Raw genomic sequence first — 61,788 nt, forward strand, 5'->3', positions numbered from 1 at the left:
GCTCAGCAGGAAGAGCATGTGACTCTTGATCTCGCAGTGCGAGTTCGAGCCCCCAACTTTGGGTGCAGAGATTACTAGAAAATATATCCATATATAGATATATACAGATATATCCATTGGATTTAACATCCTGGTGACATCAGCCATCAGTTGTCAAGGGAGTGTTTGGGAGCAGGAGCTAGTTTATGTTGTGCTGGGCTGCAAGGAAGAAGTGAGGAAGTACAGACTGGAAGTGTAAAATCTTCCCAAAAACTTGATTGTGAAGGGAGATTTGTCACTGTTTCTAAAATGGGGAAAGAGAACCGAGTTTCAATGCAGATGAAAAGGAAGAAGAGGTATAGGAGAAATGGGTCATCAATAGATGCCATTATTGCGATGGAAACAGCACAGCTAGCCTACTGAACAAAGGCTTGTAAAAGAGGGACTGTTGGGTTGATCCAGACTCAGGTTTTGCCACAATAAAACAGAGGTTAGGATAATGTCAAGGGTGTGGCGGTGGTGATGGCGCTGGGAATTTGAGGAAGAGAGAGACTGGTCGGCAGGAGCGGCTGATGAGGCAGGAGGGAATGGTTGAGCAAGCACTGAGGATTGGAGATTATAGTGCTAATAGTATCTGAAATAATAATTTCAGGGAAAATGCTGGTTCTTGATCGGACCGCAGTATTCGCTGGATTCCCTGATCCGCTGGTCTCTAGGTCCTGGATGTTCCAGTGCTTCGAACAGAGTCTGGCATAGCCTAAGCGCTATACTGTTAGCCACATTAATATAATTTTTTTTTTTAAACTCGGAGACTCCATTTCCCTTGAGGCGCTGCGGCCGCTCGGACTACTACTCCCATCATGCCTGACAGGCCTTGTGCTCTGTAATTACCCCTAATCCCTAATCTAGTTTTTCAGTCCCAGCATTCCTCCCTGTTTTCCTACCTTGCCAGCACGCCCATCAAGTACTAGGAACAACCAGTGGATCAGGGAGTGCGAGACCAGTCAGGCCAATCGCCCAGTCAGAGGGGCGGGAGAGGGCGTGGCCACATCCTGCCCCGCCCCTGCTCCGTGGCTTGTTCCCTCCGGGCTGGCGCCTCGGAAGGTACCGTAAATCATGGGCGCTACCTGGAAGAACCCTGGATGGGTGCGGCTCGCGCTCTGCCTCGCGGGCTTAGTGCTCTCGCTCTACGCACTGCACGTGAAGGCGGCGCGCGCCCGGGACCAGGATTACCGCGCGCTCTGCGACGTGGGCACCGCCATCAGCTGTTCGCGCGTCTTTTCCTCCAGGTGCGAGCGGGAGTGGGAGGCTTGGGGGACTGGGCTGCTTGTCTTAGTGGCCACGTTGCCAAAAGATTCTGGAGCCTGGGATCGGGATCCTGGGAGCGGACGCATGGGGGCGGGACTGCTCGAGGGGGCGTTGCCTGGCGAAACTTTGTGTCTGAGTTAGGAGTGTGGGGCCTGGGGCTGGGGCTACAGATAGTGCCGGGCGCTGGGGTTATTATAGGGAGTAGCACGTAGATCCTAATGCCAAGGAATAACGGTAACCGGGCAGGAGGGGGAATGGGATAGTGTATAGGGACTGATGATGGTCTTGAGGTCTTGGGGATGGCCGTAACAGGATAAGGTGGTTAGGTCTGGCTATGCTTGAGGGCCTGGCTATGCTCGAGGAGGGGAGTGTGTAGCCAGGGAGCTGGAGATTTAGAGGTCCAGGGCAGTGAGATTCTGCAGTGGATTCCCAGTCTCTGGTAGCACTATAAAGCCAAGTCAACCCTTCTACCTACCTTGCCATCTTAAGAATTACTGAAGGTCTAGGATGAAAAGAGGGGTGTATGGTGGAGCCATGGCCATGCCTGACCTGGCCTGGGGATAGGATAGGATAGGATAGGATAGGATAGGGGCAGTGACGTGGAATCCTGAGCTAGCCAGGAGGCCTTCGAACCTTGGACTCAGGAGGGCATTGGGCAGGGTGGGGCGGGGGGAGGGAAAGTACAGCCTGGGTGGCTTTTTGGAAATCACCCCTCCAGGACGCACTGGGTTGGCACTCCTAACCTGAGCCCTCCCCTCCACCAGGTGGGGCCGGGGGTTCGGACTGGTGGAACATGTGCTTGGCCCGGACAGCATCCTCAATCAATCCAATAGCATATTCGGTTGCATCTTCTACACATTACAGCTGTTGTTAGGTGAGTGGCCCCGCCCATTCCCTGCAGGCCCCACCTCCTCTTCCTAACCGGCCCCTTCCCCCTTGGCCAGTCCATCCCCATTCCTTATAATCATGGTGACCCAGACACTTGACAGCAAGCTACTCATCACTGAACACCCTGTGGGCAGGAACTAACAAGTGTTTCACTTGGTTTACTTACTATCAGAGCCAAAAGCGCCCTTAAAGACTTCCTAGGACCCCAGTTTTATGGAAAAGACTCAGAAGTTACTCTCCAGGAGGAATCCAAGGGCTGCTTCTCTTTCATTTCATGTAGAGCTCAGCAGGAAAATTCACTATTTGGGTTCCATGGATCAATGAACAGATAGGAGAACCAAGGCCTTGGTGAGGCTCATCAGAGCCTCTCAGTTTGGAGATTCTTCCCCAGCAGCCCCTGATATCTGGGTGGTACCATGAAGTCAAGGCAGTATTCTAGAGGTGGCCAGTCCCTGAAGCCCATGCCTGAGCCTTGTCTGCCTTGCAGGTTGCCTCCGGGCCCGCTGGGCATCTATCCTGCTGGTGCTGAGTTCCCTGGTGTCTCTTGCTGGTTCTGTCTACCTGGCCTGGATCCTATTCTTCGTACTCTATGATTTGTGCATCGTTTGCATCACCACCTATGCCATCAATGTGGGCCTGGTGGTACTCAGCTTCCGGAAGGTCCAGGAACCCCAGGGCAAGGTCAAGGGGCACTGAGCCTTCACCCAAGCCAGGCTGACCTCATGCTCTGCTTTGGCATGTGAGCCTTGCCCAAGGGGGCCCTGTCTCTGTCCTTATAAAAGTCTGCAACCTGACCCCACCATACTCCCACACAGGACAATGGACCAAATGTGCCACACTCTTTCCTCAACCCTAGTGCCTCTGTCTCTCTCCCCAAGGACTGGTTTCCAAAGCTCCTGCCATTGCCCAAGGAGAGAAGGTTCTGAGCAATAAAATTTCTTAAATAAATTAGCTAAGTCTGAGCCATCTGTCTATGAGGAACCCTAGTGTTGAGCCTCCCCCAGTCTTGCCTCCTCTGGAGTGGAAGGATGAGTCAGAGGGAGAGTGGAGGGCCTGCCTGAGAAGGGTGGTTAGTCCCTTCTCCAGCGTGTGGAGTCAGCAAGACCTGGGGCGCCACCGGCCCCTACCCCCAGGAAGCAAGCTGGTGGCTTATCCTTGCTGCCCAATGAGAGCCAAACTTTCTCTCCTGGGAAAGCCAAGCACACACTTGCAAGGGCAAAGTTCTGTCCATGCTTGCTGGGAAGTTCTTCTATGGTCTGACCTTAACCTCGCCAGCTGCCTTATCTACCACCCCAAGCCAGTCCTGGCAGCTCTGGAGGACCAGGGACATGTTCCGAATATTTTTTTATTTTTCATGATATATACTAAGCATTTACATGCCAAGCACTGCTTAAGAATATGACATGTGTTAACTCATAATCTTTATATATCCAGCTGTATGAGGTAGGTACTCTTATCCCTATCTTGATGAGGAAACTGAGGTAGAGAGCGTAAGTAGTTTGCCTAAGATCACACAGCTAGTGCTGGGGAGGGGGTTAGGGAGTCCTCAGGATTTGACTCCACCAGGGCCATCTGGCTCCAGTGTCTATGCTCTTTTTTTTTTAATTAAAAAGAAAAAAAATTTTTAATGTGTGTTTATTTTTGAAGGAGAAGGAGACAGAGAATGAGCTGGGGAGGGGCAGAGAGAGAGGGAGACACAGAATCTGAAGCAGACTCCAGGCTCTGAGCTGTCAGCACAGAGCCCAACGTGGGGCTTGAACTCACAAACTGAGATCATGACCTGAGTCGAAGTTGGACGCTTAACCAACTGATCCACCCAGGCACCCCTCTTTTTTTTAATGTTTTTAAATGTTTTATGTATTTTTGAGAAAGAGAGAGAGAGACAGAGTGCAAGTGGGGTGGGGGGTGATGAGCAGAGAAAGAGGCAGACACAGAATCCGAAGCAGGCACCAAACTCTGATCTGTCAGTACAGAGCCCAGCATGGGGCTTGAACCCACAAACTGTGAGATCATGACCTGAGCCAAAGTCGGATGCCTAACCGACTGAGCCACCCAGGTGCCCCACCAGTGTCTATGCTCTTAACACAGCTTCCTCTGTGTTGGGGTCAGGTTTCCTGAACAGTTGGGGCTGGCCTGAGTTAGAAGTCAGAAAGAGAAAAAGAATGCACACTGAGTGTTCTTCCCTCCTGATTGAGTCTTCCACCACCTGTAAGAAACGTAGGCACCACTGTAACCCTGTTTCCTGGGGAGGCAGCAGAGATGTGTTGAGATTTTCCAGTCTCATTGCCAGGAAGTAGCAGAGAGCCCCAGCCGTCAATATTCAGCCCTGCACACACTGCCACTGAAGCAAGATGGGAGAAGGTATGTGAAACCCACCTGCACGTGGGTCTGGGGGAGAGGTGGGGAAGCTAAAATAGAGGGACTGGGAGGGTCTGCCCACAGTGCCCTTCCCAGTTCCCAGAGGACAACTTCCATGCTGGGAGCAAGTTTGCTCTATGTTGGACTCTAAGGTTTTTACATTCAACAATTCTGAGTTTTTCAGACAAGGCATGTAGGGGCTAATTGTCCAAGGTCACTCACATAGTACATGGGGAAACTGGGATTTGAACCAAGGCAGTCTGGCTATGGCTGAGGCGCAGAGAGGGGTGGTGAATGGCCCAGGGTAACACAGTCACAACCCCAGAGCTAGGAGCTGCTGGCTCCCTTCTGGCACTTGACTCCTAGCCAACTGGGGGGCGGAGCAGAGGTGGAGCTAGGGAGACCCAGGTGGCCTCTCTGAAAACCAGACTACAGGCGGCAGAGTGGCCTGGAGCAGCATGAAGCAGAGCTGGGGACCAGAGCTGCTCATCCTGGGAGCAGTGGTTCTCATGGAGGGTGAGCCACCCATGTTTGGGTAGGGGAGTGGTATGGTAGGTCTTCAGGGGCCACCCTCTGCCCCAGCAGCCTTGCAGCCTGGTGTGTATGTGAGGGGGCATGCCTAGGGGAGCGATGGTCTGCCTGTGGCGATGTAACCATGTCTGGCTGTGTATCAGAGGAGGTGTACGTGGCCACCTTTGTCAAAATGAGTGTGATTTTCTTGGGCTAGATTACAATCTATGTCTGCAGTCATTATGCCTGTGTGTGTACCCTGTGCCCGTCTGCCTATCTACTTCCAGAATGACCTTAGGCAAGTTCTGGGGGCCCTTTGGCCTCAGTCTCCCCGTCTCTACATATGTCCCATCTTTCGTGGCCCAGATGTTTCTGTGCCTGTGATGGGGAAGAGGCAGGGTAGGGGATCCTTTGGTAAAGTCTCTGGTGGTTTGTGGAAAGGTGGGGGAGTCTGAGTTGTCAGAACAAGGGTGGGGACTCTCAATCTCTTGGAGCCCTCCCCCACTCAGACATGACGTCGGCCTCTAATCCTTCCTCTTAGGCCTTCACGACTGAGGGCACAATTAAGCTAATGCTCTCCACATATACAGGCCGCCTCCCTGACTCAGTGGCGGGGGCTGGAGTTAGGGGATCTGAAGCCTGGAGGAAGTTTGGACTAGTCCCAAGATGAACCCTGGCCCTGCTTCTCAGACTCAGGAGTGCTGAGCACAGCTGAGGGAGGAGAATTAATTACTGAGTGTACGCTCTGAATAGGTTCCAATAAAAGCTGTTTCTTGGCCTCATATATTTTCATTCTGGGAGGGGCTGGTAAGGTAGCCACACAGTCATAGGCAAGGACCCAGGGCCCATCCCCCCAAACCTATCCCTTCCACCAAGGCTGGGCCATGCAGGTAAGGCTCCCCTAAGTCTCATCTGTGTCTCTCTCTTCCCAGGTCTTCAAGCAGCTCAGCACGGTAAGCTTTGGGGATATGCGGCCAGGCCTTCCTTAGGTCTGGCTTGGGCCTGTGATGAGGGAAGGACCGAGACCTTCTGTCATTCTGATCCACCCCTCTCCACAGTATGTGGGCAGCGTGGCCCTGGCCCCCCCGAGCCTCAGGAGGGCATCACAGCACCTGGTGAGTGGCCCTGGCAAGCAAGTGTGAGGAGGCGGGGGGTCCACATCTGCAGCGGATCCCTAGTGGCAGATACCTGGGTCCTCACTGCTGCCCACTGCTTTGAAAAGTGAGTCATGGCTGGGGTCAGAGTTTCCGACTTTTGGGGGTGGGGTGGGTGATATGTCCTCCAAACTCTGTAAAACTGACTCCTGCCCCTAGAATCACAATGTATCATTTACTGAAAGTGTGCCATGTGCCAGGTACACATTATCAAGTTAAGTTAAGCCTTGGTAGAAGATTTACAAATGAGAAAGCTGAGGTTGGGAGAGGGAAGGACCTTGCTTAAAGCTCTGGGCTGATTTTTGTCCATCTTCCACCTACCTGGTAGTGTCCCGGTTGGTGTCACTGTCCCCCTTTGCATTCAATGCCTTGGCCTCATCCCTCCCCTTCCAGGGCAGCAGTGACAGAACTGAACTCCTGGTCAGTTGTCCTGGGTTCTCTGCAACGTGAGGGGCTGAGCCCAGGGGCCAAGGAGGTGGGGGTGACCGCCCTGCAGCTGCCGAGGGCCTATAACCACTACAGCCAAGGCTCAGACCTGGCCCTGCTCCGACTCGCCCACCCCATGGCCCGCACACCCCTCTGCTTGCCTCAGTCTACCCATCGCTTTCCTTTTGGGACCTCCTGCTGGGCTACTGGCTGGGATCAGGACACCAATGATGGTAAGTGCTGTCCCAGACTGAATCCCAGAGAGGCACTATGCTTGCCCAAGGTCACGCAGCCTCAGCTGCCAACCATCCCTGTGCTCAGTCAGATTTGTACCTCCCCCCCCCCCCCCCCCCCCCGCCAACTCCCTTTCTTTTGCCAGCTCCCAGGACTCTACGGAATCTGCGCCTGCGTCTAATCAGCCGCCCCACGTGTAACTGTCTCTACAACCGGCTGCACCAGCGGCTGCTGGCCAGCCCAGCTCGGCCTGGGATGCTGTGTGGGGGCGCCCAGCCTGGGGTGCAGGGGCCCTGTCAGGTCTGATGGGGAAGATGAGAAGGGAGCAGAAGGGGAGGAGGCCTAGCCCTGAGCTGGGTGCTTGATCCACAAGGAGGGTGGACCTGCTGCTGTTAAAGGGTGTCTGTCCATGGCTGGGGCTGAAGTGTCTATACTTGACTCCTTTTCCCGGCTCCAGGGAGATTCTGGGGGCCCCGTGCTGTGCCGTGAGCCTGATGGACATTGGGTTCAGGCTGGGATCATCAGCTTTGCATCAAGCTGTGCCCAAGAAGACACTCCTGTGCTGCTGACCAACATGGCTGCTCACAGCTCCTGGCTGCAGGCTCGAGCTCAGGGGGCAGCCTTCCTGTCCCAGAACCCAGAGACCCCAGAGATCAGTGATGAGGACAGCTGTGTAGGTATGAGCAGGGGATGTTAGGAGTGGGACGTGTTCTGGGCAGCAGACAGAAGCACAGTGAAGCAAGTTTCAGCTCAGAACAGAGAATTGGTACAGGGCAGTCACACATTGCTGGGGGCTAACTAGGGGGGCATTTAAGGCCCCTTTCAGCCTCTAAGATGGGAACCATTCCATTTAAGGGCTGAAGGGGCACAGATACTTCAGAACTTCGTGCATTTAAAAAAATTTTTTTAATGTTTATTTATTTTTGAGTGAGACACAAGAGTGTGAGTGGGAGAGAGTCAGAGAGAGAGGGAGACACAGAATCCGAAACAGGCTCCAGGCTCCAAGCTATCAACACAGAGCCTGATGCGGGGCTTGAACTCACGAACGGTGAGATCATACCTGAGCTGAAGTCAGATGCTTAACCGACCGAACCACCCCGGCACCCCTAGAACTTTGTGTATTTAGAGTTTAGGTATGAAGAGGGATCTCTGAGATCTGATTGAAGGTTGTGGGGGTAAGCTGCAAGTTTCCAAGCAGGGACCCAGTGAGAATGGACAGGGCAGGCTTCCGCTCAGGATTCTGGCATTAAGTAACTAACATGTAAATTGCATGCAAAATTTTTCCTGGAACGAAGTTGTATCTTGATGGTTAAGAGAAGTACTAGTGAGCCAGGAATTCTGGGGCCAGTCCAAGCCCGGAGGGGCACAGACAGAGAATAATGAGCAGGGCCACTCCCATGAGGCTAGACCATCAGGGTTTAAAAGCTTAGGCCCTCCCTGGTTTTTGAGACTTAAGTCGGCTACCTGCCTGTGGTTACTGAGCTAGAAAGTCACTTAACCTTTCTGGAACTTTGGTTACTTTGGTAATGAGGGTAACAAAATCCAACTTAAGAGGATATTGTGAGGATTTGATAGTACGTGGGAAGCGCTTAGCACAGGGTCAGGCATGCGGTGAGCACTTAGCAAGAAGGCAGATGATGTAATCTGTCTGTTCCAGCCTGTGGATCCTTGAGGAGAGGAGGTCCCCAGGCAGGAGCCCCCTCCCCATGGCCCTGGGATGCCAGGCTGAAGTACCAGGGGAAGCTGGCCTGTGGTGGAGCCCTGGTGTCAGAGGAGGTAGTGCTGACTGCTGCCCACTGCTTCATTGGGTGAGCTATGTCTCTCTTGCCTTCATGCCCATGCCTTCGCTGGCAGGCCTGCCACTTGATGCTGTCAATGATGCCTCTCTGCACAGGCGCCAGACCCCAGAGGAATGGAGCATAGGGCTGGGGACCGGACCAGAGGAATGGGGCCTGAAGCAGCTCATCCTACATGGGGCTTATACCCACCCAGAGGGGGGCTATGATGTGGCACTCCTGCTGCTGGCCCAACCTGTGACACTGGGCCCCAGCCTTCGGCCCCTCTGCCTGCCATATGCCGACCACCACCTGCCTGATGGGGAACATGGCTGGGTCCTGGGGCTGCCCCGCCAAGAAGCAGGTATGTAGGACAGGCCCATCAGCAGCTGTCCATCCATCCTAGAGGCTGTTGGGGCAGCTGGGTCTTTTCCCTTGCCCTATAGGTGCCAGCTCCCCTCAGACAGTGCCTGTGACCCTCTTGGGACCCAGGGCCTGCAGCCGGCTGCATACAGCTCTTGGGAGCGACAGTATCCCCATTCTGCCAGGAATGGTGTGTACCAGTGTTGTGGGTGAGCCGCCCCACTGTGAGGTGAGCCCCCCACCGTGAGGTGAGCCCCAGTCCTCCAAACCTTACTCCACAGACCCCTGGCATCTTTATCCTGTAACTCACAGACCTGCCAGGCTTGGCCTCCAGACCCGCCTCGCACTTGAAATTGGGCCTTTCTGCCAACTGGCTCCCAAAGAGCCAGAGCCTCATCCCAGCCCCAAGCCCCTTCTGCCCCCACAGCTGCCTAGGGAAAAGAGGAAGTCACCCAGTGTCACCTGACTCCTGACAGGGCCTGTCCGGGGCACCACTGGTGCACGAGGTGAGGGGCACATGGTTCCTGGCTGGGCTACACAGCTTTGGAGATGCCTGCCAAGGCCCTGCAAGGCCTGCAGTCTTCGCGGCACTTCCCACCTATGAGAACTGGGTCAGCAGTTTGGACTGGCAGGTCTATTTTGCTGAGGAGCCAGAGCCCGAGGCAGAGACTGGAAGCTGCTTGGCTAACATGAGTACGTGGCCCTGGGGCCTCCCTGCTAACACTTCCCTCTCCAGACCCATTCTCTCTCAATCCAGGGAAAGATCTGTTCTGACCCAACCTCTTGCTGCCCTGGGTGGGGTAGTGGACATAATTCTGGTTCCTCATCATTGTGACTTGGAGCAGGCCTCAACTTCTTCAAACCTCAGTTTTCTCATCTGTCATAGGGGTTAAAGTAGCACCTTCTTCCTCTTCCTTCCAGGGAGGGAAGAAAAGTTTTGAGGATGAGGCCAACCCCACCCTTCTTCCTCTTCCTGACAGGCAAACCAGCTGGCTGTTGACAGGTGGCTCTGGGATGCTGCAGACGCAGTGAGACAATTCCTGCATCACTGCCCCTGTACCTCCCCCATTCCCTCCACCCACGCATGATTCCAGGCACTGGGGCAGGCCCAGCAGCCCCGTGGGCTCTGGGAAGGAGCACGCCTGGACCAGCAACTGCCCTTACTCCCCACCCTGCAGGCCAGGGAGATGTCGCCTGTGGATGCTTCCCTACACCCAGCTCCGCCGTCCGATGCAGGCGTCCCCAGCCTTCCCTAGTCTTCCTCCCCTCAGATATGATCACACCAGCCGCTTACTTTGAAATTTTCTTTTTTGGGGGGGGAGCAATTTTCCTTTTTTTTAAACTTAAATAAATTGTTACAAAATAGACTTTAGAAAATAAGTTACAAATTGTAGCAAAAGGCCCCCCTTCCATAGGCAACATTCCCACCTGTGGCTCTCTGAATCCACCTCTCCCTCTTGTTGGAATCTGGCTGGTGACAGCGGCCCCACATTGTGGCAGAGTCTGGCACCGGGTTTCTTGCAGGGCTGGTCATAGGGAAGAGCATAATGACAAAGGCTGGGGAAAGGAGAGCCTTCAAGGACAGGGATATGAGGAACACCTTACCCCTTCCATGGGCAAGAGGCCAGATCTGGGTCCTCTTCACAGCAGGAGAGGGAAATAAGAGATGGGGATGCCTAACTACTCCTGAGCAAAACATGGAGATCAAGCCTTTCCCTACAACCCGCCCACCCCACCCCGCCCGTATTCTGATCTTTGGAGACTTGAAGTTCAGAGGGAGAAGCTGAGGTCTGCAGGCCACTGGGGTGAAGGATCCAGAAGTGGGGTTGTGGGGGTAGGTGGAGGGGGCAATGACAGGTCCCGTCTGCCCGCTGCTGGTGCCTTTGGGGCTCCTGGGGAGAAAGAGAGGAGGTCACTGACTGAGGCCGGCAAACCCCACACAGCTTGCACCCCCTCCCTAGCCTGCAGGCCATTCTGCTGCTACCCCCAACCCCAGAGGCCTGCATGTAAACTAATGATTTTTCCAGGCCTAACTGGCTCCTCACTCATTCCCTTGAGGTCACAAGAAATCTTTTATCCTGAAAGCCATCTTGTCAGCTCTCTCACGATACTCTCACCCACCATCCCCTCCTTCCCTGATCATTTCTGGTCAAGGGCCCGCCATCTTGGGGATACCCACCCTTGGTTGCCACTAAATGGAATAGATCCTGGGAGTAGGCCTACAGATCTCTAGAGGAGGCAGAGGACATGAGCCCAGGGCTCAAGAATAGACTGAGGAAACAGGCTGCCCCACTCCCACACAGCCTCATCCTTCAGTCGGGCTGGGTGGAGTGACTTTCCATGGAAATTCCCCCTGATAGAGGATGGGAGATAGGGGCTAATGACTGTTGTTGCCTCAGCTGGGCCTGGCTTCAAAGAAACAATTATCTGTGACTCAATCCTCCAGTTAAAGGTGTGCTGGAGGGAATGGGGGTATGCAGGTGGAAAAAGTGGTTTGGTTGGCTCCTAAAAAGGAGATGCACAGCAGAGAGAAGAAAGGGTAAAGGGTTCAATATAGGGAAGAGACATGAGGCAGTATCAGTACCTAAGGACCAAAGGTCTAGTTTCCAAGAAGAGAGGAGGGGGACCAGAGACGAAATTCAGAGAAAGAGGGACAGGGAGCTGGGGGCCAACCAGTGACCAGTTTCCCTGACCAGGTCAGCACAAAACACAAAGCAGTCCAATCTGGGGGGTGCCTCCCAACCCCATTCTTCACCCTCTTGCTCCCTGCCTACTTAGGGAAAGAGCACCACCTAGGCCATTTTTGTCTGGAAATCATTCCTTTACTGGCTGGATCAGGAGTTTCCAGACATAGTAGACACATGGCTGCCTCCCCTCCCCAAACAAAAAGCCCATTCTTCTTTGGTTCCTGCACACGGCAGCTGCCTCTGCCCCTGCCCACAACCACCCCCTCCCCCCAGCCCACTGTCCAACCCACCATGCTGTTTACCTGACGCAGGAGTTCTGATCTCTGCCCTCACCAGGCAGCATCCTCAGACCAGTTTCCTCCATATCCAATTCCCCGCCCTCCACTCCTGCACAACCTCTTGGAAGCCATGTGACCCTCTCCTCTCATTCCTTGTCCCCCCACCCCCACTCTGCCCACCTACTCTGGAGCCCTTCCGTCCTCTGCCCAAGCCATTCATGTCCCCGTACCAGAGCTGGCCACTGTCCATTCCTCCTGGTGCTGCTGCTGGTGCTGCTGGAAGCTGATTCGGCGGCGGAAGTGGCGGGGACAATGAGGGCAGGTGAAGGGCCCCTCCCGGGGTGCATGGACTCGTCCATGACCCTCCAGCCGGGCAGCTGTCCGGAAGGCCTTGCCACAGATGCTACAGCGGTGGCGCTTGGGGTCTGTGTGGGTCCTGCCATGGTTCTTAAGGGACAGCAGGTTGGGTAGAAGTTTGGGGCAGAGGGAACAGGGATAGAGTCCAGTGGTGTGGGCCTTCTGATGGTTCAGCAGGCTACCGGCATGGCGGTAGGAACGCCCACACTGGGCACAACGGAAGGGCCGTTCCTCGTCTTCAGCCACTGTGGACTTTACTCCTTGCCCCCCATTAGCACTCCCAGTATTCTCTCCTGGGGTCCTGGGGGGTTCTGATGGGGCCTTTTGGATTTCCCCTTGGCCAGGGAGATCCACCTCATCCTTCACAGCCCCACCTTCAGGACCTCTGGCCTCCTCTCTCAGGGGTGGCATCTGACTGAGGCCGCTGGCATGTGTGTGTAGGTGGCTGGCTAGTTCATGATGGGACTGAAAGGCCATACTACACTCAGGGCAGGCAAAGGTCTGGGCATCTATGTGGTTGTGGCTGTGGGTCTTAGTGACCACAGGATTCAAGAACTCCTTGGAGCAGAGCAGGCAATAGTGGCGGTCTGTCTTGGAAGTGCTATGGCAGTTCAAAGGGTCTTCCGAGTGGCAGTATGTCTTGCCACAGTGGCTGCAGGAAAAGGTGTGACTGTCTTGACGGAGCTCAGGTCGGCTGTCTCCATCGTCCCAGCTATCCACTGGACTCAGACTAGGTCCATTGGACTGGCTGTTGCCAAGGTGGCAAGGACTCTTGGGGATGCTGTTCCCTGACTCATCTTCTGGCTTGGTCAGTATATGACCCTGAGGAACCCAATCTCCACCATGATCCACTGGTCCCCCATCTCCTTGCCTCCCTTCTGCATTCCCCATGTCCCAGGATACCAGTTCTGTGGCTTCTGAACCTGTTGCCCTGATGGGGCTCAGACTCTGCCCCCCCAGCCTCCTGGCTCCATCCTCCAGCTGGAGAACTGAGTCAGTACCACCTGATGTGTCCTCTAGTCCCTGGTCATTTGCCAGGTTCCCCTCACTGCCCTCTGTGCCAGTTGGACCTCTCAGACCACTTTTGGTATCCTCCTCATGCTCTCGCAAGTGCTGCTCCAAAGATCCCCGGCCAGGGAAGCCTCGGCCACAGAGGGCACAGCGCACAGCTGCTCGCCGAGATAGCCCTGCTCGCCGCCGCCGGCTCTCTGAGTGCAGCCTCTGGTGGTCCTTTAGGGCCATGCTGTTGGAGTAGGTCTTGGGGCAGGTGGGACAGCTGTACTGGCCCGTGTCGTGGCTGCGCCGGTGGTTTAGGAGGCTGCCAGCATGGCGGTAGGTCCGTCCACACTGCCCACACCGGAAGGGCCGATCTTCCCGAATCAGCTTCCGAGTGCCCCCGCTCCCACCCCGCTCAACATGCACCCGCTGGTGGCTGGCCAGCTGTTTCCGCAGGCGGAAGGCCTTCCCACATTCGATGCAGCGGAAACGCCGGGGATCTGCATGGATGCGCCGGTGGTTTTTGAGAGACATGAGGTTTGAGAAGCCTTTGGAGCAGGCCTGGCAGCCAAAGTGTCCAGTCTGGTGGCTCTGCCGGTGATTGATGAGGCTGCCAGCATGCTTGTACGACCGGCCGCACACCTCACAGCTGAAGGGCCGCTCAGAGCTGGCCTCAGTTTGGCAGCTCTTCTCTGCGGTCTCCAACCTTGGCTCCACCTCCTCCCCCTTCACAGCGGCCTCCTCCCACTCCTCCTCTTTCACCCTTGCCACCTCCTCCAAGGGTTCCACTTTAAGTTCCTCCTGAAACTTTCCCACATCTGCCTGCCCCAGCCCTTCTTCTGCCATGTTCTGGGGCTCGCTGCTGCCTCCTGCCTCTGGCACGGGCCCCACTTGGGGCTCAGAGCCTTTGCAGCGGGGGTGGTTTCGCAGATGATTACGGTAGGCAGCCAGGTTGGGGTAGCAGCGGGAGCAGACAGGGCAGATGAAGTCTCCAGTCTGATGGATCTTGCGGTGGTTCACCAGGCTGCCCCCATGGCGGTAGGTCTTGCCACACTGGTTGCAGCGGAAGGGGCGGGGTTGGGCCTCCAGCGAACTTTCCCCACCTTGCATGCAAAGGTTGTCTACAACCATGGCACCTACTCCCTCTCCAGACTTTGTGTCCCCACCCTCCCCAGAGAGGCAGGCCACTGTGTCCTCAAAGACATGGTCATGGTCTGCAACCCTTCCCATAGCATCACCTGACTCTAAGTGGCTGGGAGACTTGTCTATGGTGTTCCCAGAACTCTGACTTTGGTGGTGACGCTCCAAGCTCCCTAGGTCATCATAGGTTTGACCACAGCAGCCACAGATGTGCCCATAGCCAGCTCCATCCAGTGCCTCCACCTCCCGCTGCAGCTGATTCAACAGCTCTGCTTCTGAGAGCTGCAGTGGAGGGCTACGAGTGGAGGCTGCCCCTGATGCTCCTTCCTCTTCCCCCTCCTCCTCTGAACCCTCAGTCATGCCAGAGGAGTCATGAGCTTGGCGCCGGTGAAGCCTGTAACCGGCCCGTCCTGGGAAGATCATGCCACAAAGGCAGCAGAGGAAAGGCTGTGCAGGGGCTGCCTCCCCGGGCCCATGGTTCTGGAAGTGGCTGCGCAGGGCAGGCAGTGAGTCAAACTCCTTTGGGCAGAGAGAGCACTGATAGATGCCTGGGGGGTGGCAGGGCCTATGGCTCAGCAGGCCAGTGACATGAGGGAAAGAATGCCCACAGTCAGAACACGTGTGGGAGACCTCAGCCGGCCAGCTAGTGACAGCTTCAGGAGAGTGGCAAGAGGAGCTGGGCTGGTCAGTGGCTAGTTTCTGGCCTTCACCCACCCCACTGAGATCATCACAGAAGCGAGTCCCATTGTTTTCCTCATCATCTGGGATGTCCAAGTTGTCAAGGAAACAAGCCTCCTTCTTTTCCAGTCCTTCCTCAGTACCTCTGCTCTCTTTATCACCCTGGAAACAGGCCTCATCCCTCTCAAGCCCACATCTATCCCTTTCAGTGTCAGCCTGCAAACAGCCCCCATCACTTTCCAAGTTGCCTTGGGCTACATTAGGACTTCCCCTTGAAGGGTCTTGCAGACAGTCCAGGCCCTCACTGTTTTCCACCAACTCCTGGGCCCAGCTCCCGCCGGATGGGATTTTGGCTTCTCCCCCACTGCCAGCACTGCTAGCTCGCCTCCGGTGCTGCTTGCTCCACCGCCCACTGTGGCGTCGCAAATGGTTCTTCATGGCGGCCATAGTGTGGAAGTGCTTGGCACAGGCCCCACAACTGAAGTCCCCCGTCTGGTGGGTCTGCCTGTGGTTGATAAGGCTGCCTGAGTGACGATAGCTCTTTCCACAATCTTGGCATGCGAAAGCCCGAGGAGGGGACACCCTAGTCTCTGTCTTGCTGTCTTCCCTTTCCCCATGGGTCCGGCCATGATGTTCAAGGCTCTCAGCGTCTTCAAAGAGCATCCCACACATGCTACATATCTGTGGTGCTGTCCTATCAGCTGCTGGGGGGACATCAGTGGTCTCCTCTTTGTGTTTGCACCCATGCCCCTGATCAGTGGGTGGGGCTGCCTCTGTTTCCATGGGGTCAGGCGGGAGGTCTACCTTGAGGTGGCTGGGGGGACCCTCAGCCCCTGGGCCTGCGCTGCGGCGAGCAGCTTTGCAATGTACCCGCACATGGTTCCGCAGGGCCATAAGGTTAGGATACTTGCGGGGACAGAGTGAGCACTGGTACTCTCCTGTCCGATGGCTGTGGCGGTGGTTCACCAGGCTCCCCCGGTGGCGGTAAGCCCGACCACACTCATCACACTTATAGGGGCGGTGGTCCAGGGTGGTGGTGGGGACCTCTTCATCTTTGTGGGTGGTATCAGCCAGAGGCAGGGGAGCTGGTGGCACTGATGGCTGCCCGTCCTCCCCAGCTCCTTGCCGGGGTCTGTGATGAGCCCGCACATGGTTTTTGAGGGCAGCTGCATTGAACAGCTGCTTGGAACAGATGGAGCAGGGGTAGACACCAGTCTGGTGGCTCTTGCGATGGTTGATGAGGCTCCCAGCATGGCGGTAAGTACGGCCACAGTCTCCACAACGGAAAGGCCGATACTCCTCTAGGCCACTGTCCTCTAGCTCCCCAGAGGTGCTGAGCTCCCCAGAGCAGTTCAGTGTCTGTGTACTAGGGAGCTGATCCTGGCTGCTCTCATCTGTGTGCCCGTTGGTTGTGGGCATCTCTTTCTCTTCCCATAGCCGCTCTTGCCTTTCACCCTCATGGGACTGTTGGTGTTCCAGCAGCTCTCGGGGGATCCTAAAGGCACGGGGACAGTGGGGACACTGGTAAGGCTGATACTGGGCATGGAGTCGGGAGTGGTTCTTCAGAGCCATGAGGTTAGAGAACTCTTTGAAGCAGATGGCACAAGGGTAGATGCCCAAGGTGTGGCTCTGGCGGTGGTTCGTGAGGCTCCCAGCATGCTTGTATGTCTTGCCACATTGACTGCACTTGTACCGCCGTTCTTCCTCAGCAGGAGGGGACTGAGTGGGCTCCTGGCCCCCTGTGAAATTCACTACCGATTCAGCCAAATACTGTTCCAAATTGCTAAGGAGGGTGCTGGCTGGGGTGGGGAGCGGGGTGGCTCTGGTAGAATTGGTAGTGGGCCCCCAGCGCTCTGCACCCTCCTCTGAATCTGGCTGGCTTTCCCAGCCTTCTCTTTGTCGGGTGGGTGGATCTTCCCAAGTGTTCAAAGCTGCCCTGGGGTCAGGCCCAGACTCACAGCCAAAGGTCTCTTCCTCATGTTTTTTCTGGCTTGTCCAGCTTTCCCCAGGGCTGAGCCTGTGGTCCCTGGAGTCAGAGGATGCTGTCTCCCCTTGAAGATGTGGAATGACTTCCTTGGAGCGGGGAGGCCGGCGCCTACGGCGGCCCTCCGGAGCATGAGTCCTCATGTGGCTCTTGAGGGCCACAGGATTGGTAAAGTCCTTGCCACAGGTGGTACAGGGGAAAAGTCCAGTCTCGTGGGTCCGGCGGTGGTTGACCAAGCTCCCTGGGTGACGGTAGCCCCGCCCACACTGCTGACAGCGGTAGGGCCGAGGGATGCTGTCTGCCTCCTCACTGTCCTGCTTGGAAGATGGATGGAGCAGCTCGCGGTGCCGGGACAGTTCCGGAAGACTAGGAAAGTGGCGCTGACAGTCAGAGCAGCTAAGTGAGGTGGGCACGTCCTCCATGGGGCAGTGTGGCAGAAACCTGGAGGTTCAGGAAGAGCAGGCAGGTGGCAGCAGCATCTTCCTCTGGTGGAGGGGCCAAGGCCTAGGAAGAGGGGGTGGTGGTCAGAAGGAAGACCTGAATTAACTTTGCCTCTTGGCTCTATAAGCAGCAAGATCATCAGAGGTCACAGAAATGTTCCCCAAGCAGTAATGCCCAGGGACTTGCTTTCTCTTGGATTTAAGGCCTCCTGCACATAAGCTCCCCAAATATGAGAGCTCCCCTAGGCCTAACTCATCCTAGAGGTATAGATAAGAAAACTAAAGTCTAGAGGGATGCAACCTACCACAGACCTACCAACCTACCTCTGTTCATCAGACCAAATCCACAAAATCTAACCTTCTCCTCTCTATAATTCTGGAGCAACCAACCAACCTACCTCCTGTGACATACTCAAAGGAAACCTGAAACTTTTCTAGGACCTTCAATGTGAGAAGTCTAATTCTCTCTCCTTGATCCCTCAGCTAAACAGAGTAGCCTAGAGACATTGAAAAGCAGCCTTTTTCTCCAGTTGACAGCTGAGGATGTGAGAGGTGGGGGCTTAAAGCCCTCTTCAGAGAATGGGCTGGCCTGTTCCCTCACCTCCCCTATTCCTTTCAGGGTCACAAAGTCTCTTTTCTAAAAGAGTCTCTTGGCCACTTCCTTCACCTACTTCCCCTGAGTCCAAGTCATCTTCTACCTTGGAAATTCCAACCCATTTCTGGTTGCTCTTCACCCCCTACCTTTTTTCTTTCCTACACCTCCTCACTATACCCTCACCATCCCTTCTTATTTTTTCTATCTTCTCTCAAAATACTTATGACAACAACGCATGCTGAGCATTACCATGTGCGGAGCACTGTGCTAAGTAAAGAACGTTCGTTTTGTCACTTAATCCTCACAACACCCTGCAGTGCCTCCTTAGTCCAGTTTACACAGAGGCAAACCCACTGACTCAAGCAATTTTCTTTCCAAAGCCCTTACTCTTTCCATAGCAGGCCCCCATGTCTCCTATACCACATTGGCCTTCGCTGACTCTTGATTCTTCACTCCCATGGGATCCCTATATGTACAACTCATATCTCCGGATCTAAAGCCCCTCCAAACCTGCTCCTCGACTTCTCAACTCACAAAGCCCCTTCGCTTGAGCCCCTTCTCCTGATCAACCACCAACCAGGTCTTCTCGCCTCACTCATCTCCTTGGCCAATTTCTTCTCAGGACCCCTACCTCACTCGGGTGGCCCCTTTTCGTTCCCGCCGCGGACGAGTCCGTTGGGGACCGCGAACGGGAGCGCGCCTGCGCACTGGGACCCTCACCCTAACTGCAGCCGCGCGCCCCAAGGGGTGGCTGTGGGGGGCTCTCGCGCTCCCACAGACGCACACTCCGCCAGGGCTCCTGGGAGGTGGGAAGGGAGGGGAAAAGGGAAAGGGGAAAACGGAGAAGGAAGGAGGTAGAGGAAAGAAGGCGCAGCTGGCTCCAGCCAGGAGTCTACCCCCAGCTCCGCGGACACTTCCTATTGTTACTAGGAAACAGGAAGTGTCCTAGCCGCAAAAGGTTCCCCCCGAAACCTCTGCCTGGAGAACACTTCCTGTGCCGCCTGCAAGCAGCAGTTGTACACAGACACACTTCCGGGGCTAAGGGAGAGGTAGCTGAAACGCGACTCTGACTCCGCCCACGAGGGTCAAAATTCTGCGTTGCTTTGCATTAGTCTAAGCCACACTTCCGGCAAGAGCTGCGAAAATCGTTCCGGTGCATATTGGCTGAAAGCAGAAGAGGGAAAAAAAGGGTTCTGCTGTTCTGGCCTCAGTACTTTGGCGACACTTTTCGTGGGGCTCCCTGAAAACAACTTCCCAAGACAGATGGAGGGAGCTTCATTCACTCCTCGCTACTGAGGGAGATGTGGTGGAATATAAGTGGATTTCGGTGCTACAAAGCTTGCGCATGGCCCTTCTGTATTCCCGCCTTCCAGTTCTTGGTGATCTGGCCACAAGATAGCAATAATCCGGTATATGCCGTAAACCTGTCTGGCGTCCTCTGTCGTTAGCACCCACATAGACCCCTTTCAAGATGTTGCTCCGCCACTTTCACCTGCAGTGCTCGGGTAAACTTTGCCTTCCTCCCTAGCTGGGAAAGCTTCCTCCCACTTCCGCTTTCCGGCCCCGCCTCTCCCTCCCCCTCCTCCCCCCCCCCCGCTGGGTCCTAGCGCCTGCCCCTCCCTGGCAGTGTCCGGGCTCCGTCGGTCAGAGCAGCTGCCGCAGACGCCACGGAGCCAGCCCAAGTTCGTTGAGGTAGGAAACGTCGGCGGGAAGCCGCAGGGACGCCCCGGGCCGCCCCAGCGCAGACGCAGTCCGAGAGGCCTCAGTTTCCCTGTGGGTGCAGAGGGCGGATGGGGTTGGCCTGGCGCGAGAAGCGCGGGCGGGGCGGGAGGAGTGCGGCCCCGGGAGGGCGCAGTCGGGCTCCGGCCCAGCGGGTCCTAGAACCCGCCGGCTGTCCCCGCGGGCCGGCTGCTGTGGACTTCTGGGCTCGGCTGGCACAGCTGCCCGCCTTGCGCGGTGCGGGCCTTGGGGGTCCTAGAGCCCGCCATGTTGCGGGCTTTTGTCCCAGGCGCGCGGCCCGCCTAACAAGGTCCCCAGCGCCTGCGGCACCCCTCCCCGGCCGAGGTCCTGGCCGCCCCTCCCGCGGTCCTAGAGAACGCCATCTTGCAGGCCTTTGTCCAGCGTCCAGTCCTTGGCCCATTCATTTGTTCATTCTCTCATTCTTCGTTCGCTCCTTCTTGCCTCGTTCTCCGAGGCCCCGTTTTCCCAGCCTTCGGAGACGAGTCAGCCTAGGGTCCTGCCCTGCGGGGTTGTCTGTCTGGTGGGAGCGCCGACAGATAGATTGTTGCAAAGAGCGAGAAGCGCCGGGTTTCTGCCGCTCTCGGCCCCTTCTCACCACGTCTCCTAGGCCCTAACGCCCTTCGAACTCGGACGAACCTCAGAGACCCCATTTAACTAATGAGAAAACTGAGGCCCAGAGCACCGTGGCGCCCTTACCTCTACTGCCTTTTAAGTATTTTTGAGGGCACTGAGATAGGTATTTGAAGGATGCAAAAGAATTTTCCCATGGGAGAAGGCGAGCAAAGGCTGCTGAGGCAGAGAGAACTGCAAGTGGAGATGCATTTAGGTGAAAAAGTTTGAGAATTGAGGCTGGAGCTTAGTTCGCTGTTGGGAGGGGGACACACTGCGGCTGGAGCTGAGGCTGAAAAAGTAGGTTAGGATTAGGTTGTGAACTGACCAGTTTGGAGGCCTAGGAGATGATTAGCTTTCACTTCTGCACAGTTCTCAGTTCCCCATCCATCATCTCACCAGATCTCAATGGCTCAAAGGCCTTACTGGCATCTACTTGTTTACACATGGGGGAGACCAAAATGCAGAGAAGAGAAAAAGCAGCTCCTTTTTTTTTTTTTTAAACCTCATCCTTGCTCACAGCGTCATAGCCTAAGCTGTCTGGGAATTAAATCCCTGCATCTCTGGCATTTTACAGCCTGGTCAGGCAGCAGGCCCGCATCCCCCTCCTAAGCCAGTAGTGAAGCAAAGAGAAACCGCCCTCACCAGAACAATGAACCCACTATGGGATAATGGGGCGATTTTTGGAACTTGTGAAATTGGAAAGGCAGAGAAATTCAGTTAATAAATAGCTGCTGGCAGACATTCTCACAAACACCTACTATAGGGGAGGCAGAAGCAATAGGCCTGGGTTTGAATTCTGTCTCAGAGGTTGATTCATTCACTTTGTTTTGGGGCACCAATCACAGTTTTAGGTGTAGAGGATATAAAATAATAAAGGTTCCTGGCTCTTTGCCAGCCTAGACTCTGGTGTTGGAGACAGAAAGTTAACAATCAAGCTATAAAATGTGTAAGTGCTACCAAAGCAACAGTCAGGACAGAGAGCAGAAATTTGGGAGGCAGACCACTTGACTTTGAATACTGGCTGTAACCATGACCGGTTACTTCATTTCTGTGTGCCTCAGTATCCTTGTCTGTAAAATGGGGAAAATAATACTGTTTAACTTAATCCGTTCAGGCTAACCATGACAAAAACCCCACAAGACTGAAGGGCTTAAACAACAGAAATTTATTTCTCACAGTTTTGGAGGCTGGGAAGTCCAAGATCAAGATGCTGGCCAATTCAGTTCCTGGTGAGGACTCTTTTCCTGACTTGTAGATGTCCACCTTCTTGTTATGTCCTCACATGGCTTTCTCCATACATGTGCGCATTCAGTCCATAGGAAACTTCTAGGCAGTTGTGAGGCTTAACTTGAGTAGTACACACAAAATGCATAGAATGATACCTGGCCCATGGTAACCTTGCAAGGAATGTTATCCAGATGAGCATCGTAAGGGGAACTAAGGAGGAGCAAGAATGCAGATAGCATTAAGAAAGGCGGTCAGGAGGAGCACCTGGGTGGCTCAGTCGGTTGAGCGTCAGACTCTTGGTTTTAGCTCAGGTCATGATCTCAGAGTTTCATGAGTTCAAGCCCCAAGTTGGGCTCTGCACTGGCAGCATGGAATCTGCTTGGGATTCTGTCTCTCCTTCTCTCTCCGCCCACCTCCCCCTGCACTCACATGGTCTCTGTCTCTCTCAGAATACATAAACTTAAAAAGAAAGGTAGTCAGGAAAGCCTTCTTTGAGGAGGTGACAGGGAGCTGAGGCCCAAATGAAATCAAAGAGATAGCTACACAATGATCCTTGGGGAATAGTGGTTCTGGCAGAGGGTACTACTAGTACAAAGGCCCTGAGGTGGGAAGGAATTTAGCTATTTTTGGAAAAGAAAGACAGCCTGTGTGAATGGAGCCTAGTGACACCATGAAATGGAGGGGAAGGTGAGGTAGGCAGGAGTTAGATCATTCGGGGCCTTGCTAGCCATGGAAAAGATACTGGTCTTTGTCTTAGGAGCAGTGGAAAGTCCCCTGATTTGTCTCATAAACCTGAAGTAAATGAAGACTGGTAGAGAAAGAACCCAGGGGCCTGAAGACTTGGATTTGAGTCTGTGCCTCTTGACTAGTTAGGTGTGCTTGTAAAGTGTTTTTCCTTACTGGGGCCTTAACCTCCGTATGTGAAAAAGAGGCGTCGTAGTGCCTCTCCTAGAAGCTTTGTGAAGACCCAAGGATGCGTCTTTGCTTCTTAAGTGTTGGTTGGCATGGCCCTGAGAGGATGTTTAAAGTACAGCTTTCTGGGGCACCTGGGTGGCTCAGTTGGTTAAGCGGCCGACTTCGGCTCAGGTCATGATCTCGCGGTCAGTGAGTTCAAGCCCCGCGTCGGGCTCTGTGCTGACCGCTCAGAGCCTGGAGCCTGTTTCAGATTCTGTGTCTCCCTCTCTCTGACCCTCCCCCGTTCATGCTCTGTCTCTCTCTGTCTCAAAAATAAACAAACGTTAAAAAATAAATAAATAAAGTACAGCTTTCTGAGTCCATCCTCATGCTCCCTGGATGATTATTCTCATGCAGGGGACGGGGTTCACAGACCTGACTTGGAGAAACATAACTCTAGGGAGTGATGAGTGGAAGAGTCCTCAGTGAACAATGAAGTGAGGAGTTAATGGTGGGATTTAGACGGGGGCCTAGCCCACATGGCCCTCTGCTCTTTATGGAGCTGGGCACCTGTTGGGACCAGCCTACTTCCCTACCTTTTCCCCAGGAAAGTGCTTCCCTACCTTTTCCCCAGGGAAGTGCTTCAGGAGGAGAGATGTGTACCTCCAGCTCTCTGATTTCTGGTTCACAGGTGGGAACACTGAGGCCCAGAGCTCAGAACGCAGGGGTCAAGCCCTCTGAGAGGGAAACAGACATAAAGGGTGCTGGTTCTGGTCTCAAGGCAGTTCTACAGGGATGAGAGAAGATGAAGATGTGGCCTGAATTCAGGGTTCTGGTCACTGTAAGGTTGGCCCAGCAGCAGACAAGTCTGGGAGGGCCCAGACGACTGATCAAGGGCCCAGCAACTCAAGGCAAGTTAAACATCTGATTCAAGTCCCAGCTGTTGAGTCTAGCTTTGTGACCATGGGCTAGTCACTAAATCCCTTGGAACCTCAGTTCATTTGTTTGTAAAATGAGGATAAGATCTCTGTCTCAGGAAGCTGTAAGAGAACTAAATAAGGTAGCGTGCTCAGCAAAGTGTCTGGCTCTCAGAAGACTCTCAGTAATTGAGGGCATTTATTCATATCATATCACTTCCATTCAGTCTTCATCCAACCCTGTGAGGTAAGTACTATTACCTCCATTTTTCAGATGAGAAAATTGAGGTCCTGTGGCATAAAGTAAATGTCACAAGGTCACTGCTAGGAAGTGAGTGAGGCAAGATTCAAAGCCAGGCAGTCTGGTTTCAGAGACGGGACACTTAACCACAATGCTACATTGTTTCTCTGGGCCTCCGTTCCCATATCTGTAAAAAAGGAATCTATATAATAGAACTTTTATTGCGATGTTGATGTGAAGTTTGAGTTAATATACGTAAAGAGCTTAGGAAACTGCCTTTTATTTAGCAAGTGCTCAGTAAATGTGAGCTATCTTTTTTATTAAAGAGAAACTTTATCAGGCAGTCTGTCCAGAGATGGTCTGGAAAGGAGGTAGTGACTGCCTCATCCAGAGACAGGGAAGGATCCCCTGGGAACTGTAGGGGGAAATTCAAACCACGGGGAAGGTTGGTCCTCAAGCCCTTTAACTCACCTTCCAGCGCCAGCACTTAGTGGGAAAAGTGAAAAGAACCAAGCTGAGGGTGGAACAGAGTTGTGTGGGATTGGGGCCAAAAACCAGAGGGGAAATGCAGGAAGAGCTTCCTGGGGGGAGTGGGGCTCAAAGGAAGGATTGGTGGGATTTGTAACAGCCAGGAAGGACCTGAGAGTTTGCGTGGTATGATGGAAGTCATGGAAAGTTATTGAGCAGGGGACAAAGTGTCACATGATACTTTATGAAGAAGCTGTCTGTGCACATAGCAGATGTGTGTAGGGGTGGGGACTGAGGCAGGGCCACTAGGCAGAAGGGTGCTGACTATAAAGATGCAGCCCTGGCTGGGTCAGAACTTCCTCCCTGGGTCAGAACTTCAAAGCCACCAAACCCTGAGGTATACAGATGAGGAAACAGGCCTAGAAAGGAGCAGTAGAACTCAGGCTTCTTACCTCCCAGACTGGATTCTGCACACACCTGGCTCCCCTGCCCTGTCTATAGCAGCATCCTCCCTCCCCCTGGCCACCCCCAGCAGCTGCTGCTGAGCCCTTCCTAAGTGGATCTGCCCATAATCCTCTTCTTTTCATCCCCTAGGGAGGATGAGCTGGTGTTAAGACTAATGCAGCCATTAATCCTATTTCCTCCCAGCCTTGATCCCCAGGAGCAGCTGGATGGAGGGTGTCTGGGCTATGAATGAGAAAGAAGGGGGCTTATCCAGAGCAGGTGTCCCAGGAGGCCAGGCTAAATCAGATATATTGATTATACTGAGACACATGTAATTGCTAGCAATGGCTCAAGCCACCTTGAGAGTAACTGAGCTCCCCATTACCAGAGCTATGGGAGCAGGAGCTCAACAGCAATTCCAGAGCAGAGGGTGGACCAGGATTCCTGTCTAGGGTGGAGTACCTTACAGCTGTGCAAGGCCAGAATTCTGTGTGAACAGTTGCTGCCTCTGAAAGCTAACTAACCAGAAGGGAAAGACAAAATACATACACTGGGGACCTACTTCTTCCAGACAGACCGTGCCAATCACCAGTTAGCCCACTAGTTCTGCCTTCTTCTGAACCTACCTCTGTCTTCTCTGGGCACTTGGCAACCTTCAGGTCTGACCCACATCTACGTAGCCTCTGTGTCTGCAGGCATGCATAGGACTCTGTGTCCTGGCACAGGCCTTAGATGCTGAGCTGGAAAAGGAAGATGGTGAGATGGATGGAACTTGGGCCTTCTGGGAATGTGCAGGATTTGGAAAAGCCCAGAGGCTGGGGAGAGAAGTGCAGGTGCACATTTTGATAACTCCAGACTCCTCTCTTAGACCCTCAGAGGTTACCTGGTCCAACTTCCTTCCTCAATGAACAGACCAGACAGGAAACTTGAGTGCAGAGTGTTAGACCCAGGGGTGTTTGGAAAGAAGGATGTGGCCATCCCCCATGGGAAATGCTGGTAAGACAGAACTCCTCTCTGAGGCCTTGTTAAGGATAGAGGCCTTAGAGAATGGCAGAAGGATGTGGCTTGTGTCTAACTTTGCTTCTTTCCTAGAGAAGCTCCGCCCTCTGAGGCCATGGAGGTGGAGTCTACGGAGGCCCGGTCATCCTCCACCCTCGGCTACAAGCGATCCGGCCGTCGCTACAAGTGCCTGTCCTGTACTAAGACATTTCCAAATGCGCCCAGGGCAGCGCGTCATGCTGCCACCCATGGTCCTGTAGACTACACAGAGGAGGTGGCGGAAACGAAGCTGAAGCCGGAGACAGAACCCAAAGCAGAGGATGCCAGTGGGGACAAGGTGTCAAGTGCATCGGCAAAGCCTCGGCCTTATGCATGCCCGCTGTGCCCCAAGGCCTATAAAACGGCACCTGAGCTGCGCAGTCACGGTCGCAGCCACACTGGTGAAAAGCCCTTCCCTTGCCCCGAGTGTGGCCGCCGCTTTATGCAGCCAGTGTGCCTGCGTGTGCACCTGGCCTCACATGCTGGCGAGCTGCCCTTCCGCTGTGCTCACTGCCCCAAGGCCTATGGCGCGCTCTCCAAGCTCAAGATTCACCAGCGTGGTCACACGGGCGAGCGGCCCTATGCTTGCTCCGATTGCGGCAAGAGCTTCGCCGACCCTTCCGTGTTCCGCAAGCACCGGCGCACCCACGCGGGCCTACGGCCCTACGGCTGCGAGCGCTGCGGCAAGGCCTACGCTGAGCTCAAGGACCTACGCAACCATGAGCGGTGAGGGTGCGGTGCTGTGGTGAGGGAGCCGGGGTTGGGAAGAACCGACCAGGGGTGGAGGAGGAAGGGATATGGCGCAACAGCGGTGGCCCTGTGACCAACCGGGCGTGGGGTTGAGGCTCAAAGAGGGAAAAGAGCCAATGGGAAGGTGAGTGGAGCTGGGCCGTGGGGAGAAGCTGGTGCCCCTGGTTGGGCAGGGGCGGGGCAGACTGTGTTGGGAGGGAGCCCTGGAGGATTCCGTTGGGATCTGATTGGCCTGGGTCCGACTGGAAAGGGGACCTGCTGGAAGTTGGGCCACCGGGAGGGTCTCTGGTGGAGGTTAGTAGGTGGGAGTGGGGTCTGGCTCTTGGTGGGGTCTTATCTGGGATCTAGACACCTAGCCTGAAGATTCCCTACTCTGGGGTGCAGCCCTATGTACCCCCTACCCCCGGGATGTTAGGAGCCCCTAACTCACAGCAGACAGGCAGCAGTGGTCAGGTGAGGGACCTGCCACCTTCATGACCCATCCTCCACACTCCACAGGTCCCACACCGGTGAGCGCCCCTTCCTCTGTTCGGAGTGTGGGAAGAGCTTCTCCCGCTCGTCCTCTCTCACGTGCCACCAGCGGATCCATGCGGCACAGAAGCCCTATCGCTGCCCAGCCTGTGGCAAGGGCTTCACGCAGCTCAGCTCCTACCAGAGCCATGAGCGCACTCACTCGGGCGAGAAGCCCTTCCTGTGCCCGCGTTGTGGCCGCATGTTCTCCGACCCCTCAAGCTTCCGGCGCCACCAGCGGGCCCACGAGGGGGTTAAGCCTTATCGCTGCGAGAAGTGCGGCAAAGACTTTCGGCAGCCCGCAGACCTGGCCATGCACAGGCGGGTGCACACAGGCGACCGGCCGTTCAAGTGCCTGCAGTGTGACAAGACGTTCGTGGCGTCTTGGGACCTCAAGCGCCATGCGTTGGTCCACTCAGGCCAACGGCCTTTTCGCTGTGAGGAGTGTGGGCGAGCCTTCGCCGAGCGAGCCAGCCTTACTAAGCACAGCCGGGTGCACTCAGGTGAGCGCCCCTTCCACTGTAACGCCTGTGGAAAATCCTTCGTGGTATCGTCCAGCCTGAGGAAGCATGAACGGACCCATCGGAGTAGTGAGGCCGCAGGGGCTCCCCCTCAACAGGAGCTGGTAGTAGGGCTGGCACTGCCTGTCAGTGTGGCAGGCGAGGGCTCAACGGCCCCGGCAGCAGGTGCAGGGCTAGGGGACCCTCCAGCAGGGCTGCTAGGGCTGCCCCCCGAATCAGGTGGTGTGATGGCCACCCAGTGGCAAGTGGTAGGCATGACGGTGGAACATGTGGAGTGCCAAGATGCTGGGGTTGGGGAGGCTCCTGGTCCCTTGGCAGGGGCGGGCGAGGTGGGAGGTGAGGAAGTTGACGAGAAGCCACCGCAGTTTGTGTGCCGGGAGTGTAAGGAGACGTTCTCCACGCTGACGCTGCTGCGACGGCATGAGCGCTCACACCCAGAGCTCCGGCCCTTTCCCTGCACCCAGTGTGGCAAGAGCTTCTCTGACCGGGCTGGGCTGCGCAAACACAGCCGCACCCACAGCTCTGTGCGCCCCTACACCTGCCCCCACTGCCCCAAGGCCTTCTTGAGTGCGAGCGACCTGCGCAAGCATGAGCGTACCCACCCCGTTCCCATCGGGACCCCCACGCCCCTCGAGCCCCTTGTGGCTTTACTAGGAATGCCTGAAGAGGGACCAGCGTGAAGCCCATGCCCTGCCACCTCACTCCCAGGAGCCCAGGCCTCACGGGGTGCGTCCTGAACCTCTCTTTGCCCCGGCTCACTCTTTAGACTCCAGATCCCTGCCCCACCCCCGGGCAGCTAGCTCTCCTTGCCAACAAAGAGCTGGGGACGATGGAGGTGGGCAGCAGCTATTGAGAGATGTGTGTCTCTCTCTGAGTAACACTCATTAAAGCATTCACTTTGACACTGAGTTGTCTTCTGTGTTTTGGTTGGGTGGAAAGGGAGTGGGAGTTTGGACATCAGATAAGGTTCAGTGGAGACACCTGGATTGACAGATAAGAAACTAGAAGGGTCTTTGGATGCATTGTTTCCCAACATATGTTTTCAGAATGTCTTTTGAAAAAGGGTTCCCTGGTCAAGGAAGTACCAGGAATTTCCTGTGCCCTTTTTGGGGATTGTTGGTGATCAAGAGTGTACTAAAGTCATTGAAAAATCCTACAATGAACATCTATTTAGCTCTGCCCATAGTTATTTCATCCTGGAAACCTTTTACTGACTAGTTCTGTCCTTTTACAGATAATACACAGAGGTCCTAAATTAGTATATTTCCTGTATACTACAGTAATAAATTAGAAAAACTACTTGGGGGACAAAGAGGGACAAACAAAACCCATAAACTACAAAAGAATAAACCTCACAAGAAATATGCAAAACCTATATGAAGAAAATGGTATCACTGTCCTGAAGGTTTTAAGACCTAACTAAATGGAGACATACCATGTACCTGCATGGAAAGACATTCTCCCTAGTCTAATCCTTAGATTCACTGTCACCCAAAAAGATTTATTAACACAACTTGAAACCCCAAAACTCCTGTAATACATTTTTAAGAACCAATGGAGGTGATGTATTTGACATACTAGATAAACACCAAAGCACTGAAGTTAAAATAGGTTATTATTGGCACAAGAATAAATCAGCCAATGGAGTTGGGAGTGGGAGGGTTTAGAAACAGCCCTATTTCTGAGAATTTAGTTTATGGTAAATATGATTATTCAAATCAGTGGGGAAAGGATGGCTGTTAAATTACAGTCCTATCCATAATCTGGAAGACTACACAACTTTTTAAAGACCAAAAAAAAAAAAAGAAACCTCACATTTAGTATAAATTGATATAATTTTGGGGAGAGATGATTTGGGCATGTTTATTAAAAAATTCAAATGCATATACCCTTTGACTTGGCAAGCACATGTCAAAAAATTTACACCACAGAGTTCTTTTTCCACTTCCATGGCAAAGTTGAAGACAAGAATGCTCGGTGCAGCAAAATTTGTGATAACCGGGAATACCCTAAATGTCCATTAGCAAAGGACTAATTACATAAAGCTAGCCACTATAAAATATATTATGCAGCTGTTTTTAAAAAATGAGGCTTATTAACTTATTTTGTTGAAAGATATCTTGAAAATATGTCAAGTGAGAAAAATAAGGTACAAAGCAGTGTGGTTAGCATGTTCCCATTAAGTTTATTTATTTATTTTTGAGACAGAGAGAGCACAAGCAAGGGAGGGGCAGAGAGAGAGGGAGACACAGAATCCAAAGAAAGCTCCAGGCTGTGAGCTGTCAGCACAGAATCTGATGCGAGGCTCAAATCCACGAGCTGTTAGATCCTGACCTGAGCCAAAGTCAGACACTTAACTGACTGAGCCACCCTGGCGCCCCTTGAATATTTTTAGAAGGACACTCAAGAACAGACTTTGGATTATAAAGTCCAGCCACTAGGGCCTTCCCAATTTATAAGCCAAAATGAAACCAAAGGTCAGAGTGAACCAGTTCCTCCTTACCATGCTCTTATCATCTCTAGACTTGCTCTTATCAACACTAGACCAAGTTGGCAGCCTCAGGAAGTGACCCATGTGCACCCCCTCTCCAGGCCCACATGCCAGTCATAGGGGACTTTACAATAGCTGGTAAAGTCAGGACTGTTAACACCAGGTAGCTCCAGGAACAGAAATAGCAAGTATCCCCTTGATGTCAGGGACTTCACTCAAGAGTTGTCATGCCCAGGTTCTCAGACAGTAGCTTTAGAAAAGGTTCTTATCCCTGTTCTCCATAGCAGCACAAGGGGGCCACATGGTAGCAGCAGGGACCAGGATGTCATAGCTGCGGGAAGAGACACCAGTTTGGCCAAGGACACTCACTGCCTATTGCCATTCGCAAAGTAAGACAAGCACTGACTCCAGGCCTTCTGCCTGTACAGGCTGGCATCAAAGTCTGACAGAATTCAAGGAAGAAACAAACTGGACTAGGGTATTGGAAATGGAAATTTGTGTTACTACTGACTTGTGAACTTGAGCAAGATGATTTATCTTGGACATGACGAGGCACCTTTTAAAAATTGGTACAAAGATACCATAGACCCTAATCAACAGACACCCACGGGTATCTATCTACAATGAAGGATGAAGTGGGTCCTGTGGAGGTTTAGAAGAAATCCACAACTTCTGCTCCCTTTCTGGGACCAGATAGCACACCCATACCTTGGTCTCCCTCTCTGACACCCCAGGCATCCCACATCCCAGTTCCTGCTCCCTGAGGACTCAGACGGTCTGACTTTTTTTAAAAAATTATTTTAACAGCTTTATTAAGAAATAATTTACATGCCATACAACTAACCCATTTGAAGTATCCAATTCAGTGGTTTTTAGTATATTCACAGGGTTATGCAACCATCTCAATCTAATTTTAGAATAGTTTCATCCCCTTAAAAGAAACTCCATACCCATAGCTGTCACTCCCTATTGCCCCCAACCCCAGTTCCCAACTCCTTTCCCTTAGCCCTAGTCAATCACCAATCTACTTTCTGTCCGAGTTGCCTCCTGTGGATGTTTCATGTAAATGGAATCATACAATATGTAACTGGCCTCTTTCACTTAGCACACTGTTCTCAAGGTTCATCCATGCTGTAGCATTTGTCAGTACTGCATTCCTTTTTATTGTCGAATAATATTCCATTGTATGGAGATACTTTTTTAAATCCATTCACAATTGATGGACATTTGGGTTTCCTTTGTCTATTGTGAATAATGCAGCTAGGAACATTCATATGAACATTCTATGAACAAGTTTTTATGTGGACATGTTTTTTAATTCTCTTGTTTGCGTATCTACCACTTGAGGAACTGTCAGAATGTTTTCCAAATGGCTGCACCATTTTACATTCCCACCAACAGGATATGAATGTTCCAATTTCTCCACACCTTTACCAACAGCTGTTATTATCTGCCTTTTTATTATAGCCATCCTTGTGGGTGTGAATTTGTGGTTATGATTTGCATTTCCCTGATGGCAAATGATGTTGGGCATTTTTGTGTGTGTATTTATTGGCCATTTGTATGTCATCTTTGGATAAATGTCTGTTCAAGTTCTTTGCCCATTTTTAATTGGGCTGTTTGACTTTTTGCTGTTGAGCGGTAATAAAAGCTTTTTATGTATTCTAGATAGAAGTTTCCTATGATTTGCAAAATTTCTCTCATTGTGTGGGTTGTCCTTTTATTTTCTTGGTGCCCTTTGAAGCACGAAAGTTTTTAATTTTGATGATATCTCATTTATCTATTTTTTTCTTTTGTTGCTTGTGCTTTGCAGAGCCATATGTAAGAAACCATTCCCTAATTCAAGGTCATGAAGATTTATGCCTATGTTTTTATCTAAGAGTGTTACACATGTTTATAAAGTTTACAACCTAGTTATAAACTTACAAGCTTAAACTTTATAAAAGTTTATTTTTGGTAAACTACAAAAGTTTTATAGCTCAAAGCTCTCACATTTGGGTCTTTGATCCATATTGGGTTAATTTTTGTGTATGTTTGAGATAGGGGTTCGATTTCATTCGTTTGCACATGGATATCCAATTGTCCCAGAACTAGGGCACCTGGGTGGCTCAGTTGGTTAACCATCTGACTTCAGCTCAGGTCATGATCTTGTGGTTTGTAAGTTCAAGCCCCATGTCGGGTTTCATGCTGACAGCTCAGAGCCCGGAGCCTGCTTTGGATTCTGTGTCTCCCTCTTTCTCTGCCTCTCCCCCGCTTGCACTCTTTCACTCTCTCTCAAAAATAAACATTAAAAATAATAATAAAATAAAATAATAAAAAGACTTATTTTTCCATTGAAGTGGCTTGATATCCTTGTTGAAAATTAACTGTACACAGGTTTATTTCTGGAATGTCAATTGTATTCCATGAAGATATACGTATCTATCTATCTACTATCTTTACTTTCTTTATGCTAGTATCACACTATTTTGCTTACTGTAGCTTTGTAATAAGTTTTATCAAGACCTGTGATTCCTCCAACTTATATTTCAAGATTAATTTTTCTGGATTCCTTGCATTTCTATATGAATTTTAGGATCAGCTTGCCAATTTTTGCAAAAAAAAAAAGCTGGGATTTTGATAGGGACTGCACTGAATCTGTAGATCAATTTGAAGAGTATTGCCATCTTAACAATATTAAATCTTCTGCCCCATGAATTTAGGATTTTAAAAATCCATTTGGATTTTAAATTTCTTTCCACAGTATATTGTAGTTTTCAGTATATAAATCTTACTTACCTTTTGTTAAATTTATATGTAAGTATTTTACTTCCTTTGTTTCTATTATAAATGGAATTGTTTTTATTTCATTTTTGGATTGTTTCTTTGCTAGTGATGAGAAATATAATAGATTTTTGTACATTATTCTTATATTCTGCAACCTGGCTAAACTAGTTTATTAACTCTAATAGTTTTTATGTGTGTATTCTTTAGGATTTTTCCATATACAAGATCATCTCACCTGGAAAATAGAGATAGTTTACTTCTTCTTTTCCAATCTGGATGCCTTTTATTTCTTTTTCTTGCCTAATTGCCCCTGCTAGAACTTTCAGTACAGTGTTAAAGGGAGCAGTCATCCTGATCTCAGGGGGGGAAACATGCAGTCTTTCACCATTTAAGTATGATGTTAACTGTGAATTTTTTTATACATGCCCTTTGATACTTAACAAGTTAAGGAAGTTTCCTTTTATTCCTAGTTTCTTAAGCTTTTTTATTATTGTAATTAAAGGGTGTTGGATTTTGTCAAATGTATTTTCTATTGAGATGATTATATGGTTTTTGTTCTTTATTAATATTCAGAATTACATTAATTGATTTTTGGATGTTAAACCAACCTTGCATTCGTGCAATAAATCCCACTTGGTCATGCTGCATGATAATTTTTATACATTGCTAGATTCAGTTTGTTAGTATTTTGTTGCAGATTCTTATAAGAAATATTGATCTGTAGTTTTCTTGTGATGTCTTTATCCAGTTTTATTATCTGGATAATGCCCAGTCTGACTTCTGGCCTTCAGTTTTCTTCTGCCCTAACTTCCTTTACCTCCCTGGCTCTCTACCAGGACTGTCCCAGGTAATGGGTCCATCTTGGGAGTGCAAAATCATATGCCCTGCTGCTGATGCCATATGCCATATGCAGCAGCTGGTATCACTCCTAACTCTGTACTACAGACTACAGTCATCATTCCCTTCCCAGCCAAATGGCTGGAGAAATTAGGGGCTCCTCACAGGAGTATGCTCCAGGAACAGGGTGAGGAGATAGGGGAAGGCAGCAAGCTTTGTAGCTGGGGCAATCATTCTGGATTCAACAAAGGAGATTTGCAGACCAGTTCTCAATTATCTACACACAGTCCACTCTCAACATAAATCCCTCCAGCTGGAGCCTACCTTCCTTTCAGTCCCTATCCCTGCTCTGACCTCATGTACCTACTCCTAGTCAGCAGGCTTCAACCAAGAGGACCTTCTATTGATTTGTTTCTTCCTTTTCCCAGTCTTTGGGCTTTTGCACTTGCTCTTCCCTGGTGACGGAACACACTTCCCCAGATTTGCCCATCTGTGATACTTTCTCTTTATCCAAGCCTCAGCTCCAGCCATACAGTTATTAGGTTTCTGTTCCTGCATATTAAATAACCATCAACTTAGCATCTTAAAATAACACTTATTTCTTATTTCATAGTTCTGTGAGCCAGAAGTCCAGGTGGACCCATCTGGGTCCTCTACTAAGGGTCTCACAAAGCTGAAGTCAAGGTTTTGGCCAGTCTGGGCTCTTATCTGGAGGCTCTGCCATAGAGTCCACTTCCAGACTCATCCAGGTTATTAACAGAATTCAGTTCCATTTGGCTGTAGGACTGAGGTCTCTGTTTCTTTGCTGGCTGTCAGTCAGAGGTGGTTCTCAGCATCTCAAGGCTATCTATATTCCTTGGCTGGGGGCCCTTCAGAACTGGCAATGGTACATCGAGTCCTATTTCAAATTTTCTGACTTTTCCTCTTCTATTGCTAGCTGGAAAAGCTTCTCTGCTTTTAAGAGTTAATGTTATTACATTGGGTCTACCTGAATAACTCAGTATACTCTCCCTATCTTAAAGTCAACCAATTAGTAAACATGGGATACCTGGATGGTGCAGTTGGTTAAGTATCTGACTCTTGATTTTGGCTCAGGTCATGATCTCAAGGTTCGTGGGTTCAAGCCCCGCATTGGGTTCTGTGCTGATGGTGCAGAGCCTGCTTGGGATTCTGTCTCTCCTCTCTGCCCCTTCCCCACTGGTGCATGTGTGTGCACGCACACACACACACCCTCTCTCTCATTCTCTCAAAATAAATAAATAAACTTAAAAAAAAACTCAACCAATTACTAAACTTAATTACACCCGCAAAGCCCTTTTTGCCATGTAAGGTAACATATTCATAGAGATTAGGGCGTGGAATCTTTGGAGGCCATTATTCAGTTCACCCTCTAGCCCTCAAAGATTTATGTCTGGTCCACATGCAAAATACATTCACTTCCTCCCAAGGTTCTTAAAAATCTCACCACTGTCCAAAAAGTCTCATCCCATTATAGCATCAATTCAGAATAAAAAAAAAAAATCTCATACAAATCTTATCAAACCCAAAGTCCTAAATCCCATTATCTAAAAGCCGATGCAGATGAAGCTATGGGTATAATCCTTCCTGGAGCACAATTCCTGCCATCTGTGGACCTATGAAACTAAAGAAACAAAGGGCACCTGGAGGGCTCAGTTAGTTGGGTGTCAGAGTCTTGATTTCACCTCATGTCATGATCTTAAGGTCATGGGATCTAGCCCCATGTCGGACTCTGCCAGGCATGAAGACTGCTTGAGATTCTCACTCTATCCCTCTTCCTCTGCCCCTCCCCTGCTTATGTGCGCTCTCTCTCTCTCTCAAAAAAAAAAAAAAAAGAGAGAGAGAGAGAGAGAGAAAGAAAGAAAGAAACAAGTCATGTACTCCCAACGTGCAATGGTGGGACGTGCATAGAATAATAAACATTCTGGCTCAAAATGGGAGTCACTGGAATTCCAAAATCCAGTTAAGCGAATTCCCTTAGGTTTCTAGGCCAAGAAAGAATCCTTCATGGCTCTGTTCTGCCCTAAGCTCTCAGGTTGCCCTTTGGATTAGTCACCTTCCCTAAGAAGCCATTCTTGACTACTTATTAGCACAGCCATCTCCAACCCCTTGTCATTTTTTGTCATAGCATGCTGCTTAATTTTTAATAATATATGTCATGGTTTTGGAATACCTTAGCTATTTCTTTTCTTGTCCTCTCCACTAAAGTATAAACCCCATGAAAGGCAGAGATCTTGTCTGTATTTTCACCTCTATTTCTCCACCACCTTCCACAGTATCAGGTACATAACTCTTGCTCAATAAATATTTTATGACTAAATGAATGAATGATTTAAATGTGGAACAAGGTGGTATGGTAGGCTAAACAGTGTCCCCCTAACCATGTCCACATCCTAATCCCTGGAACCTGAGAATGTCACTTTATATGCCAAAGGGACTTTGCAGATGTAATTAAAAATTGTAAAATGGAAGATTATCTTGGGGTATCTGGGTGGGCTCAAAATAATCGTAAGTATCCTTATAAGAGGGAGACAGGGTGGTCAGAATCAGAGGAAAAGGTGATGTAACAATGGAAGGTAAGAAGGGAATAATATTCTTTGAAATGGAGTATGAGGCCACAAGTCAAGGAATACAGGCATCCAATAGAAGCTGAAAAAGGCAAGTAAAAGGTTCCTCCAGAAGGAGCCAGCCCTGCCAACTCCTTGACTTTAGCCCAGTGAAACTGATTTTGGATTTCTGATCTCTGGAACCATAAAACAATAAATGTGTGTTGCTTTAAGCCACTATGTTTGTGGTAATTTGTAACAGGAGTAATAGGAAACTAATATAGTTGGGATGGGTTAACTCTCATAGTGTGTGGCTGTAACTGCTGACGGCGCCCCCCAATATTCATCCTTCTAAAGTTAGCTTGTTTCCTGGCAATAGTTCCCCAGTTCCCCTAGAACTTTAATCTGGACAAAAAGCTTGCCCAGGATGAAGATTATATTTCTTGGCCATGTGACTACATTATGGCCAATAGGATTAGAGCAGAAATTATTGGTACGACTTCTGCAATTAAGGGTGAAGGGCAAGCTGCCCCCTCCACTTTCCTCCTTCACAAGGGCTAAACTGTGAAAGTGGTGGTGGACCATCTTAGATCATGTGGGTGAGGGCAATATCCCAGAGAAGGAACAACAAGATAAATAAAATAATTTACTATTTTGTTGTTGTTGTTCATGGGTACTGATGACGTCATGCCATGGTTAGTTTGCATCTCTGTTTCATGCAGCTGTACCCATTCACAAACACAGAATTTCCACTTACTATCCATTATGTTGGGGCTTCTTGGGAGGGCAGACATCCATACACTTAAGGGAAGTTTGGGTTTTACTTTCTCTTTTTTCCTTTTGAACAAGTCCTTTGTAATAGTGCCATTTGTGGGGCAAAGCCTCAGACCTTGTAGCACCACCACAGCTCATTTTGGTATGCCAGTTGTCTTGGAGATAGGAAAGGAGAACTGAATAGAGAGTCTCTGCAAAATTGAGGGAGCTTCTATCAATCATCTAGGATCAAATTATGCTGCAGTAACAACTATCCCAAAATTTCAGTGGCGCACAACAAATGTGTTTTCTCACTCATATTCCATGTCCTCTGTTGGGGGAGGTCATCAAGAGGATATGACTGTCAGTTGACTGATGAGTTGCGCCTTCACAATCAAAGGCTCCCCTTCCTTGGAGTGTACATTCAGCTTGCCTTCCCTGCCCCTAGAGGCTGCCCCAAGGACACAGCCTTGAGAAAGCACTGTGTTGTTGAGACCATGTGGATGGTACACATAACTGAATCCACTTAAGGCCTCTATATAAATATTTTTTTTAAGTAGGCTCTACACCCAATGTGGGGCTTGAACCCATGACCCTGAGATCAAGGGTCATATGCTCTACCAACTGAGGCAGCCAGGTGCCCCAATGCCTCTATATAAATTTTTAAGATTTGGGGACACCTAGGTGGCTCAATCAGTGAAGCATCCAACTTCACCTCAGGTCATGATCTCACGGTCCATGAGTGCTGTCAGCACAGAGCCTGCCTCAGATCCTCTGCCTACCTCTCTCTCTCCCCCTTCCCTTCTCCTTCACTCTTTCTCAAAAATAAATAAAAACATTAAAAAAAAGTTTAAGATTCAGTGGGAGGTACAAAAAAATATATTTGGTGGGAGGTGCAGAGATCTACTCATTTGGTGGCTGCCCAAGACCAACTTGCATGTAACTTCCCTTGCTTATTTTAATAATATTATTATTGGGGCGCCTGGGTGGCGCAGTCGGTTGAGCGTCCGACTTCAGCCAGGTCACGATCTCGCGGTCCGGGAGTTCGAGCCCCACGTCGGGCTCTGGGCTGATGGCTCAGAGCCTGGAGCCTGTTTCCGATTCTGTGTCTCCCTCTCTCTCTGCCCCTCCCCCGTTCATGCTCTGTCTCTCTCTGTCCCAAAAATAAATAAACGTTGAAAAAAATATATTATTATTATTTGAAGATTTTAAGTAATCTCCACACCCAACATGGGGCTCAAACCCACAACCCCAAGATCAAGATCAACCCCACAACCCCAAGATCAAGTGGAGTCATGCTCCACTGACTGAGCCAGCCAGGTGCCCCTAAGTCCCCTTCCTTATTAAACCTCCCACTTACCAATATGCAGTGGCCCTGTCTTTTTGTTTGATTTCCCCTGCCCTCTGTGTACAGGGGCCAATTTCCAACTTCACTTGGGAAGCGCCGGAGGATGTTGTACAACATCTTCCATGGGACAGCTGTGGCTCTGTTCTATATCATCTTCCTTCCAGAATCCAGTCTGGAGGAACAGCCTCAATCTGGAATTTTAAGACAAAGAAGAGGAGAAAGGTGGCAGATGTCTTGATGGCTCTTAAAGCTTCTTCTTGGAAGTGGTACATGTTGCTCCTACTCAAGTTCCGTTGCCAAAAGCAAGCCCCACATACCCAAAGCTGATGTCAACAGAGTAGGTATATATAATCTCTTCATATGGTGGGACCCCATAAAGAGGGTTAATGAATGTTTTTGAACAATTGTGGAATCTTCTTAGTCTGCCTTCTTTGTCACAAATATGACCTTTGTGTTTCTTCCACATGCAAAATAAATATGCATCCTTCCCAGGGGAGACCACCCAAATGACCCATCTAATCATGGCATCAGAATCAAGAGCAGGACCTCTAATAGTCTCTATATCAGGTCCAGAGGTGGCTTCTCTTGATCCAGAGACCTATAAACCAAAAATCCTCACCCCCTTCCTCCTTCTCCCCCTCCTCACAAGTTATCTCTGCCCCCACCCCCTCACACACATTTAACATATGAAGTGGAACAGAGACAGGATAGTGGCAGTAAACACTCCCATTTAGAAAGAAGAATGAGCGGGGCACCTGGATAGCTCAGTTGGATGGCATCTAACTCTTGATTTTGGCTCAGATCATGATCCCAGAGTCGTGGTATTGAGCCTCATGTTGGGCTCCATGCTGGTGTGGAGCATGCTTGAGATTCGCTCAGTCTCCTCTGACCCTCCCTCCACCCCCTGCATGCAGGCACTCTTTTTCTCTCAAATTAAAAAAAAAAAAATTAGGACAAAGACACACAGCACTTACTGGCCCAGAGTAATTCTAATACCTTGCTGAGCAGATGTTGCAAAGTCCCCCCCACTTTTCCTGAGAGTGGGACTGCTCTCTGGGATTAATTCCCTAGTTACCATTAAGTAGCTCATCCATTCCCATTTATTCTCCTTGGCCACATTTGAGAAAACACTGGAAGTTATGCCCTTCTGAGGCAAAGCAGCTTTCTGCCTCCTTCATGCCCATAGAAATTTGGGAGCCCTCAAGGTCTTAAACACTCATGGTCTTTTAAAAATCCATGATAGTGCCTTTTTGTGAGGAGGGAAAGAGGCTTCTTATCTATTGGATTCCAGCCACTTGTGGGCCAACTGCCAAACCCACCAATTCTTTTCAAACATGCCTCTCTCTTTAGACTTAATTGTAAGCAAATGGAGCCTACTCACTCCTTTGGGGGAATTACACTCTTAAACTCTCTTCTCTGAATCATCTTGACTAACTGAAAGGCTTTATTGGGAACCACTTTGACCAAGTCAGAGGTTTTTACAAAAGGCACGAGAGCCATACACTTGATATCACCCTTGCCACAAAGATGAGTTTTAATCACTTTGTGGTTTAAGGGCCTTATCAGTCATATCTTTCACTGGCTAAAAATGTAGACCACCTGCCCAGAAGTTTCTATATTCTCTTCCATTTCTGCTTAAAAACTGGCCAATTATTTTCGAGGTCATCTCTTTCTTACAATAACTTGTCAAATGCATCCAAAGGCAATCAAAGTATGCTACTAATATTCTTTCTCAAATTTTCCCCCCAAAGCCCCAAGCTCATTTGGACATCATTTACATTCTTAGTTATTTCCAGCTTAGAGTTTAACCAAATGCTTCACCACTGCCTAACACATGTCACCATCTTTCCAACTTTCACTGATGGTTTCCTCATCAGCCACTGCCCAGCTCCAAAGCCAATGCCATATAATTCAGGTTCATTTTTAATGTGGTAATACCCTACCTCTGGGTACTAGTTCTGTGACAGTTGGTTTAGACTTGTTCTTTTTTTTTTTTTTTTAGACTTATTCTGACATAACAACAACTAGCCTCCAAATATCAGTGGTTCACAAGTGGGAAAAGAAAAGGCAAGATGCCAGACTACTTCCTGGTACTTAAAGCTTCTACTGGAAGTGATACTTTACATTTCTACTCATATCCCATTGGCCAAAGCAAGTGCTACACCTAAGCCTATTGTAAGTGGGATATGAATGTCTACAGTCCTACAGTGAGTAGTCTACAGGAAGGACAGTATATATTCAGAACAATAATACAATCTATCACAGGGCTGCAGAAATGTCAATCATTGAGTTCATCCACTCCTTCATACACACTCTGCTGCACAGTTTTGTGCCAAGTAAGACTTCACATACATCTTGGTCAAAGACAAAGTCTTGATTCGAGGTAGACAATTTATTTTTTTTTAACGTTTTTAAGTTTATTTATTTTTGACAGAGACAGAGTGTGAGTATGAGCTGGGGAGGGGCAGAAAGAGACACAGAATCCGAAGCAGGCTCCAGGCTCTGAGCTGTCAGCACAGAGCCTGACATGGGACTCGAACCCACAAACCATGAGACCATGACCTGGGCCAAAGTCAGAAGCTCAACCAACTGAACCACCCAGGCACCCCTCGAGGTAGATAATTTATATAGGCTGGTCAAAGTAGCCTGACCCACACCAGTCAGGTTTCTTTTCCTAGTAATTTGAACCATGAAATATTGAGTGATGAGTGAATGAGGCAATAAGTGGGGAGAGCTATAGATGAAAAGCTATGCTGCAAGATGGATTTGGAAAAGCCGCACTCAACCAAGACCCTGTTCCCTGAACAGCAGCCAAGACAGGACTTCAGCGCAAAATCTGCCCCTACCTCCTCACTGAGCTCAGTTTTCCCCAGGAGAGGGTATCGACAAGAGAGCCACCTTGTGGATTTTCACTGGAGTGAAATCTCCAGTGCATGGGTCCACCTGACTGCGAGATTTGCCCCAAACTTGCCACTCACCTGTTCAAAACCCTTCCATGTGTCCCCTAGCCCACAGGAAAAGTTCAAACTACTGGGCCAGCATCCGAGACCTCACTGGGCCATCTAGCTACCTCTTTCAGGAGGTTCTGCACAGCTTCCTGGGTGAGACAGAGAGGTAAACAGGCTTTCAGGGGTGACGCAAACCCCTTTCAGAGGTAAACAGGCTTTCAGGGGTCTAGCAAAACCGATCAGAAGTCACATACCCCACACGGATACCCAGCTGCATTACCCAGATGCGTAGATGTGACACAGTCTGATAGTCTCCTATCAGATCCCAGTAGGTGCCACAGGTCGTGCAGTTTTCCTCTGAAGGCAGAAAGGTGAGTGCGTGGGCAAAGGCGAACAACAGGACAGAGTTCCGCTGAAGATGCAGGCCGCAGGGGAAGAGAGGGAGAATTAGGGAAACCCAGAGGCCCCGTATTCAAATCAGTCTTCTACTGGGGCAGGATCCGTCCTACCTCGCAGTTTTCCCATTGAGCCGACATCCAGATTGTGTTTGCACACCTTTCCTGTAGATGTCTAGGGCTTCATCTGTACACGGGATACACGATCTCAGGAAGGATGGAGGCATGGGTACCCTCCAAGACTTGCACAGCTGCCCAGTTCAGCGAAGAGGGAGAGGGACCCAGCCACGCCTTGGGCTGGGTGAAGTCCCAGACTCACTACCCCAGCCAGACTCACAAGTTCGTGCCCCTCGGCCTGTTAGAGTTTTGATCATGCCCACTACGCCCTGTGATCCAATCACTTTTGGGTGCAACTGAGGACTCGCTGAGGCCCCTCCCATATCAGCATTTGGTTAATTGTGGTTTAATACCCAGTGTTCACTTCCCCAGGACGTCTAACAGGCCAATCCCGATGCGCTTTAGGAACAACATTTAGTTCCGCTGGCCAATCATTTTCCAATTCCCACAAGGCCACGCCCCCTAGACTCAGAGCCAAGCTTACGCTTGGACCTGGACCTGGCGCAGGCGCCTTGCAACAGCCGCGCCAGGGTCACTTGAGGGCCACCGGGAGGCGCTGCAGGCGGGAGCCCAGATGGATGGAGGCAGAGCAGGCAGGGATCATCGGGGCCTAACTCACCCCCCCCCCCCACCCCCCGGCTCCTTCCCCCAGGCCAGGCCCAGGGGCGGAGAATGAGACTGCACCGAGGGACACACGTCCAGCCCTTCCATGACTCGTGTCACCCCAGCAACTATATGTGTGTAGCCGAAGCAAGCGGTACTGCGGCCAGATGGGCTGGGCAAGGGCGGCTTGGAGCAGCAGCGTCATCAGCAGCAGGGACCTGTGGGATCGAAAATGGGATAGGACAGGGCAGCTGGAACCCACCCCCCAGACCTTGGTTGGGGACAGGCACCGCCCCATTCCAACCAGGCTTCAGAGCCAGAAGCCAGCTTACCCACGAAACTAGGTGTCTGAGGACCGGTGCCATGCCCAGCTTCGGAAACTAGGCTTGGGATTCGGAACTCTTAGAAATTTAGAGTTGGGGTCTGGAGTTTAGGTGCCTCATAGAAACCAGGTGTCAGGCTCTTCTGTCTCTTCTACTGCTTTAGCCACATAACCACATAGAAACCAAGTGTGCTGATCTAGAGTCACTGGCTCTCTAAGCTGAACTCCTATGTCAAAGCCTATGCTTTTTTCTGGGCACAGGGCTGCTCCTTCTGCCTGGCAACCTTTCCCCTGCTTCTTCCTGTAACTGGCTCCTCCTCATTTAATGTTCCACTCAAATGTCGCTCCTTCTGAGACAAGCCTTTCCCTGTTCACTGTATGTGAAGCAACAGCTAAGATACACGGTGCTTACTCACAGTGCTTCTTCTTAGCCTCAGGAATGCCCACCGATGCCCCACAATCTCACCTGTATCCCAGCGTGGCCTGGCCCAGCTTCACTGCTTTGGCATTAGGTACTCACAGCAGTCTTTCCCCAGGAACAATACTGAGCCAGATGTGGGTGTTACCCCCTCCCTGTCCCACCTGTTCCTATGGGATAGTAGGAGGGCAGTACCAGCTTGCTGTGGTCATAGCACCTGGAACAGTCTGATCTGAGTCTGCCTGGGCTGGGTCTAGCCCCAAGCATGGCCAGGAAAAGGGGAGGCTGGATACCTGGAGGTCCTGGGACAGCCCTTCCAGGAACACACATGCACAGGGGAGTCTCCAAGCTCTTTTTTTTTTTTTTTTAATTTCTTACAAAACCATGTGTTCCAGCCAAAGAGGACACTGCAGGCCCTCTCCCAGGCATTGCAGTTTGAGTGGGGAAGCCCCCATGAATGAGTGGCTGCCAACCCCAGAAGAACTGTCTGCCCCTCTGCACAGGGCCAATGTGAGGAAGGGGGTCCAGCTGGAGGCTCTGTCCTGCCCTCCCCCCTCAGCTGCTGGGAGAGAAGGAAGACCTGGGTCCCTGGTGCTCTTAGTGCCTGCAAGGGAAGGAGGGAGAACAGGGTCTGAGGGGAGGAGGAAAGGCTGGGGCCCAGGATGAGGCAGGCCAGGGGGCAGGCCCACAATAGCTCACCAAGAACGTGCGATGTTCTCAAACCAATATGGAGACACCAATGATCACTGCCACAATGAGGACAGTGACAGACAGACAGATGGCGATCAAAACTTTTTTCTGTGGGAGAGGAGTTCAGAGAAACTCACTCAGGAAGGAAGGGAAGGCCACCCAGGGCCTGGGATGGGACGAGGGGACAGGGAAGCTCACCTTCCGTGCCTTCTTCTGGTTCTCCAGGGCCATCTTGACATGTTCCTGCCCCCGTTCCACATAGTCTGCTGAGCTCAGGATGTTTTTCTCAATCCGGTTGATCATCTCCCCCTGCTCAGAAGAGAGGATGGTTCAGGCAGGTGGGGATAACTGGGGATAGAGGGCCCAGTGGCTCCTGTTTGCTCACCCTAGTTCAGGTGCCTGAAGGACATTTTCTGGCAGAAAACACTGCACTGACAAAGATGCGGGGGCAGGACCACATCTGACAAAAGTTCACACTCTTGAGGGTGGCTTCCAGGCCCCCTTTTATCTGCTCCCTTACCCCGTAAAACCTTCATTTGCAGTGGTGGCTTGGAGCCAAGTGCCTTAAGAGGCTCACACCTTTTCACAGAGGGTGAACTTTTGTCCCCTTGTAAATCTGTCTGAATTTGCCCATTCTTCTAAGGCCTGCCTCTCAACAGCTGTGAAGCCCTCCCCATCCCTGCCTCCTCATCCCGGCCAGCCTTCAGGTCCTGGTGCTCCTACTGAGTGAAATCCCTTCCCCATGACTCCCAGCTACACAAGGGCATTGGCTGCAGCACTAGTGAGTCAGCTCCTCCACGACAGCGCTGGAAGCTTACCTCACCCCATACAACCAGGGCCAGGAGAAGGACACTACCTCCCACCCCGACCTCATACAGATTTGAGGACAAAGGCCCACTGTGAGACAACTTTGACTAAAGCTGTTAGAGGTATAAGGGTGGATTGTATTGGTGAAGGAGGAGCCAGGGTTGGGGCTATACCTGGGGTGGGCTAAACTGGTGGATAGGGTGAGATGCTGCATATAGAGGAGTGGCCACCTGGGTAACTGTGGAGGTAGAAGGAATTCTGGGGCATGGCTAAGGATGGAAGTAAGGGCCAGCCTGGGGGCATGGCCCAGCCTGGAGGAAGATAAAAACCTCAGGGAGAAAGGCTTAAGGGTGGAGATGGGCTGACAGTCACAGCTGGGGTTCTTTTCTTTATTATTTTTTTTTTAATGTTTATCCATTTATTTTTTTTTTTAACGTTTATTTATGTTTGAGACAGAGAGAGACAGAGCATGAATGGGGGAGGGTCAGAGAGAGAGAGAGGGAGACACAGAATCCGAAACAGGCTCCAGGCTCTGAGTTGTCAGCACAGAGCCCGATGCGGGGCTCGAACTCATGGACCGCATGGACCGCGAGATCATGACCTGAGCTGAAGTCGGACGCTTAACCGACTGAGCCACCCAGGGGCCCCTATCCATTTATTTTTCAGACAGAGAGAGAAAGAACACAAGTGGGGGAGGGGGGCGCGCGCGCGCACACACACACACACACACACACACACACACACACACACACAGCATCTGAAGCACAGGCTCTGAGCTGTCAGCACAGAGCCTGATGCAGGACTTGAACTCCCGAACTATGAGATCATAACCCAAGGTGAAGTCAGATGCTTAACTGACTGAGCCACCCAGGCACCCCCACAGCTGGGGTTCTGACTGAACATGGACTCACGTCCCGCGGCTAGGTCAAGCCCAGCCAGCTATCCTGGGTGCCCACCTGCACCTCCACTTCAGTAGCCAGAAAAGTGAAGATCTCATGAAGTTCACGGATACTGCGTTCAAGCTGCTGGATCTCACTGTGCCGGGCTGAGATCTCATTTAGGGCCTGTCGAGTCACTTGTGTGTCCTTCAGTATCTGGGGAGTGGACAGGAATGGACAGATGGGTCACAGGGAAATCAGCAGCAAGTGAGAAGTTCCTGTTGAGCTTTCGGGCAGCCCTTGGGATTAGAAGTGGGGCTAGGGCCCTGATGAGTGACTCTAGGCATGCTAATTCACTCTCCTCTGGGCCTCAGTATTCCCTCAATCAAAAAGGGCCAGGCCTCAGAGAAGATGGGAATCCCAGAAGTGGGAGCGGGCTGTGGCCACTCACATTGGATACAAACACCTCACTCTGCCCACTGTCCAGCATCTGCTCCAGCTCTTCGTCAGACACCATTCCAGCATTTGCTGCGAAGGAAAAGGCCAGGCTCAGAGCTGGGTCGGGTTACCTGACCCTGTGGGCCAGACACCACAACTCACTGATCTTCAGCTGCCTCCGAATCCGCTCCACATTCTTCTCCCGATATTCCGACTGCATCAAGTTGCACTTGTTGATGAGCTCCACGAATTGCTGGGACAGGACCCCATGCTAAGGATGGAGAATATAGGCTGGGCACCCCAGGAGGATTTGGCCTCAGCATCCCCACGGGTAGAGCGAGCAAACAGCATAAGTACAAGTGCCTGCCCCCTTAACCACCCTTCTCTCAAATTAAAAGCCAAAACCCTTACCAGGGCTTATAAGGCCCTATATGACCTTCCCTTCCCCCATTTCCCCTCTGACCTTATCTTCCCAGGTGTTCCCTCACTCACTCCCTCCAACCACAGTGGGCTCTTTACCCTCTCCCACCAAAGCCACTTCTACCTCAGGCCTTTGCACTCACTGCTCCTTGGTCCTAGAATGTTTGTGCCCCACAGGAGCCTTTAAATCTTTGTTCCAGTATCACCTTCTGAACAAAGTTTTCTTACCTTATTAAAACCAACCTGCTTTCTGCCGGCACTCTCAATCCCTTTTCTCCTCAATTTTTCCCTTAACTATATTCTAAAATAGTGTACTGCTTTATTATGATGTTTGTCTCTCCCCACCAGAATGTGAGCTCCAGGAGGATAGGGATCTTTGGCTCACTGCTACATCTCAAACAGCTAGAAAAGAGTCTAGCACACAGTAGACACTCAATACATACCTGTGAATGCTTGCTGAACACCAGCCTGACTGCTTAGACTAAAGGTGTGCTAGTATACCTGGAAGTCAGCCTATGGCCCAGACTTTACAGGTCCAGCTGGGCCCTCAGCCTCTCACACTAATGACCACCACAGGCTCCTCCTGAAATGTCCTCTCACCTTGTCCATTCCCCTGCTGTCTTCCATGTGCTCATTCCTTGGAGCTCCTTCCTCAGAAACATATCTGCTCTCCAACCTTCAGCTGCACCCTTGCAAGATGCCCAAACCACTCTATCTTCAATCTGGGGTCCGTGCTGAGCTCTGGGCCCACCTACTCCAACTCTGACCTCCAGGAACTCCAAACCACTCCTCATTGGGTACCCAGAGGGAGGCAGCTAGATCGCCTCAAATCTTAGGAGTTAATAAGATATTGATTCAGTGACTTTCCCCTTCCAGGGAAGTTCCTCTTCCTGACTTCTTGAATTCTGTCCATGGGGCAGAGGATGTCCCATGTGACAGGGATATCCTCTGCCCCATGGGCAGGAAACCTCCCACTCATTTATGACTATATCCTCTTCTTCCCTGAGCAGGGATATTAGCTACCAAACCCTACCTGAATAATGTCTTTGCCACCTATTCAAGTTTGACTCCCCATCTTGGTTTCTAGAAAGCATGGCTTCTGCAGCCAACATGTCCTTGGGCATGATCTGGGGACCCTGAAACTTGAATGGAGAAGCCAGAGCAGGATATTAGATAGATTGGGAGTCAGGAGACCTTGGGTCTTGACCTTGGGTGAGTTTTTTCTTTCTCTCAGTCTCAGTTTCCCCATTTGAAAGTCATCAGGTTGAACTTGATGATCTCTAAGGGTCCTTCCTTCTTATTTCTGCCACCTAATGATCTAGGAACACTTGCAAAATGTCTGAGCTCTGGGAATAACAAACCTACCTGGGTTTTTTTCATCCTTGTGTTGACTGAGTTATAATTCTCATCAGCTTCCTCCTTCTGGGGCTCTATGGCTGTGGGAAGACACAGGGTATTGGTGGGGAAGGGGTTTTGACCTGTAGCTTCGGAAAATCATGTGGGGACCAGGACACAGGGCCAGGACCATACCCCATCCATACAATAGAAAGGTGCTTATCTCTACAAGATTCTTTTGGGAATTATAATTTACCATAAATGACTAATTCTGAGCCTCTGATGGGAGAAAGCATATTTTTCTTCACAATACATCAGAGAATTCCCACAGGTATGCAGAGGCCTCTTGACAAACTCCCATCTGCCTGTCCAAAGAGTGCACATTGGGCAGCAAGAATTGTAGGAGTAAGTGGTTTCCTTATAAATAAAGGAGCTCAAGAGGCAGGCATGTGCTGTGGAAGGTACTATGGACTGGAAGCCAAGAGACAAAGATTCTAGGCCTAGGCCTGCTGTGTGACCTGGATACATCACTGGCCTCTCTGGGCCACATACTCCCCAGATATACCAGGAGCTGGGCAGGACCACAGGGAAGGATGAGGTCTTCGGAGCTCACCCTTCAGCTGCGCTCGGATCTCCCTCCCCAGCTGTTTGATCTCATCACGCAGGTTCTGCAGGTCCTGCTTCATACCTGAACAAGAGACAGCCATGACTCCCAAACAGTAGCCCCCATCTCAACAAACCTCCCTAGCCACCACCTGCATCGTACTACAATCCCCACAATCCCTCTGGCTGAACATGCGTTGACGCTTCGGGTTTCACTCACTCTCCTCGGGAAGGGGCGTGGCCAGGATGGTGACCTGCTGCTTCTCCAACTCTCGGACTTTATTCTCCAGCTTGACAATAGTCTGTCGAATTGTCCGGACCTGGGGAAGGTGACCAAGAGGGCTGAAGGAGATACGGGGGTACTCCAGACTGCGCTGTTCCTCGGGTCATCCAGCCCCCTCGTGAAGACAGGCCGAGACCCCAGCCTCTTACCTTTTGGAAGAACTCATCGTCCGGGCTCCCCAGCCGTGCGGTGCCCGGGTGTACCACCAGCGCGACCCGCTCCTTGTCCTCATCGTCCGAACTGTCATCCCCCTGCCAGGGCCGGGGTTGCTGGCATCACTTCCCTGCTGTTGCTCTCTCCCCGCAGGACTCACGGACTTCCGGGTCTTTCCTTTCCTAGCCCTCAGCCACCCCTCCCTACCCCTAAGACCAGGAGTCCTGTATTCCAGCCAGACCCCATCCCGTCCGCCCGTCCCCAACTCTGCAGCCCCTACTTCTCACCTGCCTCAGTTCGTGGGTCCTGTCGCGCATGGCGGCCCGAGCTCCCTTCCCCGGCACGGGAGACCCGAGGGCCTCAAGACTAAGTTTAGAACGCCCGTACCCCACTCACACTCTGACACTGACACTCCCCTCCGCCTCACCCTGCGGACCCCCAAGCTCCCTACGAGCCACCAGAGGCTCTGTGCCAGGTACCATCCACAGTCAATGCGAAGAAGCCGACCTTGGGTACCCCCAAGATTCCACAGGTTGGAATTCCCTTTTCTTTCCCCCCCTCCCTCTCCCTTAGCCTCGGCCCCGCCCCTCTGGGATGATCGGGGCATGCGCGTGGGGTCGCGTCTCTTCCTCGCCAGAGGGAGAGGCGGAGGTCGGAAGCTGTAGCGCCCCGAACGGAAGCAAAGCTGCCCGGACGTGAGAACCCGCCCCCTTTGCCGGAACCGTCGCATCTTCCAACGGAAATCTAGTTGCCAAACCGGGTGGGAATGCGTCATTGGTACGTAATCTGAGAGGCCCTGCATCTCATATCACGCCATGGTGCCCCTCCCCCCCCCCGCGTCACATGACCGGCTCGGTCCCACCCTCGAAGACCACAGAACGTGACGCTTTGGTTGTCACGTGTCTCGGCGCTGTAGACTCCATCTCTGGAATACCCTTCCTCCCTACGAAGTCCTCGGCACCCCGGCGCCCAAACTACGCCCCTCCAGCCCCCACGAGGCGGGGAGGGGTCTGCTGACTATTCTCAGAGACCCTTTGAGGCAGTGGGTGGTAGGACCCTTGATGAATTCTTTCTTTTCCGCCCAGGGGCGTGGGCAGAGAACTTAAAATTCGGAGCTGTTAGCATCATGGGACCTTGAAATTCAGGAAATAATAAGATCCAGCGTCAGAGAATTGCAGGGTTTTGTAGACAGAGAATCTGGGGGTGGAAAGTGACCTCACCCAAGACAGAAATCTCCCGCATGCTCCTGGCTCAGCCTCACAGGTGGGCGGCTGGCGCCCTGCTTGAACACTGCAGTTCCGCTGCACTCACCACCTTCCGAGCATGAGACCATTTCAGGGCAACTAAAGCTGAGAAAAGTGTCTGTATTATATTGAGCAGTCTGCCACTTACATCTCTCTCATCAGGGTCTACCCTCTGAAGCCCACAAAAAAATCTGCACTCATTCCACATTATAGTGGACTGTGAGCTCTTGAGGTCAGGGCATGACAGTCTTGTTCGTAGGTGAATCTCCAGTGCCTAGTTCAGTATGGGCCCTCAGTAAATATCTGTGGACAAACCTTTAGCCTTTCATGTACCTAAAGATAAAGCTGGTGGTTCTTGTGTTTCAGACTTTAGCCTCTCATGATGACACTTACCTAACCCTCTAGACGGTATTCATGCAATGCATATTTATTGGGCACTTATGGGCCAGGGACTGTTCTAGGGGCTGGAGATAAATCAGGGCCTAACAGACAAAAATCCTTTCACTTGTGGACCTTACATTATGTAGGAGTCGTCCCCAGGGCTATTCAGTGAGTCTCAGCATAGCCAGAATAAAAGTCAGGTCTCCTGGATTCCAGGGAATTTAATCTTTTTAACGTTTATTTTTGAGAGAGAGTGTGAGGGGGAGAGGGACAGAGAGAGAGGGAGGCACAGGATCGGAAGCAGGCTCCAGGCTCTGAGCTGTCAGCACAGAGCCCGACACGGGGCTCGAACTCGTGAACCGTGAGATCATGACCTGAGCTGAAGTCAGACACTCAACAGACTGAGCCACCCAGGTGCCCCTCTTTACAGGCAATTGACATGAAGGTTCAAGCAAAGGAAGAATGACCTCTCTCTAGTATGCCCTGGTAAGGAAATCTAGAGTCCTGTGACCGAGTTGCGCGGAGTTCTGGAAAGTCACTTCTTGTCTCTGGGCTTCAGTCTCCCATCTGTACAATGGGTGGCATAGAGGGATGGGGAGATAATCTCTATGGGTATTCCCTGCTCTAAAGTTCATTGATTATGAGGTTGGAAACTGTAAAATACGCTCTGATTCTACTGGAAGGGCTTTGATCCTTCTCTTCCCTTCAGAACCCAGCTCACCTGGGGCTGGGAATGAAGGAGTGAAGATGGTGCTGCACTAATCAACTGACAGGAGGAATGAAGCATTGGAGAATTTTTCAGGAGGCCAAGCCTTGTCCCATGGGGTCCCCTGGAGATCATGAGGAAGGATTTCTCCACTCTTAGGTCTTCTGTGTCATCCTCTGCCTCCCTTCCCTTCCCTTCCCTCCCCTTCCCTCCTCTCTCTCTCTCTCTCTCTCTCTCTCTCTCTCTCTCTCTCTCTCTCGCTCTCTCAGTGCGACAGTGGAAGGGCTTTTGGACACCTGACTCCTAGTCCTGCATGTGATCTGGGATAACTCATTGCTCCTCTCTGGGACTTAATTTCTCCATTTGACAAATTGGTCTGGTAATTTTTGTCTTGCCTAAGGTAAGAATTGAACAGTTAAAAAGACTGTTAGGTTAGAAAGACTCTGGAGGGGTCTTGTGAACTGTTGAGAGTTGCCCCTTTGTGGGGTTTTATTTTTTTAAGTTTATTTATGTATTTTGAGAGAGAGAGAGCAGGGGATGAGCAGAGAGAGAAAGAATCCCAAGCAGGTTCCACACTGTCAGCATGGAGCCTGATATAGGGCTCAAACTCATGAACTGTGAGATCATGACCTAAGCTGAAATCAAGAATCAGACGCTTAGGCTGCCTGGGTGGCTCAGTCAGTTAAGCATCCGACTTCAGCGCAGGTCATGATCTCACTGTCCGTGAGTTTGAGCCCCGCGTTGGGTTCTGTGCTGACAGCTCAGAGCCTAGAGCCTGTTTCAGATTCTGTGTCTCCCTCTCTCTCTGCCCCTCCCCACTCATGTTCTGTCTCTCTCTCTCTCTCTCTCTCTGTCTCTCTCAATAATAAATAAACACTAAAAAATTGAAAAAAAAAAAAAAAAAAAAAAGAACCAGACGCTTAACCAACTGAGCCACCCAGGTGCCCCTCCTCTGTGGGCTTTTATGACCACAGGTTCCAGCTCTTTCTAGGACCACCGGTCCCACCTGTCTGTTTGTTAGCCTCTTGATGGTTTGCCTTCTTGGTTCCTGCTGTGATCTGTAGTTGTTGGTGCCTTTGTTAAACTTCCCAGGATTGTGATACTCATTATTTTATTTGTGGTCTCTGGGTGGGATCACAGGGCTTTGGAATGGTGACTTAAGGTCACAGGAGGCTGGGCTTAGAGCCTCATGGAGTGGCATGTGGAGGGGGTGGGGAGCAGGGGCCATATAGGGAAAATAGCTCTGGGGTTGGAACTCTCTAAAGCTGAGCCTTTATCTCTATTTCATGGTTTTTGGGTTATTCCTTCTGGGCCCTCTGAACAGTCTTTTTGTTTTGTTTATTTTTGAGAGACAAGAGAGAGAGCATGAGCAGATGAGGGGCAGAGAAAGAGGGAGACACAGAATCTGACGCAGGCTCCAGGCTCTGAGCTGTCAGCACAGAGCCCAACATGGGGCTCGAACTCATGGACCACGAGATCATGACCTGAGCTGAAGTCAGATGCTTAACCGACTGAACCACCCAGGGGCCCCTGAACAGTCTTGAAGTGTGTGTTAAGTATATGGGGTCTTGGCTGTGTAGGTATTAGGGATGTGTGTGTTCCTTCCAGTCTGTGTGAAGGTCAGTCCCTGCCTGGTCCTGAGGCGTGGCAGACTGTCCTGTCCCCTCCACCTGCAGGTCCATCCTACCAACATCCTACCTACACTGAAGCCAGATGACCTGGGCTGGAATCCCAGCTCATTCACCTACTGTACAACACTCTAAGCCAAGTTACATAACCCTGCTATGCCTCAGTTCCCTCACTTGAAAAATGGAAATGATAACAGTACCAACCTCATAGGACTGCCAAAAGGATGAAATGAGATGATATATGAAAAGTGAATAGAGGCCTGGTATGGAATAAGTGCTATATAAATGCTTGCTGCTATTATATGACAGTGATGATGATGATTGTTACCCTGAGGGGGTCAGCAGCCCTAGTGTCTCTGCCGGGGATTCCACTCTGCTGCTCTTCCAGGGTATCCTCCTGCTTTCCATCTCCTGCGCCCACTCTGCATCAGGTACTAGGCTAGCAGCCTTACCAGCTTCTGCACATCTCTCATGTCTCCACTTGGCTCTGACATACCATATATTTCATTTGATATTATTTACATTGTTTCCATTTATTCTGTATATTGTCTGTCTTCACTCCTCCTCTCCATCTACCAGAATGTAAGCTCCATGAGGGCAAGGATTTTCACCTGCTGTATTCACTGCTGTGTCCCCAGCACCTACAACAGTGCCTGGCATGTGGTAGCTGGTCAAGGAATATTCATGAATGAATGAAATTATTATTTTTAATGTAATATTTATATAGCATTTACTATGTGCCAGGCACCAATATAAGCACTTTGTAAATATTAACTCAATCTTCATAGCAGTTCTATGAGATAGGTAACTGTTATTGTCCTCATTTTACAGAGGAGGAAACTGAGACAAAAAGGTATTAGGTGCCCAGGTTGGCGCACTAGTGCATGAGAGAGTCAAGATTTGAAGCCAGAGAGTGGAGGTCTAGGTTCTGTGCTCTTATCCACTCCACTATGATCCAAGGAAGATGCGGGCCAGGGGAGGCTCCTTGGGTTCCATCTACCTTTGGGAACTTGCTGCCACCTACAGATGCCCTGTTTTAGATCATCTGTAGGGAGAGGGGGGCTGACTTTGCCTGCAAGACTGAGCCTTCTCCACTCCTCTGTCACAAGGTCTCTCTTCCACACCTGCTGGGTGGGGCTGACTGCTGGGGAGGTTGTTTGTCCTCTTCCATCTCCCTGTTTGCTGTGTCCCCAGGAGTCAAAGATATCCATGCCTGTTTCACATAAAGGGCTTCTGTTTATCCTACCAATGTCTCTGAGGCTGTTTTTGTGCCAAGGTCCCCAGAGATGAAGCCCCCACAGCTCTCTCTTCATGAGTGTGTTTGTGGTCTGACCTTGACCACTCCCTAGAGTTCCATCTGAGAACCTCTCTTCAGATGCTACACACACTCTTGTGGCTTTAACTGGCGTGGATATGCTGGCTCCCAGATCCATGTCTCCAGCCCCAAATTTTCTCCTGAGTGCCAGATCTCTGAATCCACTTCTAGAGGTCCCCTCCAGAACATCCCCTCCTGGATTTAAGGAACATAGATACCTTAAATTCAACGTGTTCCAAACAGGATGCATTGTCTCCCCTTGGAAATCTCCTAAACTAGCTTCTATTCCTCCTGTTTCCTCTCCTTGTGGGTTACACATGGTCACGTGTGCCATAACCCTCGTCTTGAACTTCATTCTAAAAGTGATGGATCACACAATTTGTCAGGATAAGCTCCCTAAAAATACTAGAAGAAAATATGGGCAAAAATCCTTTATAACTCTAGGAGTGAGGAAGGCCTTTCCAACTCCAACTCAAAATTTAGAAGCTATAAAAGATTAATACATTTGTTTACATGGAAAAAATTCTGCATGGCAAAAAAAAAAAAAAACACATCAAAGCAAAATCAAAAGACAATAAACTAGGAAAAGTATTTGTAATTCTTATCATATACAACAGGTAACATATTTTTTCTCTCTACTGTTTAAAGAGCTTCCACATGTTGATAAGAAAGCCCAACAGTTCAATAAAAAAATGGTCGAAGAACATGACAGATCACAAAAAAGAAAATACATAAGGCCTTAAACACATGCAGATGTTCAACTTCACACGTAATGAGGGAAATGAAAAGACAATGAAAAACCATTTTGTTCTTTTATTGCATTAGCAATAACCCATATGTCTGACCAAAAAAAACCAAAAAAAAAGAAAAAAACTCCACAAAAACAAACAAAAACACTTTTTTGGCAAGACCGTGAGGAAACAGGGACTTTCACCCATTGTTGGTAGGAATGAAAAATGATACAACCCAGACAATATTTATCAAAATTCTAAATGTACATACACTTTGAACCAGCATTCTCACTTTTGAAAATCTATCTGAAAATCTACCTGTATCGGTTAGCTATTGCTTCTGAAGAAATCACCTTAATATTTACTGGCATCAAACAACAACGATTTATTGTTTCTCCAGATTCTAAGGATGGTCAGGTGGTTTTTCTGCTGATCTTACCTTAGATTACTCAAGTTGTGGCAGTCAGCTGACACCGCAGCTGGGGCTGGATGGCCTGTGATGGCTATCACACTAGTCTGAGACCTTAGCTCTGATGGCTCGGTCAGCTGGGATGGCTGAGCCACTCTCTCCTTGTGGTACTTCACCCTGAGAGAGAGAGAGAGTGTGTGTGTGTGTGTGTGTGTGTGTGTGTGTGTGTGTGTGTGTGTGTGTGTGTGTGTTCTAAGTAAGTTCTACACCCAACATACAGCCTAAACTCACAACCCCGAGATCAAGAGTTACATGTTCTACTGACTGAGCCAACCAGGTGCCCCCATCTTGAGCTTCTTCATAGCATAGTGTCCTCATGGTTCCAAAAGGGTGGGAATAGAAGCTTCAGAGTCTCTTGAGGCCCAGTTCAGAAGTTGTGCAACATTGTGGCATATCCACTTAGTCCAAGCAAGTCACAAGTCCATGCCAGCTGCAAAGGGGGGAGAAATGGAATTTTATTTCACTATATCTACCATGTATGAAATGACATATACGTCAGTGTTATTCATTGGATATTGTTTGCAGGTTTGTCCATCAGTGGGTAAGCAGCTGTCAAAAAGGATGAGGATGCTCATTATGTTAGTCAGATATCAAGGTGTAGAATGAGGATATCATGCTAATGTGGTATAAGAAAAAAATGTGTGTGTGCATGTATGTGTGTGTATGTGTGTGTATACTTATATCCTCAGAGAAATCCTGGAAAGTTACATAAGAAACTAATAAAAGTTGTTCCCTACGGATGTTTCTTGAGAACAAGGTGGTAAGCACCAATGTCAAGAGTAAGAATTTTCACTGTAAACCTTTTATATTATTTAGATTTTTTGAACCATATGGAAGTATTACCTATTTTAAATAATTGTATCAAAGAAAGAAGGTACCTTTGAATAATTTCAAATGAAGGACTATATCTGTCTTAGCTTGGGCTGATCTAACAAAACACCATAGACTGGCCAGCTTAAACAATAGACATTTATTTCTCACATTTCTGGAGGCTGGAAGTGCAAGATCAAGGTGCCAGCAGATTTGGTTCTTGGTGAGGGGTCTCTTCCTGCCTCTCTCCATCTTCAGCATGGAAGAAAGAAGAAGCTCTGGTGTCTCTTCCTTTTCTTAAAAGGGCGCTAATCCGATCAGGGTCTCTACCCTTGTGACCTTATCTGAACCTAATTACCTCCCAAAGGCCCCACCTCCTGATACCATTACAGTGGAGGTTATAGCTTCAACAAATGAACCCGGGGGGGGGGGGGGTGCAGACATTCAGCCCATAACAGAATACTCTGATCAAACTTTCATTTTACAAGGGTCCTGCTGGTGGCCACTACAGATGGCTGTGCCTGTGGGCACTATGGGAGCTATCACATGAGAGAGGCACCAACCACATCGTAGATATCAATGTTTATTACAGTTGTCTGACAGATGGAAGTAGAGTGTCATGAGGAAGGCAAACCTGTTTCTATTTGCACACAGGTGCAGTAAGGGTTGGCAATAGTCCTGGTTACGTGAAGGTTGATTGGGAAATCAGGAATCACCTCAGGCCAAAAATAATGAGGCCTGGAAGTGGGGATGGAACCTCCGTTAACAGAGTCTATCAGACATGGTTGCAGATTGGGAAAATTGGTGAGGGAGTAGGAGGGTCCTAGATCACTTCTGGATATCTGGCTCTTGCTGTATGTGGAGACAAGTTTTCTGGAATAAGAGAAAGTATTTCAAATAAATTACCTTTATAAATCACAGCAATAGACTATTAGAAAATGTAAAAGCACCATTTATAGAAATATATAGTGCCTAAGTAAACCTTTTTAAAATATGTTAATATCTTTTGTGACAGAACATTTAAAATTTTATCAGATTTTAAAGAAATCCAAAACCGATGGATAGATATACCATGTAAATGAATAGGAAGACTCAATACTGTAATGACATCAGTTCTTCCAAAATATATCTACAAAGTCAGCACCATGATCCAGTGTCTCTGCTGCATGACGTTGACTCTGGTTTTGAAGGACAGAAGGGCTGGCGTGACTCAGTGGGGAGCCAGATACCAATTGGCTAAGAGAATGTTTCGATAGTCAAAAATTTCTTCCTGGATTGGATCCCAGCTCTTGCCTTGAATAAATTACTTAAACTCTTTGTGCTTGTGTTTCCTTGTCTGTAAATAGAGATAATAGCAGTAGCCTCAGATGGTTGTTGTGACGATTGAATAATACAAATAAAACACTTAAAACAGAGCTTGACACATGATAAGCACTATGTAAGAATTAGCTATTACTATCACTACTATTATCAAGGTTATTAACATTATATTCACTTTACAGGTTCATGATGGTTTGAATGGGCAGTGGAAATAGTGAGGGAGAGGGATGTGCAACTAAATTCCAGGGGCCTAATGCATAAGACCTGAAAGTTGGATGTGAGGGATGAAAGAACAGGATAACAATGCTCTTTCGCATCTGCCTGAACTGAGATTTTCTTTTTTTTTTTTTTTTAAGCTTATTATTGTGAAAGAGACGGAGAGTGCAAGGGGGGAGGGGCAGAGAGAGAGGGACAGAGATCCAAAGCAAGCTCTGTGCTGACAGTAGAGAGTCTGATGCCGGGCTCAAGCTCACGAACCACTAGATCATGACCTGAGCTGAAGTCAGACACTTAACCGGCTGAGCCAGTCAGGTGCCCCTGGAATTGAGAATTTTTAGTTACAAATGGCTCCTATGCTTGTTTTCTCAGTAAATCCTCACTGTGCCTGGGGGGAGGGGGGGGGTGAGTATTACAGTCCATTTTACAGAGTTTTGGACCTAGGGCTTAGAGAAATTACCTCCAGGGAAATGGGCAGGTTGATGTTTATTTTGCTTGCCACGGTACATCTAGCACCACAGCATAGTCCTGGCACAGAGTAGGGCCTCAAAAAATACCTACTGGTTAATAGATGAATAAGTCAAATGGATATTCATTCTTTTGATGCTAAGCACAGCAGGTGTGATAGACAGGCCCTGTGCCAGTTACCATGGGGAGGCAGAGATTAATCAGATGGGGTCTTTAAACATGCACTCAGAGTCCAGTGGGTTGATAAGCTATAAATAAATTTCTCCACCTGAAGTACTGAGCCTTGAAGGACAGGAAGTAACCCAAGCCCACTGCAAAAATAAGCCTTTGTTGTATTAAATCACTGAGATTTGGGGGAAGTTTGTTACATAGCCTAACCTAGCCTTGGCATTGCCTAGATATACTATTGTTCCCAAACTTGACTAAAAATAAGCATTTCTAGAGGTAGTGGCTAAAAACCCAGATTCCTGGGCCGCCACACAGATCTACTGAATCAGAATTTCCAGGGACGCATCCTGGTAATCTGCATATTTAACAGGCTTTCCCTTCATCTTCAGAAGGGTCAAGAAAGACTGAGCAGCTAAAGTCCAAGGAAGGATAGGAGTGGGGTTTGGGCATATGAAAGGGAAGGGTATTCCAGAGGTTAGGAGGAACATGAGGAAAAGCATGAGGTGGGAAAAATGCGGGGATGGCTTGGGACTGGAATCAGGAACATGAGCCACGATGGTATGTGCTGAAGTGGGAAGTCAGGTGAGGAAGTCTGAGCTTTATCTCACCAACAGTGGGGAAGCAGGGGATGGCCGGCTTATACTGATACTTTAGAAAGGCCAGTCAGGGGCGCCTGGGTGGCGCAGTCGGTTAAGCGTCCGATTTCAGCCAGGTCATGATCTCGTGGTCCGTGAGTTCGAGCCCCGCGTCAGGCTCTGGGCTGATGGCCCAGAGCCTGGAGCCTGTTTCCGATTCTGTGTCTCCCTCTCTCTCTGCCCCTCCCCCGTTCATGCTCTGTCTCTCTCTGTCCCAAAAATAAATAAACGTTGAAAAAAAAAATTTAGAAAGGCCAGTCAGGCAGGGAGACTGCATAGGAGGCTGGGGCATGGTGCACGTGACCCACCTCACCTGGGATATGGGGATGACTTTAAGAATCACTGAACAATAAGAAGAACTACAACTGTTACCACATCACATATTCCTTTGTCCATCTTTAGTGCCACAGCCAGATTTGAGATGAACGCCTTTCACCCCTTCATTTACTTAAATACTTGGGCACCTTTTTATGTGCTGGGTGCCATAGTGCCACTGGAGAACCAGCAATGAACAAAACAAACAAAAGTCCCTGCCTTCATGGAACTTACTTTCTTTGTCTTTATGCCCAGGTAAGGGAGTGAAGGCATATACCATTCATTCATTCATTCATTCATTCATTCAAATTTTTAGTGAACATCTGCTTTGTGCCTGACCTTGGTTGCCGGGGAGAAGCAAACATGAGTCAGGCCCAGTCTGGTCTAGTGGGGAAGCTGACTCAGCCCACACCTCATGAGGTTGTTTGCCTAGACTTCTGGGAGAGGCTTGGAAGGATGGGAAGTCTGACTATTCAGGAAGGGACAAAACAGAGTATTGGGCAGAGGAAGTGGCACAGTGAAAGACTCCAGGGTGCCTGGGGTCCCTGATCCCTTTGTGTGATTAAGGCTTGGGGTCTGTGGCCCAGGGAGGGAAGTGGTAGGAGAGATGAGGTGATGGTGGTGGGATTCAAATGCCAGGGTAGCTACTAAGTGAAATCTGGGAGGCCATGATGGGTGGTGGAGTTGTTGGTGCAGGAGACTGATATTATCACATCTGTTTAGGGGACAATCGCACTAACACCTGGGGAGAAAATTGGATATGCAGGGAAGGGGCTACAGGTGGGAAGACCAGAGAGGGGGTGTTAGGATGGTCCAGGTGAAAGCCAATGAGGGCCTAGACTGACCTGAGGAGGTGGAAGGAGTGAGGAGGGAAAGGACCCAGGAGACAGCTCTGGGTTTGGCAGTTGAGGGAGGAGCTGTAACATTGTGGTTTTACAAGAATAGGCTTTGTAATCCAAAGCCCCAGCATGCAAGAGCCCCAGCTCTGTCCTTTACAAACCTTGTGAACTTAGATCCATTATTTAACATCTGAGCCTCAGTTTCCTGATCTGTACACTTGGAATAATGGCAGTAGCAGCTACCTGGTTGGGAAGATTCTAGGAGCTACTAAGCGTGGCACCTAGGACATAGTGCATGCTCAGAACACAGCAGCATTATAAGGACAGGGGAGGGAACCAAGGTCAGCTTTTAGTCTGCTTTGAGTAACTGGCTGATGGAGATGCCATCTCTGATGGAGAATACAGGAAGGGGCACTTTGGGAGGAGAAGGCAAGGCCACCACAGCGTTGGAAGTTCCATCAAAGCCCTGGCCTCACTCACTATAGTTATGGATCTATTCATGTTTCTGATGACATCTTTCACCTCTGTGTTCTTGGTGCCCAGCTCAGTGCTCAGCCTTGTAGTAGGTGCCGCCTTTGAGGAGGAGGACCTGGCTTGCAGGTATAGATGTGGGTACTGTAGGCAAGTAGGTGCCGCTGACCCTGGGAAGTAAGAGAGTAAAGAAGAGAAGAGAACCCAGAGCAGGGCCCAGGAAACCCTGATGTAGAGGGGTTGTGGGAGAAAGGAAGGATCTGGAAGGAGGCTGGGAAACAATATTCAGAGTTGGGGGGCGGGGGGACTGGGCATGAGAGGCAGGAGGCAGGCTGGGAGCCAGGGAGGAGAGGGTTTCAGGAAGAGAGAGGTCTAGGCAAATTATGGAAAGAGCCCAAATGTCCATTGACTGATGAATGGATAGAGAAGATGTGGTATGTATATACGATGGGCTATTACTCGGTGATCAAAAAGAATGAAATCTTGCCATTTGCAACAATGTGGATGGAACTCAAATGTATTATGCTAAGCGAAATAAGTCAGTCAGAGAAACATAAATATCATATGATTTCACTCACATGTGGAATTTAAGAAACAAAACAGATGAACATAGGGGAAGGGAAGGAAAAATAAGATAAAACCAGAGAGGGAGGGAAACCATAAGAGACTCTTAAAAACAGAGAACAAACTAAGGGTTGCTGGAGGGGAGGTGGGTGGGGGGATGGGCTAAAAGGGTGATGGGCATTAAGGAGGGCGTCTGTTGGGATGAGCACTGGCTGTTATGTGTAAGTGATGAATCAACAAATTCTACTCCTGTTAACTAACTTGGATTTAAGTTTAAAAAAGAGAGAGAGAGAGAGAGGTCATAAGGGTCCTATGTCACTGAAAGATCATGAAGGGTAAGGCCCCTGACTAGTGGTCGATGGATTTGGCATCAAGGAGGTGATCAGGTAACTTGGCAAAAGCAGGTTTAAGGCCTGTCAGGGGCCAAAGCTCCACTGCAGGGGTGGAACAATTGGTGTGATGTTAAAATATGGAGAAGGGGAGAAGAGAGGTGGGCATCAAGGAGAAGGACACAGGGTACTTGGACCTTCAGGTGTACCTTCATTCCCCTCCCAATGAGGACAAATTTCGTTTTCAACATTCAGAGCCATGTAAAGATAGGCCAAGAGTTCTGGTAAGGTAGTGAGCCCCCTGTCCTTGGAGGTAGACAAGCAGAGCTCTGAGACCCATCGCTGTCACAGAGCAGGCAAGGCTGTGCAAAATAAATCCCAAAACAAACAAGTCCCTGTCCTTCCAGGCTTGGCTGATTCCTTGCATCACAAAAGCCACCTAGAGGGTCGGTTTTGCTATTTCTAGTGTCCAAAGAACCTCCTGCAGGGACACATACA

The 61,788-nt window shown here is 50.2% G+C and overlaps 5 protein-coding genes across 17 annotated transcripts; 3 read left to right on the plus strand and 2 right to left on the minus strand.

Annotated features, from left to right (window-relative positions):
- The first annotated feature begins 967 nt into the window (after positions 1-967).
- On the plus strand, positions 968-3,126 carry VKORC1 (vitamin K epoxide reductase complex subunit 1). Of its 2 annotated transcripts, XM_025920351.2 has the most exons (3): positions 1,031-1,268; positions 2,052-2,161; positions 2,663-3,126. In XM_025920351.2, exons 1-3 carry the CDS (start codon positions 1,096-1,098, stop codon positions 2,869-2,871), a joined length of 492 nt encoding a protein of 163 aa, XP_025776136.1. In that variant the 5' UTR covers positions 1,031-1,095; the 3' UTR covers positions 2,872-3,126. The 2 variants fall into 2 exon arrangements, with proteins under 2 accessions (XP_025776143.1, XP_025776136.1); XM_025920358.2 differs by lacking the exon at positions 2,052-2,161 and having other exon boundaries at positions 968-1,268.
- A 143-nt stretch (positions 3,127-3,269) lies between these two features.
- PRSS53 (serine protease 53) lies at positions 3,270-10,362 on the plus strand. Of its 4 annotated transcripts, none has more exons than XM_086692343.1 (11): positions 3,270-5,049; positions 5,976-5,996; positions 6,102-6,264; positions 6,591-6,856; positions 7,003-7,157; positions 7,315-7,534; positions 8,515-8,665; positions 8,752-8,996; positions 9,079-9,224; positions 9,472-9,688; positions 9,921-10,362. In XM_086692343.1, the coding sequence occupies exons 1-11, from the start codon at positions 4,992-4,994 to the stop codon at positions 10,025-10,027; spliced, it is 1,749 nt and encodes a 582-aa protein (XP_086548469.1). In that variant the 5' UTR covers positions 3,270-4,991; the 3' UTR covers positions 10,028-10,362. The 4 variants fall into 4 exon arrangements, with proteins under 4 accessions (XP_086548469.1, XP_086548468.1, XP_086548467.1 ...); XM_025920597.2 differs by having other exon boundaries at positions 3,925-5,049; positions 9,976-10,362; XM_086692342.1 differs by having other exon boundaries at positions 5,976-6,264.
- Positions 10,286-19,084, minus strand: ZNF646 (zinc finger protein 646). Of its 2 annotated transcripts, none has more exons than XM_086692335.1 (3): positions 18,871-19,084; positions 12,191-17,619; positions 10,286-10,887 (listed from the first exon to the last, which is right to left on the minus strand). In XM_086692335.1, the coding sequence occupies exons 2-3, from the start codon at positions 17,535-17,537 to the stop codon at positions 10,766-10,768; spliced, it is 5,469 nt and encodes a 1,822-aa protein (XP_086548461.1). In that variant the 5' UTR covers positions 17,538-17,619; positions 18,871-19,084; the 3' UTR covers positions 10,286-10,765. The 2 variants fall into 2 exon arrangements, with proteins under 2 accessions (XP_086548461.1, XP_086548460.1); XM_086692334.1 differs by having other exon boundaries at positions 18,782-19,084.
- Positions 19,085-19,327: 243 nt separating this feature from the next.
- Positions 19,328-28,414, plus strand: ZNF668 (zinc finger protein 668). Of its 5 annotated transcripts, XM_086692338.1 has the most exons (4): positions 19,684-19,842; positions 21,681-21,731; positions 25,786-26,457; positions 26,980-28,414. In XM_086692338.1, the coding sequence occupies exons 3-4, from the start codon at positions 25,808-25,810 to the stop codon at positions 28,190-28,192; spliced, it is 1,863 nt and encodes a 620-aa protein (XP_086548464.1). In that variant the 5' UTR covers positions 19,684-19,842; positions 21,681-21,731; positions 25,786-25,807; the 3' UTR covers positions 28,193-28,414. The 5 variants fall into 5 exon arrangements, with proteins under 5 accessions (XP_025776337.1, XP_086548465.1, XP_086548463.1 ...); XM_025920552.2 differs by lacking the exon at positions 21,681-21,731 and having other exon boundaries at positions 19,328-19,842; positions 25,791-26,457; XM_086692339.1 differs by lacking the exons at positions 19,684-19,842; positions 21,681-21,731 and adding an exon at positions 19,328-19,655.
- Positions 21,645-49,211, minus strand: STX4 (syntaxin 4). Of its 4 annotated transcripts, XR_015245530.1 has the most exons (14): positions 48,969-49,211; positions 48,678-48,779; positions 48,466-48,565; positions 48,256-48,330; positions 47,673-47,743; positions 46,050-46,158; positions 45,901-45,977; positions 45,528-45,665; positions 43,963-44,073; positions 43,774-43,872; positions 41,500-42,552; positions 41,250-41,368; positions 38,284-38,462; positions 21,645-21,939 (listed from the first exon to the last, which is right to left on the minus strand). XR_015245530.1 is itself a non-coding variant. In XM_086692345.1 (11 exons), exons 1-10 carry the CDS (start codon positions 49,161-49,163, stop codon positions 43,792-43,794), a joined length of 867 nt encoding a protein of 288 aa, XP_086548471.1. In that variant the 5' UTR covers positions 49,164-49,179; the 3' UTR covers positions 42,569-43,678; positions 43,774-43,791. The 4 variants fall into 4 exon arrangements, 2 of the variants coding, with proteins under 2 accessions (XP_086548471.1, XP_025776055.1); XR_015245531.1 differs by lacking the exons at positions 21,645-21,939; positions 38,284-38,462 and having other exon boundaries at positions 39,257-41,368; positions 41,500-41,631; positions 41,729-42,552; XM_086692345.1 differs by lacking the exons at positions 21,645-21,939; positions 38,284-38,462; positions 41,250-41,368; positions 41,500-42,552 and adding an exon at positions 42,569-43,678 and having other exon boundaries at positions 49,161-49,179.
- Positions 49,212-61,788: the final 12,577 nt, after the last annotated feature.

Source organism: Puma concolor, chromosome E3 (assembly GCF_028749965.1).
Source record: "Puma concolor isolate L17-30 chromosome E3, mPumCon1.1.hap2, whole genome shotgun sequence".
NCBI classification, from domain to species: domain Eukaryota; kingdom Metazoa; phylum Chordata; class Mammalia; order Carnivora; family Felidae; genus Puma; species Puma concolor.

Bases quoted from the DNA above. Each gene is read 5' to 3' on its own strand.
- ZNF646 (XM_086692335.1), bottom strand. From the start codon at position 17,537: ATGGAGGACGTGCCCACCTCACTTAGCTGCTCTGACTGTCAGCGCCAC. The intron at 10,888-12,190 runs GTACGGGGACAT...CTTTCTCCCCAG, and splicing joins ATGGACAGTGGCCAGCTCTG to GAGCCCCAAAGGCACCAGCA.
- PRSS53 (XM_086692342.1), top strand. From the start codon at position 4,992: ATGAAGCAGAGCTGGGGACCAGAGCTGCTCATCCTGGGAGCAGTGGTT. The intron at 6,265-6,590 runs GTGAGTCATGGC...CTCCCCTTCCAG, and splicing joins GCTGCCCACTGCTTTGAAAA to GGCAGCAGTGACAGAACTGA. The intron at 9,225-9,471 runs GTGAGCCCCCCA...GACTCCTGACAG, and splicing joins GTGAGCCGCCCCACTGTGAG to GGCCTGTCCGGGGCACCACT.
- ZNF668 (XM_086692340.1), top strand. From the start codon at position 25,426: ATGCTGAGCTGGAAAAGGAAGATGGTGAGATGGATGGAACTTGGGCCT. The intron at 25,527-25,785 runs GTGCACATTTTG...CTTCTTTCCTAG, and splicing joins GGCTGGGGAGAGAAGTGCAG to AGAAGCTCCGCCCTCTGAGG. The intron at 26,458-26,979 runs GTGAGGGTGCGG...CACACTCCACAG, and splicing joins GACCTACGCAACCATGAGCG to GTCCCACACCGGTGAGCGCC.
- STX4 (XM_025920270.2), bottom strand. From the start codon at position 48,998: ATGCGCGACAGGACCCACGAACTGAGGCAG. The intron at 48,566-48,677 runs GTAAGAGGCTGG...CACCTTCCCCAG, and splicing joins ACGATGAGTTCTTCCAAAAG to GTCCGGACAATTCGACAGAC. The intron at 46,159-47,672 runs GTAGGTTTGTTA...CTCCATCCTTAG, and splicing joins CAAGGATGAAAAAAACCCAG to CATGGGGTCCTGTCCCAGCA.
- VKORC1 (XM_025920351.2), top strand. From the start codon at position 1,096: ATGGGCGCTACCTGGAAGAACCCTGGATGGGTGCGGCTCGCGCTCTGC. The intron at 1,269-2,051 runs GTGCGAGCGGGA...CCCCTCCACCAG, and splicing joins TCGCGCGTCTTTTCCTCCAG to GTGGGGCCGGGGGTTCGGAC. The intron at 2,162-2,662 runs GTGAGTGGCCCC...TCTGCCTTGCAG, and splicing joins CACATTACAGCTGTTGTTAG to GTTGCCTCCGGGCCCGCTGG.